Below are 60,218 nucleotides of genomic sequence, written 5' to 3' on the forward strand. Positions count from 1 at the left end.
TGGCGGGGGCGAGGAGCAAACACACGCTTAGTAGCGAGGGCGCGGGGCGAAGTTAAAACTTTAAGATTTAAGAAATAAAACAGCGGTGGCGCATTGCGAAAAACACCCTTATTAGCGGAGGCGCGGGGCGAAGTTAACTAAACAAAGCTTCGCCCTGCGCACCTGCTTATAAGCGGGTTTTCGTCCCGCGACCCTGCCAAACAAAAGGTCGAGACTTGACAATAATTCAAAATGGCGGGGTCGCATAGCGAAATTACACTTATTAGCGAGAGCAATGGGAGAAGTTTAATAAATAAAACTTAGCCCCGCGGGCGAGCACAGCGAGACATAAGAAATTAAAAGGCAGGGCGCGGTGCGAAAACACGCTAATTAGGCCCCCTCCCCTACTAATTACCTTGTTCTTGCCCCGTCTCCCGATAATAAGCGTGTTTTCGCCCCGCGGCTCCGCCATTTTAACTTGATAATTCTGGACTTTTCGCTTGTTGGGGTCACGGGGCGATATTACGAATGGCAAAATCAGCCACCATGTTGATCAGAGTTCTTTGTTACGGGTGTAAAAATAATCAGAGTTATTTGTTTAAATGTATATATGTATTTGAGATTAAAAAATATAAAAAATACCAAAAATAGTGTTAGCTAAACAATTACATGCTAGTTTTCCAACTGAGAATAGTTCTTTTTATTTTAAGTGAGGCGGCGCTGCCCAGAATACATATCTTTGAAATTGGTTGTATATTTTATTAACATCAAGGTCTGACATCAATTTTATCATTTAGCATTTGCAGAATAACACAGGGTGGTTCTGGATAACTTTTCAGGAGGGTATCATTGTCCTTTTTACTCTATTATTATTTTATTTTCATAAATTTGTCTTCAGTTTAATACAATGATTTGAGAATTTTAAAACATCGATGATTTTCTATTTCCTGTCGAGTATGTACGTAAATATAGGGATAATAGGTCGTTTTAGGACCGATTCATTTATATTTACTTATATATATTTATGTACATATATATATGTTTATGTATTATAAACAGTGTCTATCTTACATACACTAGTAACAATAACTTTGTTAACCAAAAGTCTTCCCTTACAAAATATGGCATTGTAGCGTTTAAAGATTTTAAGGATGTCTGAGGATATTAAAATCAAAATGGCCTCCGAACTAAAACTTTTAAACTTTCGATTGGAAATCTTTCCGTATCGTACCATTAGTACATTGTCTACAAATATAATACCGACATATATTTATAAGGAGAATGACTGCTTTGGTGTTATCTAAGGAAATATTCATATATTTATAAGGAGAATGACTGCTTTGGTGTTTTCTAAGGAAAGATTTCCAAGATATGGGGGCTGGGCAGCACCGCCAGACATAAATTGAAATATTCTCAGTTGGAAAACTAGCATGTAATTGTTTAGTTAACACTATCTTTTTAGGTCTTATTATCTTTTTCTATCTCAAATAAATATATACATTTAAACAACAAACTCTGATTATTATTTACACCCATATTAGAAATAACTCTGATCATTATTTACACCCAAAATAAACACACATCATTTATCAACCGCTTATATCAAATATCTTTCACGTAAACGTCTTTTATACGAAGCAATACTAGACACCTGGCGAGCTCAAGCCATTAACAACTTATGATCAAACAAAACAATAAAATCGCCACAAAATGAAGAAAACAGAGATGACTGTTTTTTACAACTTTAAGATAAGACATTTTAAACCACAAACATTCAACCAACAATATTCACTTCAAAAAATGTAATTAGCATCAGAAAACAACTTAAACTAAAGCACCCAATATGTACATATATTCTCAAATCAAAGCATCAACTAATCTAATCTTGACCAGACAAAATTAACCAATTTCAACGAAGTATATCTTACCAAACAGATATAACTCAACAACCAAAACAACTAATTACAACCTATAAATCCTGATCAATTAAGATCACCACAATTATATTCATCCAACTTCAACAAATCAACAAAACTCCCTTCAAAACAACACATTCTCTTCTCAACAAAAAAATAAACGCTACACATTATCAGTGTGTCTCTCCTTAACTGACGTTAAATCTCTCTCTAAACTCGCATATTTTCTGTTTTTAACGAATTTGACCTTTTTATGTAAAGAGTTTTATACACGCACATCAACAGGTTTACATTGAAATTTGATACGTTTCAGTGTATCGCTGAAGGAAAACATTAACTCTTTGTAAAACAATATCTACAGTGAAACTGCATGATTATTCTTACAGTTGAATATTCAAGGAACAATTTTTTAAAATCAGTGTGTAGTTTAAACGGATTTCATAGTCAAATTCTCAAATTCCTGTCATGGAAACATGATAAATAAGTTTTTTTATAAACATGTGTTCTAATGCGTTCATGATTAAGTTGATCGATACGACTTGTCAATACAACCCACTTTCGATTATTTACATTCCAAAGTTGAAAAGCTATCCAATTTCATTTAAAGTGGCACCCCGCTATGACTCAAGGTTACAAATAGTGATTTACGATTTAATATTTTGACTTGTTTGCAGATAACAAAAGATAGCATTTTTATCATCGGTTTGCCCCGTATTGTTTCAGTAATGGTCAAATAAAATGTCTATGAAATACATAATTTATGGTTTATTTTTAGGCCTCAATATAGTTGATCCTTGATTTCTGATCGTATTTAATCTAGAAAGCTGAATAAGTTACAATTATACTGTATGTTGTATTATGTAAAGCGTAACATATCTTTGTGGTGACAGGTTCAGTTTACGTTTAAATTTTTAATGAAGATGTTTACATGTTAGTGTTCACAGTGTTCGCAACATACACAGTTATAAAGTTTATTATGAATGTGCATTTACACAAACACACTTGTATGTTAAACTTAAAACGTAAATCATGATTTCATAATTCAGGGATATAAAACTAATAAACAGATTGGCTTTATATAACTATTTACCATCAAAAGTCACATCACATATATTTGTTCATTAACACTTTGTATGACAGATTTCACCAGATGATTTTTTTAAACACAGCATATGTATCTTTATCAATAAAGACACTACGTATGTCAGTACAACTGTTATATTAATTATGTTCATAGTGTCATTGACAAACATGTTTAACCTGAACATCGTGACACCGATAAAAGTGGGCAAAACAGTAGTATGTTTTACATTTATATTTACATTGTAGTCAGGAAAATAGTATCCTGCAGTTGGTTTCACTCATTTGATTGATATGTTGTTTGATGCTAATTTCGTTAGAAATGTTGAAAAGATAATGAGCTGACATATATTCATCTTAATGTTTCGTCTTATATCGATGCGGGTAAACAAAATAACCACAATTATTGTGAACTCAAATTCTATATGTCTCTGAGTGCATCATACATAATACAAACATGTAAATAAACACTATTTATTTGTTAGAAACAACATTAAAGCATATCTTACAACCCACGTTTATTACAAAAAGAGGTTAAACTATGCAAAAATGCCCTTACTGCGTGTTTTTGTTTTAATTTCAGATTAGTCATGTGTTTGTTCTGCGCTTATTCTGGTAAGTTAGCAAAAAATTCAATTTACAGGTTTTGTAAAGCCTAAACACAGTTTTTTTTTTAGAAACTTTCGTTTGTTTCACCTCTATAAGGGTAACAAACAATAGTGTCTCTTTGTGACTAGAGTGCTGGTATATATAAGATTTATTTTCCCCAGTATAATAAAATTACGCAACGTTTTAAAATAATTTTTTGATTGATTAAGCAAATAAATGAGTCAAGAAATTTCAAGTGATTTAATTCATTGATGATTCATCAAACATAATGTATTGGCATTTGGAGAGACAAGCATTGTCTTTATTTATATTTCAAATGTAACAAATCGGACATTTTTTTTCCAAGAATATCTTAAATTTATTTTAGATAAAACATTTAGCCACTCAAAAGGAAAAAAATAAAAGACGTAAACATTTTTTTTAGGAGATCCTAAAACATGTGTCTACAAATTGAGAAGAAAACTTGGAAACGATGGTAACTATGGCGTATTTTACTTTTGATAAGGCTGCAACAAAAGTATATTTTTAAAGTATTTATATTTATTGTGTATGTATGTGCATTTTGCAGTTATTTATGTGTTTCGAAGAAGAAATTCAACGTTGACTGGTCATTGGATATTATATCATAAAATAAATATATAAGCGTGATGAAACCACATAATATCACGACCAAATTGGTTCCGTTTGTTCATGCGAAAGTTATTTTATTGAATACTGACGAGATGGAATGATATATGCGCTATAGGTATAGATAGAATGTTACTGAACAGTTGAAATATTCGTAAAATGTTATGCAACGCTGCATATTTTGATCTACGAGTTCAGTCAAACAAGTATGAATGTGAAAAAGCACTAGGGCATTACTTGAAATTAAAAGACTAAAAACTTGCTTCGTTTCTTTATCAATTATTTTGTTAATACATGCAAACATGTATCTTAAAAAATCACCATCAATGTTAAAGACAAAACATACTTTTCATTTTCATAGAAGTACAATACATCGCGTGTTTGCAATTTAATATTATAATAATATTTGCCTCGGGCTTTGATATTTTCAGAACATATCACATCACATTCGTCAGCTAAAAATGTCAATTTCTTTTTATTAAATGAATTATCTATTGCATAATATGGGATAATATTGAATATCAAATCATCTTCAGAAAACGACTTATGAGTTATATTATATTGGAAGGCTACTTAAAAAATTATTCGAATCAACGCTAAATTTGTATTTTGTCTACTTTTATTTGTATTTCTAAATGTCTTTCAAATGAAGTCTACGATGATCATAAGATTCGCGAGCAATTTTTGCATAATGTGAAGTGTGAAACCATACAAGAATGTGGAAATAAACAATTATGCCCCTGTATAATTTGATTTGAGTTCAATGAAATAAACTTTTTTCATTTGGTTCCTTTGAAATATACAACATCTAATTGAAAAATGCGACATATATTAAAACGGGAAATGGATGTGACACTATTTCTGTTACCATTCTATTTGATCCATTAATCATACTAAATATGTTAACTTAATATAAATTCTTCTCACCAAAATGTAACTATATATTACTATTATCCTAAGAATACAATATAGCCGTTTTCCATTATGTATTTGTATATGTTAATGAATGTATACTGCTGATGTTTCCCGCTATTGTGGGACTTGTGCATTTCGTAAATAAATTGAATTTAATTTGAATAGGTTTGAGCATTCCGCCGGAGCAGAGAGATGCCCTTCTCGAAATTTGTAATGTGCTAGAGGTAATTGATATTTTATTGTTTTTAACATCTTACATATGCTTTTGTAAATTATTATCTCATAATAATTAGTATGACAGAGAAGGCGTAAAAACAGCACTTCTGTAAAACACATATAATTAGCTGTAATTAGATGTTTTTGTTTTTACATTTATAAAAGGAAGTGCTTACATATAGTGCCGTACATAGAGCATGCCATTATTTACAAATTAAAAAGAAAAACGGATTTTTTTATGTTAATATACTAGCTTTTTAATTGCGTTTTTGTTTTGATATCTGCAAGTGTGACTCCGTTGCTTTGGTGTATTTGAGACAGTATTGACAGTATGAATTTTATGTGAATGATATATATTAATCATTTTTTTATGTGAATGTTATAGCGTACATTAATATAACTATATGTTAAGAAGAATTAACTATGAATAATTATAAATGTTAGCAAGAAAAGAGATTAGTCTCTTGATCTATTAAAAATTTCATTATTGCCTAGGATCTTTCCAAAGTACCTTCATATGAGAGTTATAAAATATTGTTCAACAGTGATATGCGTATGAGCTGATGTAAAACAGTCTATATAGATTCACTGACGTTCACTTTGATAAAAGAACACTTCCTAGGGTTCTTAGTTTAAACATATTTTATTCATTATCATACACAGTACATAACATACAATCATTCAATATATACAATGATGAAATGGATTAGAACGAAAGATATAAAATCTTATATAGTTCTTCTCCGACTCTATTTTGAATTAACAACAAAGTGATGGCATCAACCTACTGAGACAATGTGTATGAATTCATATACATATATTAGATATACATATGTTAGAGAGAAAAAAAAACCCTTAAGGATACATACATATTCAGACATATATAATAAATTGGGGGAATTATCATATAACGTTATCCTAGCAAATTAAGAACTGAATTGCTTTGGCTGGTTCTGGAGAATACAAATTTAATGGTAAAAAAACGACTGTTATAATGATTACAAGATGTATTAATAAATCATGTTTCGAACCTCTTACTTAGTTTGATATATTTATGAACTGCAGAAAATATAATCTCATTTGCTTCAATTGATTTGGATTCCGTTCCGAACAAGATGATCTCTAATGAAGGAGCTATAATATTTGATACTGTATTAAACAGAATACACCTTATGTTATCAAATCTTTGACATTCATAAAAATAGTGGTAGGTTGACTCAATTTCACCACGCTGACAAAGGGGCGATTGAACAATATTCTTTAAAAATAAATGTTGATTGAGAGAGCTGCAATTTCTCCGGAGTCGCGTGTGAAGTATTTGATATTTCCTGTCACCGTAATAGAATAAAGAATTGCTTTTGCTACTTCCCTGATTTAGGAGAGACTTAAAGTTGTTTAATGAGTTTGCATTTCTTACATTGAGTGGTAACTCATTCCATTCTTTTAACGTTGAAGGAACAAAAGAATTAGCGTATAGAGAAGTTCTTGTAGGTATAATTTGGAGATTTGTTGAGTTACGAAGATTATACTAGGGTTCTTGATAATTGATTTACGAAACAAATATATAAATCATCAGGCAATGTATTCAGGTTTTATATTAACTCCATTTTAACCTCTTTAACCACAGAATCATCCTTTCCAAGTTAATACCATATACATAATTATATATATACATAATTACCCAATATAAAAAAAATGACCAAAATGTAAGGACCTGATATATTATACAAAAAATTACCATATAAATATTATAATAAGCGCCCATATAAGTGATATGACAGTATAACTGAGGGGAATTTACGGAAATCAGTATCGGAACTTCATGCCCTCTCAAAGAATTTCGGGAAAAATATAAAAAAAGTGCATAATAACCTTATATGATTCTTTAGGATACGCATAACTGTACAGTTTATTTTTTCACCTTTTGTTGTATCACAACTAAAATCCGTTGCTTGTTTGAATTGTAATCTTGATGAAAGGCGTGGACTTTAACGTCGTCGATAAGAAGATGCAAGTTGAGGTTGCATGCTGTTGTTGATATTATAATCATCATAAGAAGGTTAGTACTTAGCTATTGTAACGGCTTTTAGAGACAATGTGAAGAACAACATTGACAAAAAGTTGTTCCTGCAGTATTACATTTGTCAAAATGTACAAAATACTACTTTAAGTCCTATAGGATCAATAATACAAAATTAATACAAATATTAAAAAATAGTTCGAAGTTAATGAACTTACATGTAACTGTGAATATAAAATTACAAAAATAACAGTTTAAGGGAGACACAGGCATAGCTATTATTTCCTAGTTTTAATTGTTTTCGTTTACTTAATTATTCTGAAAATGCCCTCAAAATAAATAAACATGGCAGTAATAAAAACAGAACGTTTCTCATTAAAAATAATAAAATAGTGGGTTTCTTTACTTGATTCATGTCGGTCCGGTTAGAGTGTAAATATTTCACTATAGTTGTCACAGTGAACTCAGCAAATGTTAAAGATCATGTCAAATGAATGACTTTAAAATTGTTCAAGTCACGTGACTTACTCGGTGATTCTGTTGGCGTCCAAATTTCGTTCTACATAATAATAGTAATAACAATAATAACAATAATAATAATTATAATAATAATAAAAATAATTAAATAAATAATAATAATACTTATAAAAATAATAATAATAATAATAATAATACATTATATAGATATGTTTACGCTCTTAACAAAAAAAATATATAGAATTTCTACAGATATTAGATAATATGTCATTTCAGAGTGAATTGAGTACATAACATTACATTAATATTTAGTTAGTATTTTTGTAAGTAGAAATAATAAAGATTATGCAGGAGATAGGATAAAGACCCTGTTTTCTACTTTTAGAACAAGATACCGGATTTTGTTTACTTTTGGTTTCCATGTAAGTACACGTGTGTTTCTTTATGTTTACATATGATTAACAAATAAGACAAAATGTGATTTTAGTTAAATAGAAACAATAGCCTAATAAACAAATATAAATCTTGTATCCGATATGGTAAACATATTTAAGTTGTAACTGAACTAAACTTTGAAATAGTAGGAATATAATTTTTATGCAATCTAAAAAAAGTAAAAATAAAACGTTTGACCATGGAAGCGTTCGTTGTTGTTCCAGATGAGGTGCAAAATGACTCAAAAGAAAGCTTATTATATAAAAATTACAAAGAGGTTGAAACGTTTGTACTCAAAAACGATGGTATCAAATAATCTTAACTCTGTCATGTTATGATGATAATTATTATATTGTGTATTTATTAATAATGTTTATAATTGACTATTTTCATCTAAAAAAAATTCATAAAATTACTTCTAAGATATTACATACTTGAGGTCGGAAAACATGTCCATGCCACGAACAGATTTTAATACAACAATTTTATGATAACCATTTTAACTAATTTCACATTAACTCGGAGTTAGAGAGAGAAAGAATAAAATTTTATTTAAAAAAAAAATACATGAAAGTTATTCTCTGGTCAAATGTGATATTTGAAGATATTGATAATTGTTATAGAGTATCTTTACTTTGTAAATATTTTAATACAATATTAAACAAACATAAATCTTGTCTTCATACAAAGATGATATGTTATGCTTTAAAGGGAGACACAGGCAAAATTTTCATTTCTTCGTTTGGATTTCCTTCCAGGGTTTGTTCAAGTCACATGACTTGTTTTAAAACAACTCGGTGATTCTGTCGGCGTCTGAACTTCGTTCAATATATCTAGATATATTTACGCTTCAAACCCAAAATATATAGAATAAATACAGAAATTCATTCTGTGACTTTAAAAAGTGTCATTTTAAGCGTTATTCAAACACATTAAATCACTTTAATATTTTTGCCCTTTAAAATCTACATACTCTATGTGGACATTATACGAATATAAAATGTCATCATAAAATGTCACTTATTTCAAGAAAGAACGACCAACTTGAAATTGACCCGTATTAGGGAATGCAGCTTCCCATTCATAGATCGGATATCCTGAATTTCTAATAAGATATATAGTCATAAAGAATTTTATTGATTTCAACATATTTTAATGTGATATCAATATTTCTCATATATAAACTCATATATGAGCATAGTTTATCTTTAAGGATGTGTAAAGGATGAAACAAATTATATCTAATTGAGTGTTATAAATGTCTTGGTTAGCCTTCACTTACTTTATATGATATACTTTATAACCTATTAATAAAATTTACATAACAATGGTACATCTAGATGTCATTTAAGCTTACCTATTGTCAAATTAAAGTTCATGATGCTGTTAAATTGTATGAAGAATAAGAAGATTCTGTCTATTCTTTTATTTATCTTATATTAGATATTCTAACACAGTCATGTTGAAATGACAAGAGCACATGTATGAATTCTGGTATCAGGGAAGGGTCATTATAAAATAAAATACTTTGCGATATTAATTACAAATAAAGTACAAGGGAAGTTACACAGTAAGCAGTATGAAATATCACATTAAAGAGTTAACTTTTATTGATGCCAAAACAAATTCCATATCATCAATAGAAAATATATTTTTATCAATTAATAGCTATAGACTGGAAACAAGTTGAAGGTAAATTACGACAGTTTTTATTGGAGTATGACAGTGCTAAAAGTGATGGTATGTATTATTCATATTCAGTATCACATTTACACAAACTTTATAAATGTCCATATTCTACTTAAATTTCAAACAAGTTAAGACGGAATGTCAACGTACACAATATTGAGCTAAATATATCCATATTCTACTTTAAAAAATTAGATTCTATCAAGTTTAGCACGCACTATTTAGCTAAATATATTCATGAGTGATGTGAGCCTCCTTATTTAAAGCAGATTAAGAGTGCTCGTTATCTCATTAAAATAAGTTGTGTTTGTTCGGGAAACATTCGGAATGTTGTTTTATACAAAGCACATAATTAAGCAAAATCATATTATCAAAACTATTTGCATAGCTCATAATCCATATTGTTTCTGATGAATGATGTGATCATCCTTATTAAAAGCTGATCACGATTTCACTTTAATGCATTCAAATACATTGTGTTTAAAATATTGCTCAATAAAATGCACATAATCAAGCAAAATCATTAACTATTTTTATTTTCTCATTATATAGCTAATATTCCGTAATGTTTCTTTCAGAATTGAGGTTCGGGATAGAGTCGACTACTTGGCATAAAGTATTCAGGACTCACGGTAAGCATTTTAGATGCGTGTTAGATGTGTGCATACCATAATAGTGGATGTACTTTACAGCAAAAAGGGCACGCATCGTCGCCTGGAGCTCTTGAGATTAAAGTGATGATATATAAATAATGACATCGGGAATGAAATAAGCAAAAGCACAATATAAGGAGACAATTCCTCGTGTGATGTATCTTCGTGGTCAAGTATTTCTATATTATGATCCATGACATGGCTTTCATTGCTGCTTATTTCAAATAAAGCAATCAATGTATTGATTACAAATCCTAATTATATAAATTTAACACGTTTCCCCCAAAAGGAATGAATTACCCGGTGTTTTGGTCTTTGGTCCAATGATTCTCAAACGATATACGTATCGTATAGCTCGTTTCACATAATTAAATAAGAACTGACAACAGCCAGGCAGACAATATAGATCGAACGGTCATATGTCTTACTAGGCTAAAATATCTAAACTACCGGCCACAATATGTCATTCCATTTATGCAAGAAAGACAGAGAGACAAACGGACATAAATTCAGATAAATCATCTGGGTGAAAAACAGAAAGACAGTCATCCAGTCGAATAGGGAGACTGACAGAAAGACGTAAACGGATGAGACTACTTCACTTTAAAGATCGTCGGGTACAATTTTACTAGCAAAAACATTTTAATGTTATATACCTGGCTTTTACTTTACTTATACTTACTTTACGTTTTTTTTTTCAGTTTGCTATTGTCATATATTTAAAAGTATTATTATTACTGAAAACGTAAGAAGTCACTATAATATTATAATTCATAAACGTACAAAGATAATAAAATTGAAACCTTTGAAATTATTCACCTTTTATAAAGTCCCGGGACTAAAGTGCTAGTGTCAACATTATGAATGAAATTGTAAATTCAAAGCCTATTATAAGAAAAATGTACTAAATCGAAACATTTGTTGTTGTTGTTTTTTTGTTGTTTTTGGAATTTATTTTCAAATTTTGATTAACATAAAATATGCAAGAGCATGAATCAAACACCGTCTGTCGTTACAGATAGGAATATGTAGCTCTCGGGTAACTTTAAGCGAAAACTCGTTACCGTCATGTACAGTTTTCATCGAGCTAGATATTCTGAGCTATAGCGCCAGCCTGTGTATGATCCTTATATTCCACACGCTATTAAGCTTTATGTTCCGATAAAAGTAATGGACCTTAGTTTAATCGATGTCACAGGTATGTTCGGTAACAATGCTCTGATATACTTGATAATCGACTTCATCCCGTCGAAGTAATTCTATGAATGTCAAATGCACATTTACCTCCTCTTCAATTCTTTTCAAACGTAGTACCAATCTAGCGCAAACTCGAGACATGTTCGTATTAAGTGAATTTGTAGTAATTCTTCATTTTAACTTATTCGTTTGTCAGGTTTTCGTTAATCAAATTATTATTTGAGTTTCGTTACATACTTTTTGCTTGGAATTACAAGTAAAAATGTAATATACATTTTTTTCAGAGCGAAGTTTTTCAGAACCCATCATAAATTGCTTGTATGAACTGTGTAAGGAAATAGAGGTAATATATATTTGCAACAAAAACTTTTCAGTGAAATGTATATAATTTTGTTTTAATTTCTGATAAAGACATTATGAAACAACGAATACAAGTGAAATTTATTGAATATGTTTGTATTTCATTTTTTAAGTCATATTGAATTTGAGTTTATTTATTAGATAATCATATTTCTTTTTTCATTACTTTTTATTTCTTATTATACAAAACAGATACAATGTCAATCAATTATCAAATAAAGTTACAATATTTGCATGGAAGCTGTAGTTGATCATACAAAAATCAAAACAACATTATAGAGTTGGCCCTCCCCATATATAATGACACTAGAAATACAATATAAATTATTTTTTTGTTAATATCCCTTATTTCTATATACCTGAACTTTTTATATATGCTTGAATTAAGTTTGGAACTTATGTTATACCTTTCTAACCATTTATTTACTACATAACTAATTCAATCGAACCTACGAGCAAGCGTATGCCAAGAATATATTGTCATATGCTATTGACAAATCATTACTATAAAAATTATATATAATTATATTTTAAACTTAAATCATTATTTACAGTCAATCATGCTTTTGTGAAGCATGGACGGAAATACAGGTGTTTTTCATTTCAAACTTAATTTTGTTCTTTTAGGAAGTACATTACAAGGGGAAATATATATCTTGTAAGTATAGCATTTTTATAATTTTAACGGAACTTTACACGAGGAGTTATTACGTGTAGGACATGTTATTTGTTAAACAAATTAAATATTGTCTTGATTAAATTGCTGATTGTTGCTTGAGTTTTTTATATAATCGTCAGTTATATTTGTGTATACGCGTATATATTTTATAATTTTTAGATAACACAATCACTTCGAAGGAAATAATTATAGAATATCAAACATTTGGACGTGCTGTGCTCGAAATGGGTAAGTCCAGCGCTTCGTTTTGCACATTAATGAATATAAGGGTCACAAATTCAGCTCAAGACCTTCTTGGACATTTGGCCATCAGTTAGGCAAGCTGACACTTGCAGTCTAACCAAGACACTTTTTTACCCTTATACTGTCTATAGTTTCAGCCACTATCTCCAGTCATTACTTCATATGATGACGTCACATGGTTTGCAGCAAAACAGAACTAAATATAGTCGCTGTTATAGAGGGAGACAGAATGAAACCATTTAGATAATCTCAAAACATGATCAAGAGCAAGATTAGTAACATACATGGTCGGGATAGACAGGGCTTATGCGATTCCATGCAAAAAGTGAAGCCAAATGCATTCTCTATCTGTTGGTTGCTACCTTTTCATATTCTGAGACCGAAAACTAAGATTACGAATGGACGGATCCAAATTCAAATCTTGACAAATCCATTATATGTTTAAAACAGGATAGGATTTAACTAAAGTCATTCTGTACATATATATCTTGATGTAAAAACCTACATATCTCTTCAGCGAAATAATAAAACATAAGACACGCTTATAATGATAGCTGATGTAAATGTAACTAATTAAGTCAAATTTGTAGTTTGCAATGATTTAAAAGAACAACAATGTCATCTTGGACAATTAATCGCAAAAAAGCTATGCTCCGGTTAAGCGGTTTTATACAGAGGCAAAAGTTCGAATTTGAATTGTAAATTGGAATGCGTCGGTCGTCAAAGTTTGAATTGCTAGAAAAAGGTTTTAAGGTTATTATCCACCGCCTTATCGAAGAAAAAACGGGGGAAATAGTAATAGAATCCGTCCGTCCGAGCAAACATTTTGGGTTTAGGGGCTTTATAACAGTAAAGAGAACAAAAGAGAGCAATAGGTTCATTCCGTGATCAAAGGGTTTAGGGGATAGTAGCCCTTACGAAAACAAAGAAAATAACAAAGAAAATAGCCCCGAAACCTAAAATGTTGGAACGTCCGTCTGTTCGCCCGTCCGTCACACTTTCGTGTCCGGTCCATAACTTTGTCATTTATCAAAGCAATTTGAAATAACTTGGCGCAAATGTTTGCTATAATAAGACGATGTGTCATGCGTGACAACCAGACCCCTGCCTCCAGGGTCAATGTTGTACTTTCTCATTCAAGGTCAACATTGTCTGTTTGAGGGTATGTTGTGTCCGGTCCACAACTTTCTAAACAATTAAGGGATTTTGTAAATACTTGCCACAATTTTCACAATAATGAGACGGTGTGTCATGCGCAACAACCGGTCACCTTCCTTCAAGGTCAAGGTCACACTTGGAGGTCAAAGATTAACATAGTTTGTTATAGGGTATATTTTGTGTCCAGTCCATTACTTTTTCATAGATCAAAGAATTTTGAAAATATTTGGCACAAATAGTCACTATAATAAGACAATTTGTCATGCACAACACCTTCATCCCTACCTGCAAGGTCAAGGTCACACTAAGAAGTCAAAAATTAACATAGTTTGTTAAACGGTATATTCTGTGTCCGATCTAGAACTTTTTCATTAGTCAAGGAATTTTGAAATAACTTAACACAAATAGTCACAATTATAAGTCAATATGTCAAATACAACACCTGTACACCTACCGTCAAGGTCAAAATGACAATTAGAAGTCAAAGATTAACTGAGTGTTTTATGTAGTATATTTTGTGACCCGTCCATAACTTCTTCGTAGATCAAGTGATTTTGAAAATACTTGGCACTATTAGTCACAATGATAAGATAATATGTCTTGCATTACACATGTGTCCTTACCTCCAAGGTCAATGTGTCACTTAGAGGTCAAAAAATGAAATAGTCTGTTATAAGGATGTTGTGTCCAGTCTATAATTTTTTTATAGATCAAAGTATTTTTTAGAATACTTTGCACAAATAATCACTGACAATAATAAGACGATATGACGATATGTCAGGCGCAAAAAATGGTTCTTACCTCTCAGGTCACACGTAGTGGTCAAAGATACTTTGTTATAGGGTGTATTTTGTGTCCCATCTATAACTTCTTCATAGTTTATTTGTTGTTTCTTTTCAATAATTGGCACAAATAGTAACAATAATAAGGCGATATGTCATGCACAACACCTGCACAGCTAACTCTAAGGTCAAGGTCACACTTAGAGGTCAAAGCTTAACATGATATATTTTTGAATTTTGTGCTTCATTTTATTTTTTAAATAAATTTATTGTTGCATTTGCAGATCTCGCATTGATCATAATTTTGGACTGAAAGTCCTGAGATCCATACCTCAATTTTTTGAAATCGCACAATTTTATGCTTCATATAAAACATCCCCGATGCGAGGGACGTTGGCAACTGTCTGTTACAAATTCTTGTTATAGGTTAGGATCTGTACACGCTTCTATAGTCATGAACAAACAGAATCTTTAATTTCCGCCTCCAGTGCAAATCTGGTTCAAACCCTTTGAAGAACAAGTTCAAAATGTTTAAACAGTAAAACCATTTTCAAAGGAGCCTCCACATACATTTTATTAAACTAAATCATTTACTTTGATCTATGTTTAGTAAAAAGTTTAAATCAGACTAAAGTTATACATATATAATTTATAAGATCTGGAATTTTACATAAATAAATAAATATATATATGTGTGTGTTTTTGGTAAATAATTTAACGTAAAATGTCAAGTCAATGTCCCTTAACCGGCCATTGTATTTCATGTTAAGTGTGAATGACATTCTGGCAATTTGCCTTGATACCTAGAGCATAGTAAAATTGAAGCATATTGCTCAGACAGTTGTACAAAATTTTTTACGTTTATTTATAATTGTTTATTAATATTTAAGTAGAAACGGGGTTAAAGTATTTTGATTTGTAAAAACTTGAGTTTCATGTTCGATCTTTAACTTACTGGTATTGTTTAGTTACATTTTACGCAAAAGAATATGAAAAATCGGTTAAGAAATATGTCGAAAAAAACATGTTTACCACAAGTATGTTTAAACTGTTTAGGATCATTTTTAAATTAATATATAAATTGTAGGTAAATAAAGCAATTATGTTCGTAAACATTATCTTCGTGAACATGTCATTTCAAAAGAATATGAATTAAATATCGTTTCACAACTTCTTACGAAATTTAAATTACAAAAGATATGCTCGTATTATTGTACTTAATTTTATTTTAACTCAAATCTCATAATGATTTATGCAGAATGCCAATAAAAGGGTTTACATAGGAAATGCAAGGCTACAATCATCACATTGCAACTGAAACGCATGTGTATGTCGAATTATATCATATTTCTGACTATGACAAAAATCATGTTATTTAATATAATAATCAGCTAGTATACTTTTGCTTAAGAAATCGTGGACTGGGAGGATATTAGAAAATCATTGAAGCAAATACTTCACGACTGGAACAGAGGTATGTAATTTTAATTATTCATAATCATTTAAAATAAGTTTTTTCATCTTACACTAATCACTACTGCGTGCCACGCATACGTGTCCGTCGAAATTATTACCATTGTTTGAATTATAATTATTGTCTGTTTTTGGTTAACAACATATCCTTCGCCATAGAATAAAATTTATAATAGAATCACATTTGATTAAAACTTTGTTATATTTTGCAAAACGACATTTGCCGTTTGATGAATCATAATTTATTCATTGATATATTTGAATTTTGAGCAGGCATTTTTGTGTATTATAAAGATGTTTGATTTGCCAATTATACTTGCATAGAAAAGAAACATATGTGTCCAATATGTAGCAAACGGTTTATTTCTGATTAATGTTATACTAAGCATATATTTTTTATTTAATTCGTTAAGTTTTTGCTGAGATATGTTTATGATAGGTTTTAAACCACACTCAGGGTGAAACTTTGCAGTTTGTTATTTCAATAATTTGAGATTTGATATTCTAGTTTAGAACTGTCGATAGTTGTTTAGAACTACCCAAAAATAAATGAAGAAAAATGAGAAGACATATATAGGAAAGAGAACAGTTCAACTGATACTTTTTTTACACACAAGATTTCAGAAATTATGATATAATGTATTGACTTCTCTTATTAAACTATATAGAAACACGCTGGAGAGTGTTTAAAATCTATTATCTTGATAGTTAAGCTCTTTTTAGCACACAAAAATATACTACTCAACATTTGCAAATAATCGTTATTTTTTCATGAGTTTGTTTGGTTAATTTAGTGAAAATCAAAAATAAGATTTTCCTCTAATATGAATATACGGGCGTCATAAATTTGTAAAGCACTTACACATATGAAATGATCCCCAGAACTACGCACTGTAGCCCAAGAAAAAACATACACATGGACACAGACTACTCATGGCCTAATATCTTAATATACATTTTCTAATTTAGCAAATTTTCACCTACTCTATTGTCAACATTTGACTGAATTCTATGTCAGTTTAAAAAGTAACAGATACAAAGTTATCTAATCAAGGAGGATATATATGGAGACATGGGAATGCTACCGCTGAGTCTTCACAACGGAAGGCCGATAATTAAATTGGCGTTTTCACGGATGTTGTCTCCAGAATGTTGAAACGATTCCGTAAGAATGTAAATGTTTTGAATTTGTATACCGGAGGTCGAGCATGCTTAACCGCTGAAGCTCAAGACCTATATCTTTTTTACGGTATTCCAAGGGACCCGGGTTCGAGAATCGGTCAGGCTGCACATTTTTCTGAAACATCAGTAAACAAGAAATTTGATTTAAAAAAAAATGATGTTATTTCATATTGAATATAGACAGTTGTAGGTAAATGCGTTTGTCATTTGAATGAAATATGTAAATGCAAGTATTTCATCAATTCATAACATCAGTATTTGACAGGAAATGCAACGAACCAATAAGCACCCAACTACGTTGTGGGCGAGTTTGATTGTAATTGTTGTAAATGACTCGAACACGTTAACAAAGAGGACTCATTCCGACTTTCGAGTACAAAGCTACACAGAAAGTTTTCTGTTCTTTAACTTTCTGTGTTTTTACGTTATCGATTTCAGTAACAGTTTTATAGACAAAGATAATATTAAAAAAAAATATAAAGTAATGTGCCAGCGATTTGTAAAAGCCAGTCTTTTATCACAGGTTCATGGTCTGTTCTTCTGTCAGTGGCGGCTATGTCTTTTACACACATATTTAACCATTCGTAACGCTATATTTGGTCATCGTATATGTTTTATGTTTCTTCTGCTATTGAATTTGTCATAGAAAGAAATTTCAGTTTGATTACATGAGTAAATGAACAATAGAATTATGCAATCAAATTTATGTTTTCTTAGAACATGGCTTTCAAGGCATTACTGTCGAGGATCTGGATGGTAAACAGCACATCATCTATAAAATGAGGTCCTATAGAAATGATAATGATTATCTCCTAGATCAAGTTGTGGAGAAAACTGGCATTTCAAAAGAAGAGTTTGTACTTGTGTACGGAGAGAGTGTTATTTCCCCAGGAGAGTATTTGGAAATACCCGACGGTGCAAAAATAAAGCTTATTCCGTTGAAGAAAGGTATGTAAGAAATGAGCAAATGTTAATATTTTGAAGAAATATATAAGCTCATATTATAAACTAAGACATTATTTCAGCAGTTGAAATAAGTACGATGCTTTTGTAAAAAATCTATTAAATCAAAGATCGGCATTGCTCGCCTAAATGTTTCAATCCAATCAACAAAACGGCAATTTGGTCATTTGTTGTACATGTGGAGGAATATATATTTTTACCTTAACGTCGATATATTTTTCTTATTATTTTTTTTTCAAAATTTGCAAACCATTAAAAATAGAAAGTTGTGGTAAAATGTATTTGATCTTTGTCATTTAAATATTATATGTTAATGTCACTTTTGTATAAAGTCAGACTAGAAACCTCACAAAACCTTAAATACGGAAAAAAGGGTTGTCAATATTGATTGTAATTGTTGTAAATAACGCGCAAACGTATGAAAAAGGGGACTAATTTTGAACGCAGCATGATATTGCATTAGCCGTCAAATCACTAACATTAAAAGATTATTTTATTCTGATTGTTTTGTTAAAGTAAATTACTCTTATTAATTATTCGTATATCTATCAACACTTTACTTTCAAAACAAAGCTACACAGAATACTTTAGATTCAGATTTACTTTTTCTTTACAACAATTGTCTGTGTTTTTACATAATTGACATCTTGTCATAGTTTTATAGACATCAATACATATACAAATACAGGGTTGCTTTACTTTGGCTCAAGTCGTTAATCGCACATTCATGGCCTTGTCAAATTATTTTCTTCGTCATTGTCGATTTATGCTTTTATACAGAAATCGGGCCAATCGTAGCGATATTATTTACCATCTTAAATAGTGAATGTTTCTTCTGCTATTTCATGTGTCATTGGAATAAAAAAAACTAAGTTTGATTACATTAAAAAATTGAAAAGTAATTTTGTAGAAACAAATTCATTCCTTTTTTCTTAGAACAAGGTATTATTGTCGAGGATCTAGATGGTCAACGGCACATTATCAAAACAAATTGGAGGATGCACACAAATGATGTTGATTATCTCATCAGCAAAGTTGCGGATAAAACTGGCATTTCAAAAACAAATTTTGTACTTGTGTACAGAGAAAAGCTTATTATCCCAGGAAAGCATGTGCACATACCTGATGGTGCAAAAATACAGCTTCTTCCTGTGACGAAAGGTATGTAAGAAAATAGCAAATGTAATAACTTTGCAAATATTTGTATGCTTATCTGAAAAAAATAATCGAAACAACATCAATAAAGTTAAACTTTGCTCATCCTTGAGAATATGTTTTTTAATAACACTATATATAATTCATATTACTTGCACCGTTAGTGTGCATAATATTTATCATGACATATCTACTTTGTGTGAATTCAAAATATGTTTATTTCATATTTACAAAGACTGTGTAGTAATTATCAACATTTTCTTATATCTAAATTGAGCACAGTATATCTTTAAAACAGTTGACATTAAATTCATTATCTTTATAGTAAGATGATAAAGAATTGGCAGGCAATGGGACTGGAAGAAATATTCATAGTTACATGTATTACTCTTTCATTCTTTTTCTATTTTGATAGGTTGTATTGGTATTGCAATATACACGACCTTTACCAACAGTATGTCTCATAATAATCTAAATATTTAAGTCGAAAAAGATATTTATATTCTTTCTGAAAGCTACATAGTCACGTAGTTTTCAAAATATCCTATTTCATCTTATTTTCATTTAAAAGACGATCATAATTATATGTTAGACATCATGTACTTCAGACCATAATCCTCCTGCAGGCTTCACTGGATTTGTGAGAGGCAAATTCAATACTATATATGGACAGCTTGTTAGACTAAGTAAGTTTTTGTGATACGGGGGATGATAAACAATTAACCGGACTTAAAATATTATTCATTACTTGTTAAATGCATTCAGACAATACTTCACATAGCATAAATTGAAATATGTCCCTACATGATACAAAAAAAAATTCAAAAGGTTAGGCTGTTCATAGCATTAACATGTAGAGCGATCCAACACACGATATAACCTTAAGAGCCGACGTTACATGCTTATTGTATTGGTGGCGAAAAAGTTTTCCTGTAATGACGAAAACCTTCATCCTTTCAGCTGTGACTTGATGTCTGGAAAACTCCCAACTGTATCGATTTATAATATGTCCTTAACATATAATTTTGCTGAATGATGATGTATGATGTATACAAAAAATAACATAATATGACTCAGAACAAAATTGTTATTATATCAAAATAGATATCACGCTTATCCGATTTTGAACGTGACTGTTGTCAAAAGTAAATGAATAAAAATTGATAATTTTGTTGAATTTGTAAAAAAAATATATCAAATAACTTTGCAGTTGTTAAGAGAAAATATAACTATTGATGAACTAACCATTTTTATTTTAAAAGCTTTAGTTACTGCACCGTCAGGTAGTTAATTGTCAAACAGCGATGATAACGCCAATCAATTGTTTGTCTTTTTTCAACGTCTAGGCGATTGCCGTCACCAACATCCTTTTAACTTTCTTCTTTCTGACAATTCCCTTATTGTCAACGATCCTTCCATTCTTAATCAATCGTTTATGTCAAATCTAAAAATAGAGTTGTTGCTTACTGGACCTTACCCTAAATAGACAATATTTTTTGTACGTGTAAGGCGGTTCCTCATCTTCCTTTTTACAATTAATTCTTATTGATTTAATTTCGAGACGTTCTGACATAAAATTTAACACGAATATTAATTTAACGAGCGATGCTGGAATTCTTATTGCATAGGCAAATGTAGATTAAATAAAATAACTGTTTTCTGACAATGTCATAGATATGACGCAGACGTGTTTGTGTGTTTTGAAACCTTTACACGCCATATTGTAAAACATACGTGTCATAAAACGCCCTTCAGGAGTGCGAAGTGATGCACTTCGCTAGTGTGCGTTATCATGTTTAAACGCTTGCTGTTACTGACAGATTAGATTAAGGGCCAGTTTAGAAGTATTTGTTTTTCGATTAAGTCTGATATGTTACAATAAATAATAGCTTAAAAAAACTTTAATTGACAGCCCCAGACCGGTTTAATTTGTATCATCTCTCGTAGATATCGATACAAATATTTAAAATTATCTGGAAAACATATATGAAAGTCATGTTTCTCATATTATGAATAATTATGTGATATGGATAGGCATTTTGCATTGTAAATATAATGGAATTATATTGATAAAACTCTCCTCTTCTTTTCTTAGACTAACAGATACAACATTAAATGATTATAGTATATTGATATTCAAAACAAAAACATTAGGAACAATATACAGTTCCAGTAAATTATTATGCAGCGTGACTTTTCAATCAGTACAGAATGTATGACAAGACTGAAAAGAAATTATAAATTTTACCCTTAATCTTATTGTATTTTTTTCTATGGGATGACAGTTGATAACGTGTGTTTTCTTTATTTTCAGTAACATTCTTTCCCAAGGCGTTTGAAGACACTACACGTTTACTCTCAGAGAAAGACTTTGTGAGGATATCGCAGTTAATAGGTAAAGGGTGGAGTATGCTGGGAATTGAGCTTGGCTTTACCAAGGTGAGGTTGCAACAGATAAAAGAAGACGAGCAAAGTGTTGTCTCACGTATATTTGAAATGCTGAGCCAATGGAGTCAAGAACGAAAAGATGGAGCCACAGCGGGACAACTGCTTACTGCAGTCATGAAAAGTGGAGTATGCTGCGAATTCGATGAACTTAAACGTGTCCTTCTTATTGGCTTGTAACAAAACATTCCTTGCCTACAGAAACTAATTATACTGTCGTAATGATTTGTTCATGTAAACAAACTTTTGACAAGACGAAGAAAAACAACAAGGGACATCTAGTACTCTGTCATATGTTTGTGGACAAATATTTTAATTGTCAATTTATCACATATATCTTGTTCAATTTATGCAAAAGAATAACATCAACTTAGATAACTCATTCGTACAATAACATACATTTTTTGTTAATTAGCAACAGGAAGACATAACCTATCATTTGTAATGTTTATTTAACCAATATAACATAGTTTTACTCAGTACAATTACCCTTTTAGGGAAATCAGCTTTTATCCAATAACTTCTTTAAATTATGATTTGGAACCATGTTTTAAAGATTGTTTGCCAAATTTGTTTTAGTTGCATACTTTTCTTACGATTTTCTTAATATATTAGCATAGCATTTTGATTCAGTTACTTTTATATTAGTGCGTATTCTTAAATGATGCTTTTTTACTCGCAATGGTTCACTGTTAAAATCTGCTCTTTAACTAACTTGTCTTTACATTTGTTTTCGGTATATCAGAATGGAACATGGTTATTACAATGTTATGATTCAAGACATACCCTATATATTAATATGGTTGTGTCACAATTACAGTATCGGTACTGTGTGATTTCATTAATCTGTCAATAACACACCGATTACACGACCAAAGCAAACAATATATTAATCTTCGATATATTTTCGTTAAGTTCCGTGAGATATACACAGTAAGATGCCATTTCAAATAATTTGTATCCGTGCAGTTATTGTACTTAGCGATATAGCACAAAAAGGTAAGCTACGGATCTAACATTTCTAAGTGCTCTAGTGTTGTAAGATAGGGACCGCTTATTTCCATGTTATTTTTCTTATTTACATTTTCAACATTATTGAAGCTATGATTGTTTTTTATGTTTATTCGTTTTGTTTAGAAATGTTTTGCTCTTATTTTAGTATAGTCTATACACTTGAAATAACTTTAATTTATATTTAAAATTCATTCTGATTAAAATATATTAATTTCCTGTCAATGCCGTAAAACACAACCCAAATCGAGACAAACAATATTTCAAAGTTGCATCATGTCCGTGTAGACAATCATACAAGCATTCAGCCATTTCAATTAACATATACAGCAAAAAGAAAGAATATGTCTTAAACTTTGGCAAACGTAGGGATCGAACAACAGACCTCTCACATATGAGATAATTACATAAGCGACAGTGCTTTTGCGGATGAAGCGACAAACCTTACATTCAGCACGTGCGACTTTCAAAACATTAGTCATATACTCTATATTAATATTCGCTAACTACACAATGGGATCGAATATTTAATTGAGTGCTATTAATAATGCTTTCATAATTAACAGGTCAATAAAATCAGACTATAACTTTTTTCAAATGTAACAAAACAAAAATCATACCTTATGATAGTTGATGTACATGTTTATAAAAAAATGAGTTTGTTTATTAAATAAGACAATTGCAATCATACCTCTATTATATTGAAGCACTCCATAACATTTATGAAACCATACCACAAATTTATCTTTTTATAACGTTTTGTAAAAGATGAGTACTTTTGTATGCTATCAATTGCTATATACATGCATTCTACGCAGTTTTATGTTCACGTATATTTGTAGAGAATCAGTCTAAACTATAACAACAACAACAACTACAGTACTTAAAATATATTTTCGGTTTGTCAGTGTGCTTAAGGATGTAGTGGTTTGATATGTCTATTGATTGCAGAAAAGTTTTTGATTTTGACAAAGTGTTTGAAAACTTTCAGAACGAAGGATGTTTTCAATTTAATCAGCTTTATTTTGAGAGTTTGGTTTAAAATTGAAATACACAAACAAAAAAAGGAACTGTGAATTAACTTTCAGTAAAGGTTTAAAATACTACTCGGGCGGACTGTTACTGTTTCAAAATATAATAGTCATAATTCTTATGTAAACAAATTTGAATATATTCAGCCCAGTATTTTTTTATAATTACAAACAATGTCAAATTTAGGAGCATGTGCTCTTTTTTGGTAATCGTTGAAAATACGCGTACGATATCTTGTTTGCCAAATAAATATATCTTAACAAATTTTTTACACTTCTCATTTATTTTGTTTTTGCTTTTGTCAAGATGCTTTTTAAAAATTGTTAATATTAAAGAGTATAAAGCTATATCTGATGAAATATTTTTATGAAATATAAATTATCTTTGGTAAAATAATGCTGATTTTCTGCTTTTATCGTCGATTCTGGAAAGATTTGTAGCAAATACTGTTTCTGTTATTTAACACACATGCAAACTGTACGGAAACACAATAACGCATTCCGTAAAAGTAATATGCTACTTTTTTAATAAGCCTTTTATCCTATAATCAATGATTTCAATCATACGCAATTTGTTACAACATTTACCAACAGGCATGTATTTTTTCATGCAGGCATTTTTAATTTTTTTTTTCCCAAAATTTCATCAAAAATTGTTTGGACTGCAAACAGCATAGGTATAGCTTTGTACTCTTCAAAGTGTATGTATATGAACTATTTCTGAATAAAACATTCAAAATATAAGCATTTGTTTATAAAAAGTTTATTTTCAGATTTATATTTCATCAAGGCATATCAACTTGTAAAAATGTTGTCTAAACAGCAGAACAGATTTCCGAGTTTTTGAATGTTAACATTTGATCAAGATTTTCTCACACAATTACTCTTCCATTCGTCTGATAAATTGACGTCATTATTGTTGCAATGCCATTTCTAGCACAAGATACGGCTCTCTTTTCCAATTAGTATCCACAAATTTAACACAGCCTTGCAAACTTTAATTGATTTTATGATGTAGTACAATAGAATATGAATTATTGCCCGTAAATCTCACGGCATTCTTTAAAATGTCACTGCTTTTTTATTGCGTATATACTGCTGTTTACGGTACTAGTTTTAACCTTTTTATTGCGTTCTCACGGAATTGTTACGACGACCATTGTGTTGTCAAGTCAAAAAATCTAATGTAGGGCATAATTAACAAAAAGTACGAACATGTACCATAAATGATGATTGCAGAACGCTTTATTACTACCAGGATTACTACCTGCCTACATAGAGTTACATAATTATTCAGCATGACGGATACAAACAATGGCAAGAACGTTCAATATTCGGTCATAACAAGAAGGATGTGATTAAACTTTTGTTTAAAAATCTGATGAAAACTTATTATAGATAGTGGGAAAATGTTGCAACTCAGATCGGAAAATTTAATCAACCGTCCGGTTAGCTTAATAGGTAGAGCGTTAAAATGTGAATGAGGTGACCAGAGTCGTCTCCCGTACAGTGTACGTCACATTTGATGAGATCGATAATGGAGTACTGTCTACGTTTAATACAACTGTACATCATTTTATTCAACATATACATTAGTTATTAGTTCTTTGTGACAGTGAATGCACTAGTAATCAGTGTGGTTAAATGCTTGACAGTATGCCAAAGTAGCGATGCCGTGGCTAAATTGTTCTCTGGTGAATTCAAAGTGGTTAAATGCAGTGATCAAGAGAATTTCTACCAAAATCACGACCTTTTATATCAATTCCTGAGGTTTTCCGTCCATTCAGGCGGTTACTAAGATTCATATAGAATGATGTCATCTTAAGGACGCAATTAAATTCAAATGCCTAATGGAGACCCTTCTGGAGCCCTTAACTTCATGTCAGAAGTAATTTTAGCTCAAACTAACGGAATGCCAGTGTGTTATGCTAGAATTAATCGTCTTTAACACGCGCTCAGCGAAGTATAACCACCGCGACGGTGCAATGTGAATGCCCAAGACAAACCAGAGTGTATTCGCCGTAAAAGCGCTGAAAACGCAATGGACGCAGACATTCTTCAACTTCAAGGTTATTACGACGCAGGAGCATGCCAAGGAAGTTCAATACAAGGCTTGATATACATGAAGGCGATTTTGAAAATAAAAACAGTTGTGCTAACGCAATTGGAACGCAGTATAGTGTGACTTGGAATTGATAGTGATGCATGTTTCGGTCAAAGTGTATCACAATTCTGCATTTTGTCTCAAAATTACTTTTTTATATTCACTTTTCTGCGTTACTGGCTATTCAAGGGACATAACGGTGCATATGGGGCTACAAAGTAGCATAAAATAAGATGCATTAATGTCAAATAATTATAAAAGTTCATGTCTGTAACATTAAACATAAATTAAGGTAATGAAAGTGTAATGTAATTTTGTAAAGAATAGGTAGCATTTGCTACATGTATAATACCGGTTTTCAATTTACTTTTCGATGAAAAACATAAAATTAGGAAAATCATATTCCTGCAAGATTTCAAACTGCAATATATTGCTGACTCAAAAACAAATTATAAAAACAAACACTCGCCCTAGCTTGAAAAAAAAAACCCATAATGTTTTGTTATCTCTAAAGCGATATTAATGTAATGAAATGTAATTAAAACTGATATAATTATATACCTTTGGCATTTACATGTATGTAATTATTTTTTTTACAAAACTTTAAATATTATGTAACATGATTATTAAGTCATAAAACGCAGCTGATACGAAAAATCAGGAGTGAAAACAGAAACGTTTTCTGTTTGTTATTGCATATTGATTTAAAAACTGTTACCTACATGCTGTCAGGTTTATAGAATATATAGAAAGTAAAAAATTGAATACGTTTCTGCTTTATTCATCTCTTGTAAAACAAATGCATTCTTTCGCTTTCCCAAAGGGGTTAATGAGAAATGAAAATGATTTGAATCGGTTAATCAAAGCAATTTTGTTCAGCCTTAGCATATTCAATTTACTTTATTTCTATACATAAACATGTAATATTCATTTTGTTTGATGCAAACTTTACATGACCAGACAGGGATTTTAGTTGCGTTATCATGACCTTAAAGCTTATATATTGTTATCAGCGATGTAATGTTAAATGATTTAGCTAAATATTAGGTCTGCTTGTATCATATGTTTAAATATTTTAAGAACATATTTTGAAAACATTCCTATGGCGAAATTCCAGTCTAATGGTATCAGGGTAGAAAAAAACACGTGAATATAACTTTATTTTTCTATTTATTTACACTATCAACCTTTCGGCTTACGTCTTCATTAAACAAACAGTGACGTGACGTTATAATAGTTCAAATAATAACAATTCAACTATGCGTATTTTTAAGAGTCTTACTTTATTTACAAACATTATGAGAAAGATATATTTCATCAAGGCATAATAACTTGTTAATATGTTGTCTAAACAGCAGAACAGATTTCTGAGTTTTTGAATGTTAACATTTGATCAAGATTTTCTCACACAATTACTCTTCCATTCGTCTGATAAATTGACGTCATTAATGTTGCAATGACATTACTCGCACAAGAAACGGCTTTCTTTTCCAATTAGTATTCACAAATTTAACAAAGCCTGGCAAACTTTAATTGATTGTATGATGTAGTACAATAGAATATGAATTATTGCCCGTAAATCTCACGGCATTCTTTAAAATGTCACTGTTTTTTATTGCGTATATACTGCTGTTTACGGTACTAGTTTTAACCTTTTTATTGCGTTCTCACGGAATTGTTACGACGACCATTGTGTTGTCAAGATAAAAAAAATCTAATGTAGGGCATAATTAACAAACAGGTACGAAAATGTACCATTAATGATGATCGCAGAACGCTTTATTACTACCAGGATTACTACCTGCCTACGTAGAGTTACATAATTATTCAGCATGACGGATACGGTCATAACAAGAAGGATGTGATTAAACTTTTGTTTAAAATTCTGATAAAAACTTTGTATATGTAATTTGAAAATGTTGCAGCTCAGATCGGAAAATTTAATCAACCGTCCGGTAAGCTTAATAGATAGAGCGTTGAGGTGACATGAGTCGTCTCCCATACGGTAGATATCACATTTGATGAGATTGATCATGGAGTCTTGTCTACGTTTAATACATTTGTACATCTTTTCAGGCATATAAATTTGTTATTAGTTCCTTCTGAAAGTAAATGCACTAGTACTCAGTGTGGTAAATGTTTGACAGTATGCCAAAGTAGCGATGCCGTGGCTGAACTGTTCTCTGGTGAATTCAGAGTGGTTAAATGCTGTTATCCAGAGGATTGCTACCAAAATCACGACCATTTATATCCATTCCCGAGGTTTTCCGTCCATTCGGGCGGTAACTAAGATTCATATAGAATGATGTCATTTTAAGAACGCAATTATATTCTAATGCCTAATGGAGGCTATTCTGAAGCCCTCAATTCATATTGCAACTTCATGTCAGACGCAATTTAAGCTCAAACTAACGGAAATGCCAGTATGTTATGCTGGAATCAATCGTCTTTAACACGCTCTCAGCGAAGTATAACCGCCGCGACGGTGTCATGTGAATGCCCAAGCAAAGCAGAGTTTGTTCGCCGTAAAAGCGCTGAAAACGCAGACATTCTCCGACTTAAAGGTTATTACGACGCAGTAGCATGCCAAGGCATGATATTGATATACATGAAGGCAGATTTGAAAATAAAACAGTTATGCTAACGGAATTGGAACGCGGAATAATGTGACTTGGAATTGATAGTGATAATTGTTCCGGTCAAAGTTGATCACAATTTTAGCATTTCATTTCATAATTACTTTGTTAAATTCATTCTACTGCGTTACTGGTTATACACGGTGCATATGAGGTTACAATATGTAAGTGAAATGACAAAGTAGCAAAAAATAAGATGCATTACAACAACAAATAATTATGAAAGTTAATGTCTGTAACATGATGCATAATTTAAATTAATGAAAGCATAATGTAATGTTGTAAAGAATAGATAGCATTTGCTACTGTAACATGTTATTGTAATTGTCATGGTCTTTTAAACTGAAAATTAGTTTATGAATAATATCTAAATTTAATTAGGCTACGGCATATAATTAGGCAATTTAAACATCGAAATATGCTGTGGTTAAACATATTTATAAGTATTATAATACAGTTTTTCAATTTACTTTTTGAGGAAAAAATAATAAAATCATATTCCTGTCAGTCTTAAAACTGTTATATATCGCTGACCCAAAAATAAATTGTAAAAACATGAACCAGTGTATCGCCTAAACTTGATAAAAAAAGAATATTTTGTTATATCTAACGCGATATTAATGTTATAAAATGTAATCAAAACTGAAATTCTAGCTATTCATTTGACATGTATATAATAATTGTTATAAAACTTTTAATACACACTTGATTATTAGTCATACAGCGCAGCTGATAAGAAAAGTCAGAAATAAAAACAGAAACTATTTCTGTTTACTAGTATTAATTCAAAAACTGATACCTTCATGTTGTCAGGTTTGTTAAATATATAGAAAGTAAAAGATTAAATAAGTTTCTGCTATATTCATCTCTTGTGAAACATATGCATCCTTTCGCTTTCCCTCAAGGAATTAATGAGAAATGAAAATGATTCGAATCGGTTATTCAAAGCAAATTTGTTCAGCCTTTAAGCATATTCAATTTGCTTTACATGTATACATTAATATTTTTAATATTCATTTTGTTTGATGCAAACGTTACATAACCAGACAGGGATTTTAGTTGCGTTATGATGCCTCAAAGCTTAAATATGGTTATCAGCGATGTAATGTTCAATTATTTGGCTAAACAGTATGTCTGTTTGTATCATATTTTTATGTAATTTTAGACAATATTTTGAAATCATTTCATATGGCGAATTTCCAGTTTATTGGTATTAGGATTTAAAAACTAACTTGGATATATACGAACGACCGATAAATTGCCGATTTTATCTTCATAAATTCCGGAGTTTAACTTCACGAATTCACGAGTTTGACTTCACGAATTCCCGATTTCAACTTCTTGAATAGTGGGTGGAATAATTCAATAATTTTCTTATTGTATATACACTTAATTTTCAAACGATAAATAAACACGTCATATTCTACATGTCCGCACGTATGTAGCTATTTAAGAAACGGAAAATAGAAAAGTAATATTTGTGGCTGCTGTAATAACTGTTTTTATATTATCATGATAATGCAAAACACAAGAAAAGAATTACCTGTATAAGATAAAGTTATATGACAATCATTGTTTTGCCTATTTCCCTATAAATTTAGAAGTAATTTATCATTTCTTATCTATATATCAAAATGTACATAGTCATGTTAAGAAATTTAAATAAAACGTGTTTAAAAGTTGATATTAACTATAAAAAAATGTTCTTTCTTTTTAAGTGTATGTTACCGATAATGATAACTTAACATGTATACTTTTTAGATTATCAATAACATCGTGACATTAAATATTTAATGATAACGTATATGACAATCGATCCCTGTCGTTAATTTTATTGCGAATGATGAAAGACTGTATAATCTCTCTATTTATGGTATTAAATATCTTAAGTCAATAGTTATGCATGAAAGAAAATAGAGAAACGACCTCTTTAGGGAAATAAGATAAAATGGAAAATAAACAAAGCGACAATAGATAAATAACGTTTAGCGCAAGCCCCGAGCACTTTATGTCTGTGTTCATATTGATTTATGAAACAGTTTAACTAAATATTAAAAGATTCATAATATCAAATACATACAATTTTCAAAGATGCTCTCGATATACAAGAATATATACGACTATAGTAAGACGTTCTTCGCTCACGCCTATCTATTTCCTAGCAACACATTAACGAACAATAAAATGCTTCTGTTCTCTTGCTCTGCCTACATGGCCTACGAGGTTAGTAACACTCTATATATAATCTGTTTTATATATCTTGATGGAATTCAAACTGGATAAAGTGTTAGCTATTTGGAAAACAACTAGGTATGTATAATGACACACCGTACAATTTCATTCAAGTCACCTGTGATATTCATACGTACACGGAATGCTTTTTCGCATACTATATTTGGCTTACTGTTCTATTCTTCTTGATTACTGTCGGAACATGTAGCATTATATTAAACGTTTTTGTTCTTTCGAGAAAAGGAATGCGGAAATATTCTACGAGCGTGTCCTTACTATTTTTGGCGGGCTCCGACTTTGTTGTGTTGTGGACAGGAACTGTGCAAATATCAATGGAATACGTTTATCAGATATCACAGATTTTACATGTTAAAGTGTTAGCTTTTTGGTAATGGCTTCAGGTGGCTTTTCCGTATGACTGCTTGTTTTGTTGACATTCGAACGGGTTTTTCAGACACGATTTTACTTTATTTCGTCTATCAAAATGACGCCGAGGTTTGCCGTTCTCGCTTGGACCACTTTGCTCATAGTGATTATCATGTTTTCAAGTCATTTAATGTTTGGCTTCTATCTGGTTGAAATTGAAGTTTCTATATCAACAAACTTAACAAGGTCTGACAAGGGTTTTAAGTGTGTATATAGCTCCGAGGAAAATGAAACATTTTTTCCAGAAACATGGGGAATTCTTGTTATCTTTAACCTGAATATTATTCCAATAATCATTATAATTCTTAGGAACATGACAATCGCTTAAACTATCCTGCAACAAAAGAACAAATTAAGACGCGTTCATCTTGAGATAAGCGGCGCCGACACACAAAATCCGCAACAAAGAAAGTCCCCGACAAGAATGCTTTTTCTTTTAAGTGGTTCATTTTTATACGACATTTCCATACAGCTCTTACATGGTTGTCCAATGTGTTTTCAAAAACTTTGATAAACGTTGTTTTGCTCGACACCAGCTGATAGCTGCCATTATTTTGATGCTAGTTTTCAGCAATTCCACCTGTAATGTTTTCTTGTATTTCGTCATTGGGACCTTGTTTAATCATGAAAGGAGAAACCTGGTGGCGGACGTCCGCCAGAAATTTGGTGAAGTATGTACAACAAGTCGTGCGCGAACACAAACTGACCAAACACAGCTGCAGCACATATGGTGATACCGTTATCACACCGGTCAAACAGATGTTATTAATGATTGTTCATTGATACAAGTGTTACGACTTTGCCTTTTATTGTCATAAATTAAATGTACGCCCTGCACAGATAAATCTTGTTACGTGTAGTTGGTTAATCTTGTGATGGTCAATTTTAAGTACGTTGTTATATCGCGGAAAGTTAGTATATAAACAGAATTATTGAAACAATGTTGTATAATGCATGGCTCATGCTGCTGAACATAACTGACAAATATGACTTCTACTTCCATAATATGATTCAAAACGCTCCGGTTAACTGTATAGCTTGAACGGTTCGTATTCTGAAAACAAAAATGTTTAAAACAAATATCTTAAATCTCCCAAAGCGGAAGATAATCCGTCATATAAAAGTAAAATAAACCTTTGTTTGCTATTATAATATTACTTTTTATATATTTGCTTGATTGTTATGCCGTAGTTTTACACGTTGTTCATAAGGGTAACGGCTATATATTCTTTATAAATATATATACTTTTAACTTTTGAAACATTGTGATCTTTATCGTTTCAAATAATATTTTATTATATCAAATTAATGAAGGCAAACAAACCAAAGCTTCTTTGAAATGAAATTTCGATCAAATAAATATTGTTTGTCTTCATTTGATTAAAAAATAATAATGATAATAATAAAATTTTATTTGAAATGCTAAAGATCACAATGTTTCAAAAGTCAAGAGTCTTGACACAACTTACATTATAATTATACAATGTAATGAGCTTTGATGTGTAATGTTGGAGTAAACATTCTACAATATGAATGTTTCTTTGCCAAGTGTTATAAAATCGTAATATCAAAACACTGCTACCAGATACATGTATGAAAGTGGAGTAGCAATGTGCCTTTCAAAATTTTAAAATTGAAGAAGAAGAACGGATAGTGACGTTCATAGTTCCTGTCAACATCTAAAAGACAAAAACACTGAAAACAGCACCAAGGAGGTCACCAAGCAGAACCTTGGCAAAATCATGAAAATGGAACAACAGATAGGGTATAGTAGGAAAGACCGATGGAAACATTTCAAAGTTACGATTTTACTTCATGAAAAGAAGACGATATCGTGCATTCGTTAAGTTGAAATCCTGATTTCATGAAGTTGAAATCGGTAATTCATAAAGTTGAAATTTCCCCACTGATCTTAAAATCATTAAATAGAAAGCATTGATATCAAAGTCGACCTAATTATGTAGCAGGCGATATATGTCTTAAATTCACCTTGTCTTGCGACCTTTAGGATACTAATATCGTTTCAACAAAAAAATAATATATCTATTAAGTAATTATTAATGTCATCAATATTAAATTATAGTTTTAGACATCACGATCCGTTTTTATACCCCCAAAAACGAAGTTTGGGGGGGGTATATAGGAGTCACCCGGTGGTCGGTCGGTCGGTCGGTCGGTCGGTTGGTCGGTCGGGCGGTCGGTCGGTCGGTCGGTCCAGACGTCCGTTGCATTTTCCTTGTCCGGAGCATAACTTGAAAACTAATGGTTGGAATTCAATATAACTACATACAATGGTCAAGCACATTGAGAGGAAGTGCAGTGCATAAGAACCATAACTCTATCTTGACTAATTACAGAGTTATTGCCCTTTGTTACTTTTCCTTGTCCAGGGCATAACTTGAAAACTACTGGTTGGAATTCAAAACAACTTCATACAATTGTCAAACACAATAAGGGGAAGTGCAGTGCACAAGAACCATAACTCTATCTAAAGTAATTACAGAGTTATTGCCCTTTGTTGCTTTTCCATTGCTTTTTTTTTTGTCCGTTGCATTTTCCTTGTCCGGAGCATAACTTGAAGACTAATGGTTGGAATTCAATATAACTACATACAATGGTCAAGCACATTGAGAGGAAGTGCAGTGCGTAAGAAACATAACTCTTTCTTGACTAATTACAGAGTTATTGCCCTTTGTTGCTTTTTCTTGTCCGTGGCATAACTTGAAAACTACTGGTTGGAATTCAAAACAACTTCATACAATTGTCAAACACAATAAGGGGAAGTGCAGTGCACAAGAACCATAACTCTATCTAATGTAATTACAGAGTTATTGCCCTTTGTTGCTTTTCAATTGCCTTCTTTGTTTGTCCGGAGCATAACTTGAAGACTAATGGTTGGAATTCAATATAACTACATACAATGGCCAAGCACATTGAGAGGAAGTGCAGTGCATAAGAACCATAACTCTATCTAAAGTAATTACAGAGTTATTGCCCTTTATTACTTTTCCATTGCTTTCTTTTGTCCGGACCATAACTTGAAGACTAATGTTGGTATTCATTATAACTTCATACAATGGTCCAGCACATTGAGAGGAAGTGCAGTGCACAAGAACCATAACTCCATTTTGACTTATTACAGAGTTACTGCCCTTTGTTTCTTTTCCTTGTCCAGAGCATGACTTTAAAACTACTGGTTGGAATTCAAAACAACTTCATACAATGGTCAAGCACAATAAGGGGAAGTGCAGTGCACAAGAACCATAACTCCATCTTGACTAATTACAGAGTTATTGCCCTTTGTTACTTTTCCATTGCTTTCTTTTGTCCGGACCATAACTTGAAAGACTTATTGTTGGAATTCATTATAACTTCATACAATGGTCAAGCACATTGAGAGGAAGTGCAGTGCATAAGAACCATAACTCCATCTTGACTAATTACAGAGTTACTGCCCTTTGTTACTTTTCCTCGTCCAGAGCATGACTTGAAAAACTACTGGTTGGAATTCAAAACAACTTCATACAATGGTCAAGCACAATAAGGGGAAGTGCAGTGCACAAGAACCATAACTCCATCTTGACTAATTACAGAGTTACTGCCCTTTGTTACTTTTCCTTGTCCAGAGCATAACTTGAAAACTACTGTTTGGAATTCAGTACAACTTCATACAGTTGTCAAGGACATTCAAAGGAAGTGCAGTGCACAAGAGCCATAACTCCATTTTGACAAAATACAGAGTTACTGCCCTTTGATACTTTTCCTTGTCCGGAGCATAACTTAAAACGTACTGGTTGGAATTCAAAACAACTTCATACAATGGTCAAGCACAATAAGAGGAAGTGCAGTGCACAAGAACTATAACTCTATCTTCAGTATTTATAGAGTTATTGCCCTTTGTTCTTTTTCTTTGTCTTTCTGGACTTATTACAGAGTAATTCAATTAAACTTCATCAATGGCCAACCACATTGAAAGGAAATGCAACATACATGAACCACAATTATCTTTAATTGCCCACAATCATAACTCTATGTTTCAATTCTTTTACAAGGTATTCTGTTACTAGTAACATCCTCATTTCCGAAGCAGACTTGTGGGGGTATTAATCACATTTAGTGATAGTTCTAGTTGTTAATTAATTTAAGTTAATGTGCCCGATACTGAGAGTGATCTAACTCTTGATTCTTTTATTAACCACTTGGACTCTTACTATCTCGTAAACCAAGATTGCAGACGCAAAAAAGTGGTTATATATGTTTATGAGTGTACATTGTATATTAATGTATTTTCTTCAATGTTTCCTTCAATTTGTTACTTGAATAGTAAAATTGCAAAACTTGAAATGCCGTAAATGTAACAAATGGAACAGTGTTATATTTCTTAAACATGTGTTTTTCTTGATATTTATGTTTTAAAGTGAATTGGTCTGTTAAAAAATATCTGTAATACAATGAATATTTATGTTGATACATGCTAAGATATGACAATGTCGTATAAATTTACAGACGATAATAAAGTGTTCTAGAACATTAAATAAGTATTCTATTCAAATTATGTAAAATTACTTAGAAGCTCTATAGAAAATGTCATAAGAATCTCATAATTATATCTTCCTTTTGATTTTGTTAATATTTAAACTAACTATGAATACATATGATGCAATTGGACGCAGATGTTAAGATAAGTTAGTTTGGCAAATGCTTACTATTTTGGCGTAAATTTTGTCAAAATTGTTAAGAATGTTAGTGTTTGTATATCCATAAAGCAGTAAAGGTTGTGGGAAAGAAAGACATAATGTAAGACATCTTTGTGACACACATGAAGAGCCAATATGTTTCGATATCTCTTTTCATTTTTGCAAATTTCAATGTAACATATAAACAAAATAGTGCTTTTATAGTAAGTTATCTATGGTGGCCGGTTGCGGCAAATTCAAACACACGAGAAATGTTAATGTTTATCACAAAATGTCGTGGGCGACTTACAAACCCACTGAAACCGTATAAAATGTAAAGTGGAACGTATGAACCTCAACGGTCGTTGAAAGCAGCAAGGAAAATGTTAATTCTAGTTGCCGATAGCGTCCATGATTTGACTTGATATTTTAGTCCTCTGTTGTCTATAAAACAATCGAGAGACAGAAAGAAATACGCGAGAAGTTTCGCACTTGTTGAAATTCTACTAAAAGTCGAGAGGAACAATTAAAGGCCGCGACCATTTGTTCCTCAACAACGGTCCTGTAAAATACTGCGGCTTGTTATAGCAATTTCCAGCAACGTGGTTTAGATATCAACAGGTATGTGTTTTTTTCTTATAATATTTGTATAACGTTTATGGCAAATACCTAGCCAAAATTGATTACTAGCTGTAGGTACGGTTAGAAAGACAGGGAATATGTAACACAAATTTAATGAATGGATGCCAAAGAAGGTTTTATGTGTTATGTGATTTTTTTCAAAAAGATCAACGTTTATTAAAAGGAAGCTGTCTAACAAGCTTAGAAAAGTACCCAGGTGGCCATCGCTGACTGAAACAATACTCACGAGACACAGTTACGTATTCTCTATATCATAGCAGCAAATAACCTTACGCAATCTTATGTGTGAGTCAATATCAAACTAAACACGTATGTAGTATAACAGTGTGTGTATAAATACTAAATTTTGATTTAAACACATTTATATTCTTCAAGTTACAATACAATTACAACATAAAGAAAATGTATACAATATCATTTCTAGTTAAATATCGTTTCAGATTTGGCGATCCAGATGATTTAATCAATTCCCTCATCCAAAATTATATAATATCATGTTAATATTATTATAAGAACATAAAACATAATTGAAAATACTATCTATTGCACAATGGGCATCAGTCTGCGATGTATCTATCACATCACTTTATCAAGAAGTTTACTGTTATTTTATGATTTATATTTAATATAGGATTCATGCAATAAAGAGCAAACTTCTTGATAAAGAGGGGTTAAATCGCTACAAAAATCAAAGAGTGACTTAATGTTTGCTATAGATAGTATTTAAATATTTTACAGAGTGGATTCTGTTTATTGATGTGAATAATGTTGCCTCTTGTTTCAATAGTACCTACAGTAGTTACTATGGCTACATATAATACCAGGAAACACTTGTCAGTGAATGTCACTCAAATTAACTACATTTAATACGTATTTCATGATTATAAGCAACTATATAAATTGATAGTGACTACTTTGATATTTAATCTTATAGTTTTGCCTTGACTAGGTTTTATTTACCTCACATATAGTTTGAGGCAAATATATCGATTGAATTATAATTACAATACATTTCCAAACGGCTTGATTCTTTTTTATTCAAAACAGCTCGATTGTTTTATTCTTATTTTCTCTGTTTTGAAACTATTCTGGGTGCCAACTCAATGACGTCTGTTACAAGAGGTTGTTTTGATGTTTAAATTAACCTGATTCTATTAATTCACAAACACTTTGTCTAAACAGTGACTACATTAATACAAGATTGAATATAACTCATTATTACACCCGATTTCCCCACTATTTTAAAATTACAAAGCAGAGGTAAATCCTCGGGAGTCTTGCAAAAAATATGTTTGTTTGATAAAGACATAACTATCTTTTTTGGGGTGTGGGGGCGTTGGTGGCCGAGTAATTAATGTCTTTGGCTTCAATTAATCCACTTGCCCTTCTCCGCTTAGGTTTTGAATCTCGCCAATAACTTTGGATTCTTACACGCCAAAAAGCTCTCAAGTCAGCTTACGGAACGTCAATTTTACTACTCAGGTGCAAATCCGCGGCTGATAGAAAGCACGGAGGGACACCTGGCCCCTCAACAAAGGTAAAACTGGGAGATAGGCTCATACTCATTGATGGAGCGATGTACTAGTAAAGTCCAACCAAAACAAATCTTTATGTTTTGTTTATTTTCGATCAGATGCAACAGGTCAACAACTTAATATTCTTTCAAAAAGAAATAGATATGAAGAAACTTTAGAAAATGTTTGCGCAATTTTGTTTTCATTACAAGAATCCTATACATGAAATGGTTATCTATGTTATGCTTATAAAATGTAAAGCGTATAGTACAGAAAACAAAGCATATCAATATCTTACGTATAGTTCTGAACCAGAGACTATTTTAACGCTATTATAGCACATATGTCAAGCTCGAGCCTTGGATTACCAACTCGGTTAACGAGAGGCAATAAATGTTATGGGTTGGGTCCTTTGGTCAGCTTTCAGCTTTTTATCTAAAATTAAGTTTTGTGATAAACCACTTAATGTATCGAAACCTGAGACTTGCAATAAACTTAAGACTAAAAATTATTCATTTAATATACGCAAATATAATGTTCTCTTACAACAGTCAATCACAATTATATATTATCAGAAATTAATATAAGAACATCTATAATATCAACAGTACATCACTTTATTGTGTTAAAGTGTTAAAATGTTATATTCTAGTGACAATCAGGGATAATATAAGAGTTACCTCTGGCTGTCAGTCCGTCTTTCTGTCCTGCCCTTAAAACTGTTTCCGGAGAATAGGAAAATGTTAAAACATCAGTTATACATATTCATCCTGAAAAAATATAATCTGTTGTAGAATGTTGCTGGGGATCTAACCGAGGTAACTTTTGTTTTGCTTACAATACTTTGATAATTGCTTGTTTAGCCTTTCTTGGCGTCTGAAAAAGTTGCAGTTGTAAACTACAAGCCGTATTCTCCTGACGTTAATACCTACTACTTTAAAATGTTTCACAGGCTTAAGGAAATGCTTTCTTCCACGAGATCGCTTGACAGCGCAATTTATCAGCTACTGCGACGGATTCCAAAATGACGATTACTTTTCAGCTTTTCGAAACTAGACAGAGCTATTACAAAAATGCATTTCAGTAGAAAGGGAACACTTTGAAGGTTTGAACATTTTTATAAAACGTAGCAGTTATAATATTTTTTTACTTATTGAATGACCCTTGTATTTTTGTGCGGATTACAAAATACTCTTCATATTAAAAAAATCCACGCCTTTTTTTAAGAATGAGTTTCGATGTTATTATCAACCTAATCCTTTTGCAATAATGAAATTGTTTCCAAAACATGGCCTTTCCGCTCTTTTCACTCGATTTGATTTAAGGTTTATAGTTTTCATAATCATATATAAGTTAATTGCTACTAATTGTGTTTTCCCCTACATTGATAATTTTACGACAGCTTTATTCAGCAGGGAGATATATGCATTTATGTTTAAACGTTCTGAATTCCCTAGTGTCATTTTGTCTGAACATCTAGTAACATTTTTATTGTTGCTTTCATTAAAAAGCCTTTATTAGGCTTTAAGTTGATTTTATCTTTTTCTCATGGATGCAATTTCTTTTCTTAGTCATGAATGAAGTTTTAGTCATTCAGTTCGTTTTATAAACAATTTAGAAAGTACTTAAATAAACACATTAATCAAATAACTTGTTAGAATACGATATACCTCGTAAATGAGTGATTAAAATATGAATGGTTGTTTCTTTTAGCCTCATATATCCGTTAACCTTATGAACAAGGTAAAACAACTACGGCATAGAATCAAGCAAATATAAAAATTAATAATATAATAATAACAAATAAAGTTTTATTTTACTTTTATAAGACGGATTATCTACCGCTTTTGGAGATTTAAAATATAAGTTTTAGACATTGTTATTATCAAAAAACGAACCTTTCAAGTAATACAACCCTAGTTAACCGGAGCGTGTTTGATTTTATTCTGGAAACAAGTCATAATTGTCAGTTATGTTCATCATCATGAATCATGCATCATGCACCATTGTTTCAAACATTCTATTTACATATAATTACATATTATTTTAACTTCCCGCGATAAAACAACGTACTTAAAATGGACCATCACAAGATTTACCGATTACACGTGACAAGATAAATCTGAGCAGAAAATACATTTCATTTATAAAAATTGAAAGTAGAGTGGTAACGCTTGTATCACTGATAAAAGCATAAATACATCTTCATGTCCCTTCTTTGCAATCACTTGACACTATTAAGCATACACATATACATATTTGTGATAGTACTATCAACATAACTGTCTATGATATGTGCTGCAGCTGAATACGGTCCGTTTGTGTTTGCGGTCGACTTGTGGTAAATACTTCACCAAATTTCTGACGGACGTCTACTACCAGTTTACTCCATTCATTCTTAAACAAGGTCCCACTTACGAAATACAAGAAAAAATTACAGGTGAAATTGCTGTAGACTAGCATCAAAATAATGGCAGTTATCAGCTGGTGCTGAGCAAAACATCGTTCATCTAGGTTTTTCAAACCACTTTGGACAACCATGTAAGAGCTGTATGGAAATGTCGTTATCAAAAATGCACCGCTTAAAAGAAAAAGCATTCTTGTCGGCGACTTTCTTTGTTGTGGATTTCGTGTGTCAGCACCGCTTATTTCAGGATGAACGCGTCTCAACTTTTTCTTTTTTTGCAGGATAGTAAAAGCAATTGTGAAGTTCCCAAGAATTATAATGATTTTTGGAATTATATTCAGAAAAAAGAGAACAAGAATTCCCCATGTTTCTGAAAAAAATGTTTCATATTCCTCGGAGCTATATACACACTTAAAAACCCTGTCAGACCTTGTTAAGTTTGTTGATATAGGAACTTCCATTTCAACCAGATGGAAGCCAAACATTAAATGACTTGAAAACAAGATAATCACTATGAGCAAAGTGGTCGAAGCAAGAACGGCAAACCTCGGTGTCATTTTGTGAGACGAAATAAAGTGAAATCGTGTCAGACAAACCCGTTTGAACGTCAATAAAACAAGCAACCATACGGAAAACCCACCTGAAGCCATTACCAAGAATCTAACACTTTTACACGTAAAATTTGTCATATCTGATAAACGTATTCCATTGATATTTTCATTTGTATCTAGTACAGTTCCTGTCCACAACACAACAAGGTCGGAGCCCGCCAAAAATAGTAAATAAACGCTTGTAGAGTATTTCCGCATTCCTTTTCTTGAAAGTACAACAAAGTTTAAAATATTGCCACATGTTCCGACAGTAATCAAGAAGAATGGAACAGTACGCCAAATATAGTACGCGAGAAAGCATTCCGTGTACGTATTGACATCACAGGTGACTTGAATAAAATTGTACGGTGTATCGTTCAACATACCTAGCTGTTTTCCAAATAGCGAATACTTTATCTTGTTTGGTTTACATCGATATATATATATAGAGAGAGAGAGATTTTTATATACTGTAACTAATCCCGTAGGCAGAGCCAGAGAGCAGAAGCATTTTATTGGTCGTTAATGTGTTGCGATGAAATAGAAAGGCGTGATGAAGAACTTCTTAATATCTTCTTGTATATCGATAACATTTTTTAAATTTTATGTATTTCAATGATATTACGGATCTTTTGCATTTAAACTAGTTCATAAAACAATTTTACCAAAGACATCTCAGAGCTTACGCAAAACGTTATTTATCAATTGTCGCTTTGTTTATTTTCTGTTATTATATCTTATTTCCCAGAAGAGGTTTTTTGTCTATCTTGTTTCATGTGTAAGCTATTGACTCAAGATATTTATAAATAAACTGATTAAACAGTCTTTCATAATTCGCAATCAAATTAACGACAGAGATCAATTGTCATATACGTTATCATTTATGTCAAGTCATCAATATAAATATTTTAACAGTATTTATGTTAAGTAATGATTATTGTTAACAAACACTTAAAAGATAGAAGAAATTGATATTTGGTACTAAATTTTAAACACGTTTTAATTAAATTTCTTTATTTGACTATGTACAATGTTACTTTTTCCGCATGGGCATTTTTGCGAAAAATGGCTGTTTATTGAAAGGTCAAACTGCTATGAAACTATAAAAAATGCTTCAATTCTGATCAAACTCAGCAGAAATGTTGACTGGACAATAGCTTTTGTACAAAGCATGCTCAATCTTAAATTTCTTATTACCATGGCAACAGGGGAAGGTCTCAAAATTGCCAAAAATCACTATTTTGCGTTGTCTTATATCCAAGCTAGTGTTATGCTCTGAAAGACTTGTGTTTTATCTGCGAATCTCAGCACTAAACCTCACTTTTTCGACTCACAACTCCGATGTTCACTTTACTACAATTAAAGCTGGAAATTCACCATATGAAATGTGTGTATATGAAAGATATAATTATATGTAAGCATAAGAAGTAAATTGAAAATGCTAAATGCTGAACACGTTTCCTTTGATTAACTTATTTAAATCATAATTTCCTTTATACTTATTCCCTTTGGGGGCGAAAGGATTGAATTCAATTTACAAGAGATGAATTAAGCAGAAACAAATTTAATCCTTCATTTAAATTTTTTTTCATTCGAAACAAAAACGTGTCTGTTTTTTTATTCATGACTTTAGGTATCAGTTGCGTTTTACGATGAATAAAATCAAGTTACTTTATATAAAATGTTTTATAAAAAATGATTACATAAATGTCAAGTATATAAAATTTATATTTAATTACATTAATATCGCGTTAAATAATACAAAACATTCGGAGGTCGCTACATTTTTAAGTCTTGCAGGAATATGATTTTCCTAATTTTAATTTTGTTCCTCGAAAAGAAAATTAAAAAAAGGTATAATATCAATATGTTTAACCACAGCATATTTCGAAGTTTTTTGCTTTATTATATGTCGCAGCTCGAATAGTTCAAGTCGCAGCTCGAATAGTTCAATATGATTGTCTTGAAGTAATTCAGGGTCATTTAATTTCTAGTAAAAATGATTGCTTAACGTTTGTCCGTACGTATATCTTAATATGTATACATTTCCATCAGATGAAAAATGTCATATAAAGGTTATTATACATGCATGTATTGTTAAGACAAAGAGCTAACTGATTAAATTATTTTAACTTTATATGCTGAATAACATATATAAACTTTAAAATCAAGCAAGAATTAGAAGTCTTGACATTAAGGCAAATCGGGCAAAAGATAAGTATCGGTTGAAATTTGTCTTTAGACTAAGTAAAATCGCTTATATGATGTGCAATAACAAGGCATTGTAAAATTTGATTTATTCTGACAATGTTATTGACAAGTGACTCAAGTCAATAACTGTGTGAATCAAATTATTTGCAAGATTAAGAACAATAATATCCACGCCTGACCAATTTAATATTGTTAATACATGTAAGTACTAATAAACTTTAACCTAAACTTATGCCTCAGATATCTTCTCAGATATATTTGTCTTAAAGTAGTATTTGGATTTTCATACAAATTACTTATTCATTAAATATACTATTAGCCAACAGACCAAAAAAAGAAAATAGATAGTTTTTGTTTAAGGGCAACGAATATTTCTTGGAAACTGCTTCAAGATACTCCAGAAATGTTTTTGAGAAATACACATTATTGTATTTTAAGGCACAATGTGCCTTTCAAAATTTTAAATTGAAGAAGAACGGATAGTGACGTTCATAGTTCCTGTCAACATCTAAAAGACAGGAACACTGAAAACAGCACCAATGAGGTCACAAAGCAGAACCTTTCCAAAATCATGAAAATGAAACAACAGATAGAGTATAGTAGAAAAGACCGATGGGAAAATTTCAAAGTTACGATTTTACTTCATGAAAAAAAGATGATATCGTGCATTCGTTAAGTTGAAATGCTGATTTCGTGAAGTTGAAATCATGAATTCATGAAGATGAAATCGGTAATTCATGTTGAAATTTCCCCACTGATCTTCGAAGCATTAAATAGAAAGCATTGATATCAAAGTCGACTTAATTAAATAGCAGGTGCTATATGTCTTAAATTCACCGTGTCTTGCGACCTTTAGGATACTAATATCGTTTCAACAAAAAAATAATATATCTATTAAGTAATTATTAATGTCATCAATATTGAAGTATAGTTTTAGACATCACGATCCGTTTTTGTTAATTAATTTAAGTTAATGTGCTCGATACTGAGAGTGATCTAACTCTTGATTCTTTTATTAACCACTTGGACTCTTATTATCTCGTAAACCAAGATTGAAGAATATAGTTACTAGACGCAAAAAGTGGTTACATATGTTTACGAGTGTACATTGTATACGAATGTATTTTCTTCAATGTGTTTTCTTCAATGTTTTACTTCATAAGTAAAATTGCAAAACTTGAAATGCCGTAAATGTTACAAATGGAACAGTGTTATATTTCTTAAAGTTGTGTTTCTCTTGAGATTAATGTTTAAAAGTGAATTGGTCTGTAAAATAATATCTGTAATACAATAAAAATTTATGTTAATACATGCTAAGATATGACAATGTAATGTAAATTTAAAGACGATAATATGCCCGTTCGTGCCTGAATTAATGCACGAAGGGCACCTGAGGTCCTTCTCCACAGGTAAAGCTGGAACGTCGCCAAATGACCTATACTGTGTCGGTGCGACGTAAAACCAAATCAAACAAACAAACAGACGATAATAAAGTGTTCTAGAACATGATATAAGTATTCAATTCAAATTATGTATATTAATATAAAATCACTTAAAAACTCTATGAAAAATGTCATAGGAATGTCATAATGATATCTTCCTTTTGATTTTGTTAATATTTAAACTAACTATGAATACCTATGTTGCAATTAGACGAAGATGTTGAATTAAGTTAGTTGAGCAAATGCTTACTATTGAGGCGTAAATTTTGTCAAAATTATTAAGAACGTTAGTGTTTGTATACCTAACATGCTCTGACATAAAGCTGTGAAGGTTGTGAGAAAAGAAAGACATAATGTAAGACATCTTTATGAAACACATTAAGAGCCAATATGTTTCGATATTTCTTTTCATTTTGGCAAATTTCAATGTAACATGTAAACAAAATAGTATTTTTATAATAAATTATCTATGGTGGCCGGTTGCGGCAAATTCAAACACACGAGAAATGTTATTGATTATTACAAAATGTCGGGGGTAACTTACAAACCCTCTGAAACCGTATAAAATGTCGAGGGGAACATATGGAACACATCTGTTGTTGACAACAGCAAGGAACATGTTGACTCCAGTGGCCGGTAGCGTCCATGATTTAACTCGACATTTAACCCTCGCTTGTCTATAAAAACAAGAGACAGAAAGAAATCTGCGACAATTTTTGCAAATGTTGTAGAAATTCGAGAGGAACAACTATATGCCGCTCAACAACGGTCTCATAAAATAATGCGGCTAGTAATAATAATTGCGCGGAATCGGATAAAGGTGGACAGAATGAGATGGCGGACCGCTCGGAGTGTGAAATATGACACATTTTCACAAGAGTATGTGGTGTTATTGCAGCTCTGTGAAAAATTATGCACGTATGAATGTATTGATACAGTATTATGTTGTGCAGCTATAAGTATTAATATATGTGAAAATATGCCGATAGAATGCTGCGACGCTTTAGTTAAAAAGTACCTAATTAAAAAAAATATTCCGCCTATTGTTTAGGCATACTCTCTACACTTTGACGCCCTTTTACGTCGAGCATAGATTATTACCGCGATTCAGTATTAAGATAATTATTTACCCGTTTACATGGTTTAATAGTGGGCAATTGCAAAAAAAAATGTTTCTTGAATTGCTAAAATTATGTTAAAGAAATTTCATGTTTTGAAACGTTGTCTTTTATTTCTGTGAATTATTTCCAAATGAGTTGAACATGTTTTATTTGATCTACCTGCATATTAGTATAAATATAGTTAATATTCTACTAATTGGTGTTTTAAATATATTTTCAGATCATTCTAGACATTCGTTCATATATAGATGAATACATTAGATTGGCAAGGAAGAAAATTTTATTGGCATACTGAACAGCTGTTTTTTTATATATATTTTTTGAAACAGTTTTTTTTTTCATAGTTATCCTTCACAATTCACGTCAAATGATTTATTTGTCATATGTTTATTTTCATTATTTTTCAAAGAAAGGACTAATGGGTTGTTTATTTTCAATTTCATTTATAAACGTTAATAAAGAAAATAGATTTACATTTTATTACATGCTTTTCGGTGGTTTATAGAAATATATCAGTGAAATAAAAACTGATAATTTCACTGTTTTAAACAGTGAAATTATAATTTTGATAATTTCACTGTTTTGAATATTTGAGCCCGTTACGTTGTTTCAGTGAAATACAAGCGTTCACAGTACTGGAAACCAACTTAATGAAGTGACGTCGTAAATAACGTCACGTTGTATTATTATTTGGCGCCCTTTTCATTTAGTACTAGGTTAAAATGTCTTTTTAAACGTTTCTACATATAATAAAAAGAAAATTTGTTTAGTTTAATGAAAGATCGAAATATATTTCACCTCGTGAACACCAAAAGTCCATATTTCACTCGTGGCTGCGCCACTCGTGAAATATACCTTTTGATGCTCACTCGGTGAAATATATTCCGATCTTACACTGAACTAAACAAATATCCTCTATGGATTTATATATATCCTCTTGAGAATCATTTTCTTACCACATATGCCATGGACTGTAGTTAAAGACCGTGCACATTCAACATATACATTCAATTTCTATTTGTTTTTAAAGATTGAGTGTTGAAATTATCACATGTGACCTGATAATGAAAGTTTAAAAACAAGGTTTTTCAATTATCACTTGTTACCTGGTAATTAACCCCATTCAAAATAATAAAACTTCAAAGAAATTTAAGCGATGTGTAAAAAATAATCAACAGTTACTTTTATTTCGCATAATACTGACTCAAACTGTAAAGATTTTTATTGTTTTTTTAGCGTTACATTAAAAATATCAGAAATATCTTTCTACAGGCATTCAAATAAAAAGAATAATTAAAATATACGAGTGACATTAAAAAGGCCTGAATCGAGACAGCCACACGAGAGTACTTTAATTTACTGTTACGATGATTGTCTACTTCACTGCACCGACATTTGAAAACAGATTTACAAAACAAAAATAATAATGATATAAATGATTAACAAAATTTAAATATCCTATGAAAATGGCAATACATGTATGGACAATATCAGCAATATCTTGTATTTAAAAAAATGAATAAATTTACTTTACGTGTTGAGTCGAATTGTAAAGTCCGCAAATACATGTTACCCGTAAAACAATTGTGCGTCAATTAATGTTGACTACTATAACCAAATAAAGCTAAATATTGCATACTTTGATCACCTGTGATAACTGCCATCGGCTTCTTTTTTATTTGGGAATTGAATTTATTATGTTACCGTAATAATTAATTCAAATATCTGCTTTTTATATAAAAAATGTAAATTACCGCGGATTTCGTCAAGTTAATTTCTTAATCGTCGTTGCAGACAGATAGCCCTCTGTGTATCTTTCAAAAATAAATTAGATATTTGAATAAACAAGCATTTTTCTTGAAAATAAACTTTAAATTTCAAAAATCGGATTATAAATGGAAAAGTATATGGTATTTTGTAAAGTAGGTATCCGTTGCGAACGGGCATTTTCGCTAAGCGCCGATAAATTATCGATCGATGTACCTTTATCGGGTGCACGACAAAATATTTAAGCATTTATATAGGGTTAACTGGGAGTGTCCGATCCCTGTAATATAAATCCGTGACAATACTCACGAGGCACAGTTACTTATTCTCTATATCATAACACCAAATAAATTTCGCTACTTTATGTGTGATTCAATACAAAATTAAAATATGTATTTAGTATATCATTTTGTATATTTATACTATCTATTGGTGTGAACATATTTATTTTCATCAAGTTAAAATACAATTACAAAAAAAGAAATGTATACAATATCTAGCTAAACATCGGTACAGATTTTGGCGATCCAAATGATTTAACAAATTTTCACATCCAAGATTGAATATGTTAACACTATTATAAGAAAATAAGACAAAGTTTAAAAAAACTATTAAAAGCACAATGAGTATCAGTCTGCGATGTTTTTTTTTATAAACACCTGTTTATCAAGAAGTTAACTATTATTATATGAATCATATCTAACATGTGATTCATGAAATAAAGAGCAAACTTCTTGATAAAGAGGTGTTAAAACCCTTTCAGAAATCGAGATTGGCTGTTTGCAATAGATAGTTATCTAATTTTATTTAATTCTTTATACCATTATTTAAGTTTCAAGAGTGGATTCTGTTTATTGATGCGAATAATGTTGCCTGTTGTTTTCATATAGTACCTACAGCAGTAACCTGTGGTACATATAATACGAGGAACACTTGTCACGTGAATGTCACTCAAATAACTACATTAATACGTATTCGATGATTATAAGCAACTTTATTAAATTGATAGTGACTTATTTGATATTTAATCTTATAGGTTTGCCTTTAGCTAGGTTTAATTTACCTCACATATATTTTTGAGGCAGATAATAATCGAATTATCATAATTACAATAACATTTTCCAAACAGCTTGATTTTTGATTCTTTTATTCAAGTACAAGCTCTTTATTTTCTCTATTTTTGATACCGTAATGTGTGCCGACACAATGCGTCTGTTAGGAGAGGTTATATTGATGTTTTGATTTATCTTTTTTCTATTAATAAAAACAATGTGCCTAAACAGTGACTACACTAATACAAGATTGGATATAACTCAATTTTCCTCCCGATTTCTCCAATATTTCAAAATTACAAAACAGAGGTAAATCATCTGGAGTCTTGCAAAACGTACTTGTGTTTGATATTCGCACCCGAGTGATTTATGCCTTTGACTTGAATTAACCCACTTGCACTTCACCGCTAAGGGTTTGAATCCCGCCAATGTCTGGATTCTTACACGCCAGGAAGCTTTCAAGTCAGCTTACGGAACGCCGTTTTTTTTCTTCAGGTGCACATTCGTGGCTGATAAAAAGCACGGAGGGACACCTGGCCCCTCAACAACGGTAAAACTGGGAATTCGGCTTATACCTATCAGTGATGGAGCGATGTTCTAGTAAAGCCCAACCAAAAACAATCTATATGTTTTGTTTATTTTCGATTGGATGTAACAGATCAACAATTAAATATTCTTTCAAGAACAAATATATATGAAGAAACATTAAAAAAATCTGCGCATAATTTTTTTTCTTCTCCATTACAATGATCCTGTACATGAAATTGTCATGTATGTCATGCTTATAAAATGTGAAGCGTATTATAGAAAACAAACAATATCTTACGGATGGTTCGGAACTAGAGACTATTTTAACGCTATTATAGCACATACGTCAAACGATCACAATTGAAAGTCTTGGATTACAAACTTGGGTTACAATATTTTAACTTATTGAATGACACTCGTATGTCCGTGCATATAACAAAATGCTTTTAATATTAAAAAATACACGCCTTTTTTGAAGACAACATTGATTTTTAATTTGATAATCATCCTCAGCCTCTTGCAATAATAAATAAATTGATTCCAAATTCCAAAACATTGCCAATCCGCACTCGATTCGATTTAAGGTTTATAGTTTTCATAATCATATATATAAGTTAATTACTACTTTTCCACTACATCGATAATTTTACGATAGCAATATTCAGCAGGGAGATATATCTATTCATGTATAAATGTTCTGTATTCCCTAGTGTGATTTTCTCGAAATATCTAATAACATCATCTTTATTGTTGCTTTCATTAAAAAGTCTTAATTATGCGTTAAGTGAAATTTATCTTCTACTCGTGAATGCGATTGTCTTTCCTAGTCATGTATGAACTTTAAGTCATTCAGTCCATTTTACTAACAATTTAGAAAGTACTTAAATATACACATTAATCAAATAACTTGTTAGAATACGATATACTTTGTTAATGAGTGATTAAAATATGAATCGTTGTTTATCTAGCCTCATATATCCGTTAACCTTATGTAAAACTACAGAATAAAAGTCAAGCAAATATAAAAATTAATAATATAATAATAACAAATAAAGTTTTATTTTACTTTTAAAAGACGGATTATCTTCCGCATTGGGAGATTTAAGATATTTGTTTAAGAAAGTGTTATTATCAAAATACGAACCTTTCAAGCAATATAACCATAGTTTACGCAGAGATCTGAATTCTATTCTGGAAGTAGAAACAAGTCATAAATGTGAATGTGTGTTGGATTTTATTCTGGGAACTAGTCATAATTGTCAGTTATGTTCAGCATCATGAATCATGCATCATGCAACATTGTTTCAAACATTCTATTTACATAACATTACATATTATTTCACTTCCCGCGATAAAACAACGTACTTAAAATGGACCATAACAAGATTTACCAATTGCACATGACAAGATATATAAGAGCAGAAAATACATTTCATTTATAAAAATTGAAATTCGGAGTGGTAACGCTTGAATCACTGATAAAAGCATAAATACATCTTCAAGTCCCTTCTTTGTTATCACTTGACACTATTAAGCATACACATATACATATTTGTGATAGTGCTATCAACATAACTGTCTATGATATGTGCTGCAGCTGAATACGGTCCGTTTGTGTTTGCGGTCGACTTGTGGTAAATACTTCACCAAGTTTTCTGACGGACGTCTACTACCAGTTTACTCCATTCATTCTTAAAACAAGGTCCCACTTACGAAATACAAGAAAAAATACAGGTAAAATTGCTTGTAGACTAGCATCAAAATAATGGCAGTTATCAGCTGGTGCCGAGCAAAACACCGTTCATCCAGGTTTTTCAAACCTCTTTGGACAACCATGTAAGAGCTGTATGGAAATGTCGTAATCAAAAATGCACCGCATAAAAGAAAAAGCATTCTTGTCGGCGACTTTCTTTGTTGTGGATTTCGTGTGTCAGCACCGCTTATTTCAGGATGAACGCGTCTTAGTTTTTTCTTTTGTTGCAGGATAGTTAAAGCGATTGTTAGGTTCCCAAGAATTATAATGATTATTGGAATTATATTCAGAAAAATGAGAACAAGAATTCCCCATGTTTCTGAAAAAAATGTTTCATATTCCTTTGAGCTATATACACACTTAAAAACCCTGTCAGACCTTGTTAAGTTTGTTGATATAGGAACTTCCATTTCAACCAGATGGAAGCCAAACATTAAATGACTTGAAAACAAGATCATCACTATGAGCAAAGTGGTCGAAGCAAGAACGGCAAACCTCGGTGTCATTTTGTGAGACGAAATAAAGTGAAATCGTGTCAGAAAAACCCGTTCGAACGTCAATAAAACAAGCAACCATACGGAAAACCCACCTGAAGCCATTACAAAAAATCTAACACTTTTACACGTAAAATTTGTCATATCTGATAAACGTATTCCATTGATATTTTCATTTGTATCTAGCACAATTCCTGTCCACAACACAAGGTCTGAGCCCGCCAAAAATAGTAAATAGACGCTCGAAGAGTATTTCCGCATTCCTGTTCTTGAAAGTACAACAAAGTTTAATATATTGCCACATGTTCCGACAGTAATCAAGAAGAATGGAACAGTACGCCAAATATAGTACGCAAGGAAGCATTCCGTGTACGTATTGATATCACAGGTGACTTGAATAAAATTGTACGGTGTATCATTCAACATACCTAGCCGTTTTCCAAATAGCGAATACTTTATCCAGTTTGGTTTACATCGATATATATAGAGATTTTATATAGTGTAACTAATCCCGTAGGCAGAGCCAGATAACAGAAGCATTTTATTGGTCGTAAATGTGTTGCGATGAAATAGATAGGCGTAGGCGAAGAGCTTCTTAATATATCTTCTTGTATATATGAAAATTGTATGTATCCTTTACATTAAGTTCAAACTACTTTATAAAACAATTTTACCAAAGACATAATGTTCTCAAGGCTTTACGCAAAACGTTATTTATCAATTGTCGCTTTGTTTATTTTCTATTATATCTTATTTCCCAGGAGAGGTCTTTTCTCTATTCTGTTTCATGTGTAAGCTATTGACTCAAGATATTTATAAATAAACTGATTAAACAGTCTTTCATAATTCGCAATCAAATTAACGACAGAGATCAATTGTCATATACGTTATCATTTATGTCAAGTCATCAATATAAATATTTTAACAGTATTTATGTTAAGTAATGATTATTGTGAACATACACTTAAAAGATAGAAGAATTGGTATTTGATATTAAATTTAAACACGTTTTAATTAAATTTCTTTGTTTGGCTATGTACAATGTTACCTTTTTCCGCATGGGCATTTTGCAATAAATGGCTGTTTTCATTGAAAAGTTCAAACTGCTATGAAACTATAAAAAAAAATATGCTGCAATACTGATCAAAGTTGGCAAAAATGTTGACTGGACAAAAGCCTTCGTAAAGGCATGCTCAATCTTGTATTTCGTGTTACCATGGCAACGGGGGATCGTCTCAAAATTGCCAAAATCACTATTTTGCGTTGTCATATATATATATACTAACCTATTGTTATGCTCTGAAAGACTTGTGTTCTACAAATTTCAGCACTAAACCTCACTTTTTCGACTCACAACTCTGACGTTCACTTTACTACCATTAAAGCTGGGAATTCACCATATGAAATATGTGTTTATGAAATATACATGTATATTAATATGTAAACATAAGAAGTACATTGAAAATGCTTAAGTCTGAACAAGTTTCCTTTGAATATCTAATTGAAATCATAATTTTATTTAATATATTTATTCCCTTTGGGAGAGTGAAGGAAATACATTTGTTTAACAAGTGATGAATTAAGCAGAAAACTATTTAATCTTCATTCATATGTTTTTAATTTGTCTGCAATGAAGATATTAGTTATTATTTCATACGAAACAGAAGAGTGTCTGGTTTTATTCCTGACTTTAGGTATCAGTTGCGTCTTACAATGAATAAAATCAAGTTACTTTATATTAAGTGTTTTATAAAAAAATGATAGCATAAATGTCAAGTATATAGAATATCATTTAATTACAATTCATTATATTAAAGGGACTCCACTGAGGTTTAAAAGACTAAAAACATAAGATTTGAATTTCTTACATAAATGAGCTGGGGCACTTTAAACAGTAATATATGCAAAGATAGTTAAGAAATATACTTTGAAATAATCAAAAATCGTATTTGTATGCATTTCTGAGCCTAATGTGAGTGAAAAGCGTTTAAACGCTTTTCAGTTTGGGTCAGTGTTTTACAATTTGAATAATTATTCTGGAAAAACTGTGTGCGCGAATGATTTGAAATTTTGCGCAAAGATTATGGTCTAAACCTACATCAAATGGTACAATTATCTGGAAAAAATATTTTCAGTCCCATCATGTCAAAAAAACCTCAGTGGAGTCCCTTTATTATCGCGTTAGATAATGCAAAACATTCGGAGGTCGCTACATTTTTAAAGTGACATTATGCTCACTTTTTAATTTTCAAGTTGAACAGAATTGACTATTAATATCAAAAGATTGACTTTAATAATGGTGATTATCCAACAGCACATGCTGAAAAATGTATAGGATAATACATTAATTTGCAAAAATATAAAAAGACTGCCCCACTCTTAATAAATTGAACATTACATGTAAAATCTGATGGATATTTACTGGATTTTTATTGGGTCACATGAGTTATTTATCGTTCATGTGAAATACATTATAGAATTGAAAGTAATTATGGCAAAATGTAAACTTATGTTGACTTTCACCTGTACACTAGCTATATACCCTTGGATAGGAATAATGTCACTTTAAGTCTTGCAGGAATATGATTTTCCTAACTTTTATTTTTGCCTCGAAAGGTAAATTGAAAAACGGTATTATATGAATATGTTTAACCACAGCATATTTCGAGGTTTGAATTGCTTTATCATATGTCGCAGTTTGAATAGTTCGATATGATTGACTTGAAGTAATTCAGGATAAAAAAATTGCTTTACTTTTTCCGTACGTAGATCTTAATATGTATACATTTACATCTGATGAAAACTGTCATATAAAGGTTATAATATATGCATGTATTGTTAAGACAAAGTGCTAACTGATTAAATTATTTTAACTTTATATGCTGAATAACATATATAAACATCAAAAAGAAGTCTTGACAACAAGGAAAATCGGGCAAAAGATATGTATCGGTTGAAAGGTGTCTTTAGACTAAGTGAGATCGCTTATACATGTATGATGTGCAATTACAAGGTATTGTGAACTTTGATTTATTCTCACATTGTTATTGACGAGTGATTAGAGTAAATAATTGTGTGAATCAAATTATTTGCAAGATTAAGAACAATAATGTCCACGCCTGACCAATTTAATTTTGTAAATACGTATTAATAAATTTTAACTTACACTTATGTCTCAGATATTTATATTTAACTTAATTTTATGCAAACAAAGTGGTATTTCGACTTCCATACAAAAAACTAATTTATTAAATATACTATTTGCCAACAGGCCAAAATAAGAAAAAGATAGTTTATGTATATGGGCAAAGAATATTTCTTGAAAACTGTTACACGATACTCCAGACACGTTTTCAAAAATAAACATTACAGCATTTTAATGCACAACGTGCCTTTCAAAACTAAAGAAGAAGGGAGAAAAACATCCATATTTTCTGACAACATCTAAAACGCAGGAACACTAAAACAGCACCAATGAGGTCACCAAGCGGAACCTGGGCAAAATAATGAAAATGATACAACAGATAGAGTTTGGTACGAAAGACCGATGAGAAAATTTTAACTTCACGAATTTACGATTTCAACTTCATGAAAAGATAAAAATCCCGACTTTGAGATGTTAAAATCGGGAATTCATGAATATGAAATCGTGAATACATGAAGATGAATTTGGGAATTCATGAAACTGGTCTTAGAATCATTAAATAGAAAGCATTCTTATCGAAGTCGACTTAATTAAGTAGAAGGTGTTATATGTCTTAAATTTACCGACTCTTGTCACCTTAAGGATCACATTTTATCATATACTTTTTTTCAGTCTTTATTAATTCTGAATTTAAAAAGTAAAGAAAACAAAACTTACTATAATCGCAATAGTAACACAATAAATATCATAAATATTGAAGTATGTTTTTAGACATCACGATCCGTTTTTGTTAATTAATTTAAGTTAATGTGCTCGGTACTGAGAGTGGTCTTTCACTAGATTATTTTATTAACCACTTAGACTCTTTATTATCTCGTAAACCAAAATTGCAGAATATAGCTAAAAGACGCAACAATAGAGTGGTTATATATGTTTATGAGTCGCATACATTGCATATGAATGTGTTTTCTTCACTTTGTTACTTGAATAGTAAAATTGCAACACTTGAAATGCCGTAAATGTAACAAATGGAACAGTGTTATATTTCTTAAAGTTGTGTTTCTCTTGATATCTATGTTTTAAAGTGAATTGGTATGTAAAATAATATCTGTAATACAATAAATATTTATGTTGATACATGCTAAGATATGACAATGTCATATAAATTTACAGACGATAATAAAATGTTCTAGAACATTATATACATTGTAAGTATTCTATTCAAATCATGTTTATTTAATACAAAATTACTTAAAAGCTCTATGAATAATGTAATTAGAATGACATAATGATATCTTCCTTTTGATTTTATTAATATTCAAATTAACTATGAATAAATATGATGCAATTCGACGCAGATGTTAATAAAAAGATAGTTTATTAAAAGGAAGCCGTCTAATAAGCTTAGAAAAGTACACAGGTGGCCATCGCGGACTGAAACAATACTCACGAGACACAGTTAATTTTTCTCTATATTATAGCATCACATGACCTTAGGCTATCTTATGTGTGATTCAATACCAAATTAAAATACGTATTTAGTATAACAGTTTGTATATTAATACTATCTATTGGTTTAAACATATTTATTTTCCTCAAGTTACAATACAAAAGTACAACATAAAGAAAATGTTTACAATATCATTTCTAGCTAAACATCGGTACAGATTTTGGCGATACAGATGATTTAATAAATTGTCATACCAAACATTAAATAAGTTAAGTTAAACGTTAATTTAAGAAAATAAGACAAAATTAAAAATACTATCAATTGCACAATGGGTCTTATCAACATCTTTTGATCAAGAAGTTTATTTTATGAATCATACTTATTATGTGAGCAAACTTCTTGATAAAGAGGGGTTAAAACGCTACAAAAATCAAAGATTGGCTTACTGTTTGAAATAGAAAGTATTTAACTATTTTACAGAGTGGATTCTGATTATTGATGCAAATAATATAGCCTTCCTAGAGCAGTTATCGTGTTCATATAATACAAGGAAACAGTTGTCAGTGAATGTCACATTTAATACATATTTTATGATTATAAGCAACTAAGACTCGTTTGATATTGAATCTTATAGTTTTGCCTTGGATAGGTTCAATATGCCTCACATAATTATATTTTGAGGCAAGAATATCCATTTAATTACAAAAATACATTTCTGCACAGCTTGAATTTTTTATTCTTTTTTATTCATTACAGTTTGATTCCTTTTATTATTATTTTCTCTATTTGAAACAATTTTGTGTGCCAACACATTGTCGTCTGTTAGGAGAGGTTATATTGATGTTTCAATTAACCCTTATTCTACTTTTTTTTTGGGGGGGGGGTGTCGTCGGCGACGGAGCGATTAATGTCTTTGGCATCAATTAACCCACTTGCACTTCACCGCTAACAATGATTTGAATCCCGCCAATGACTGGATTCTTACACGCCAGGAAGCTCTCAAATCAGATAACAGAACGGCGATTTTACTACTCAGGTGCACATTCGTGGCTGATAAAAGCACGGAGGGACAGTTGACCCCTCAACAACGATGAAACTGGGAAATCGGCTTATACCTATCAGTGATGGAGAGATGTTCTAGTAAAGCCCAACCAAAAACAATCTTTATGTTTAGTTTATTATCGATCGGATGTAACAGGTCAACAATTTAATATTCTTTCAAAAACAAATAAATATGAAGAAACATTAAGAAAATGTACGCACAATTTTGTTGTCGATACAAGGATCCTGTACACGAAATGGTCATATACGTCATGCTTATAAAACGTAAAGCGTATAATACAGAAAACAAAACATATCAATATCTTACGAATGGTTCTGAACCAGAGACTATTTTAACACATATGTCAATCGATCACAATTGAAAGCTCGAGCCTTGGATTACGAACTTTGGTAACAACAGACAATAACTGTTATGGGTTGGGACCTTTGGTCAGCTTTCAGCTTTTTATTTAAAACTAAGTCTTGTGATTAACCACTAAATGTATCGAAAACTAAGAGTTGCAATACTTAAGACTAAAAAATATTCATTTGATATACGCAAATATCATGTTCTCTTACAACAGTCAAACACAATTATATTTTATGAAAAATTAAACTAAGAACATCTATAATATCAAAAGTACATCACTTTTATTGTGTTAAAGTGTTAAAATGCTATATTCTAGTGACAACCAGAGGTGTTATAAGATTTACCCTCTGCCTGTCAGTCCGTCTGTCTGCCTTTCTCTTAAGCGCAATGTATCAGCTCCTGCGAAAGATTCAAAAGACGATTACTTTTTAGCTTTTCGAAACTCGACAGAGATACTACAAAAAGGAATTTCAGTAAAACAGGAACACTTTGAAGGTTAGAAATAGACAATATTTTTATAAAACGAAGCAGTAACAATATTTTTCACTTATCGAATGACCCTCGTATTTTCTTGCGGATTACAAAATACTCTTCATATTCAAAAATACACGTCTTTTTTTTTTGAAGACTAATTTTTAATGTAATTATCATCCTCAGCGTTTTTCAATAATAAAATTGTTTCCAAAACATGGCTTATCCGCTCTGTTCACTCGATTTGATTTGAAGCTTATAGTTGTCATAATCATATATAAGTTAATTGCTAATAATAGTGTTTTACACTACATAGATAATTTTACGGAAGCTGTATTCAGCAGGGAGACATTTGCATTCATGTGTAAACGTTCTGTATTCCCTAGTGTCATTTTTTCTGAACATCTAGTAACATTTACATTGTTGCTTTCATTAGAAGCCTTTATTATGGAAAGCCATTCTGCCATGCGAATTGCTATTTGCGAATTGTTATTTGCGAAATGACAAATGCGAAATGATATTTGCTAATGATAAATGCAAAATGCTTATTGGCACAAGGTTATTTCAGATCAATTTCCACCATTAATTCAGACCGCTGTCTTCCAGGAAGGTAGGTAGTAAACAGATGTTTGCGAATAAAAACAAGATAAACAGTAATAAAGAATATTTTTCACATGTTTGGGTTTTTTAAGCTTCAATTAAGGCGTGTTGAAGGATAAGATCTACGACAGTATCCTCAAAGTACTTAATGCAGGAGGTACTTTGTACCAGGAATGACCAGATATTACAAATAATATTTAGTATTTACATAATAATATTTCCATAAGAAATTTCTTTTGTATGCAGTGTTTTTCCTATTAATTTTATACAAAATATGGCATATTTTGAGGAAAATTATAGTTTTATTTACGATATTCACATAAATGTAACAAGTGGTTTTGCTAACGATTTGGACCCGACATGACATTTTAAATGTGTGTGCCAATGCTTATCAAATGTTTATCCTTTTACTGTGTGATAAATATTAAAAAGAACTTTAGTATCATTAGCAGTAATTGACCATTTATATATGTTTTTAACTTTTTTATCAATTGTTTAAAAGTCATTTCCGGTATTTCGCTTGTATATAGTGTAATCAATAAATATCCAAGCTACAGTTTAAATACTTTTTATATGAAAATGTCTGTAATAGATTGTGATTTGTGAATATTTAATTATCTCAAAATGACCAAAATGTAACATGTTGTTGGAAATTCCATGAGACGCTCCATTTTAAGGAAACATTTGCTTTCTATTTGCTTGCTAGCTAATATAAATAATTATACTCTTTCAAAACATTTTATAGGTAGTGCTCCTACTTTAGAAGACTTAAATGGAAACTCGTGTCCTTAAAAGCATCAAGAAAGATGCCAACAAGTTCTCTAGTTGTTGCAACAAAACAGAAAATGAAGGTATGATTTTTAGCCCCAAGAATATTTCAAGATATTGTTCTCACCCTGGTGTCGGCAATCGCGTCAGCTTCACAGCTTGGTTAATTTTTGCGGGCAAGTACAGTAGCCATTGTCACAAAGATATCAATTTAAAAAAAATACTCATTATGACAGCAGGCAGCTGTTATTGTAGATAAATGTTTAAAATTGTGACCAAAGCCTTACTGAAAAGCCATCCATAGTAATCTGACAGTTCCTATTGTTGATAGTAAAAACTTAGCAATAAGTTCTTGATAAATGATCCACCCGAACCAAAAAAATACATGAACAAAAACTGGGCTTGATTTAGACTATTTATTGACATTAATGGTAATGAACACTGCCAATGCCCTGTAGCAAGTAACTATAAATACTTACTGTT

The 60,218-nt window shown here is 31.1% G+C and overlaps 1 protein-coding gene across 1 annotated transcript; it reads left to right on the forward strand.

Annotated features, from left to right (window-relative positions):
- Positions 1 to 9,234: 9,234 nt before the first annotated feature.
- On the forward strand, positions 9,235 to 25,020 carry LOC132758565 (uncharacterized). The gene is made up of 10 exons (XM_060750241.1): positions 9,235 to 10,014; positions 10,542 to 10,595; positions 12,098 to 12,156; positions 12,801 to 12,831; positions 13,012 to 13,080; positions 16,447 to 16,509; positions 18,408 to 18,638; positions 19,590 to 19,814; positions 20,417 to 20,494; positions 22,123 to 25,020. The coding sequence occupies exons 5-10, from the start codon at positions 13,077 to 13,079 to the stop codon at positions 22,431 to 22,433; spliced, it is 912 nt and encodes a 303-aa protein (XP_060606224.1). The 5' UTR covers positions 9,235 to 10,014; positions 10,542 to 10,595; positions 12,098 to 12,156; positions 12,801 to 12,831; positions 13,012 to 13,076; the 3' UTR covers positions 22,434 to 25,020.
- Positions 25,021 to 60,218: the final 35,198 nt, after the last annotated feature.

This window comes from Ruditapes philippinarum, unplaced genomic scaffold (genome assembly GCF_026571515.1).
Source record: "Ruditapes philippinarum isolate M1 unplaced genomic scaffold, ASM2657151v2 ctg773_1_1_1_1, whole genome shotgun sequence".
Classification (NCBI taxonomy): domain Eukaryota; kingdom Metazoa; phylum Mollusca; class Bivalvia; order Venerida; family Veneridae; genus Ruditapes; species Ruditapes philippinarum.

What these genes read in the sequence shown, in the direction of transcription:
- LOC132758565 (XM_060750241.1), top strand. An exon ending in ACTTCACGACTGGAACAGAG is followed by an intron (nt 16,510 to 18,407) that starts GTATGTAATTTT and finishes ATGTTTTCTTAG; the next exon opens with AACATGGCTTTCAAGGCATT. An exon ending in TGGACAGCTTGTTAGACTAA is followed by an intron (nt 20,495 to 22,122) that starts GTAAGTTTTTGT and finishes CTTTATTTTCAG; the next exon opens with TAACATTCTTTCCCAAGGCG.